This window comes from Ascaphus truei, chromosome 7 (genome assembly GCF_040206685.1).
Source record: "Ascaphus truei isolate aAscTru1 chromosome 7, aAscTru1.hap1, whole genome shotgun sequence".
In the NCBI taxonomy this organism is placed as follows: domain Eukaryota; kingdom Metazoa; phylum Chordata; class Amphibia; order Anura; family Ascaphidae; genus Ascaphus; species Ascaphus truei.
This window is the reverse complement of record NC_134489.1, coordinates 1,020,382-1,092,470: the sequence shown is the minus strand read 5'-3', so window position 1 is coordinate 1,092,470 and position 72,089 is coordinate 1,020,382.

Genomic DNA, 72,089 nt, shown 5'->3' with positions numbered 1-72,089 from the left:
AATGGGTAGAAAGTACTTTTTCTCCCTTCCTGTTAATGCCACAGACTTCGCCTTTACAGGGCACACGTTTTCTATCTTCCCCGCTTCAGCCCATGAAATATTGAGCTTCAAATGTGTTGTTAACATTGTGTAAAAAAGTTGCTCACAGCTGTTCTAGGAACACATTGTGAAATCGCGTATATCTTTTCTTCTACACATAGGAATGTATTGTGCTTTGCTTTACACACTATTCTACAGTCAAGAGGAGAGAATTCATCAAGTTTAATAAGCAAAAACTCTGTATAAGTCGAATTTCAGCATTTTTGTGTGACCGGGAAAACCACAGTCACAAGCCGAGATGCAGTTCCATAGAAACTTGCCGTTTTACCGCTGAACCTAAAAATGGGTAGAAAGTACTTTTTCTCCCTTCCTGTTAATGCCACAGACTTCGCCTTTACAGGGCACACGTTTTCTATCTTCCCCGCTTCAGCCCATGAAATATTGAGCTTCAAATGCGTTGTTAACGTGGTGTAAAAAAGTTGCTCACAGCTGTTCTAGGAACACATTGTGAAATCGCGTATATCTTTGCTTCTACACATAGCAATGTATTGTGCTTTGCTTTACACACTATTCTACAGTCAAGAGGAGAGAATTCATCAAGTTTAATAAGCAAAAACACTGTATAAGTCGATTTTCAGCATTATTGTGTGACCGGGAAAACCACAGTCACAAGCCGAGATGCAGTTCCATAGAAACTTGCCATTTTACCGCTGAACCTAAAAATGGGTAGAAAGTACTTTTTCACCTTCCTGTTAATGCCACAGACTTGGCCTTTACAGGATACACGTTTTCTATCTTCCCCGCTTCAGCCCATGAAATATTGAGCTTCAAATGTGTTGTTAACATTGTGTAAAAAAGTTGCTCACAGCTGTTCTAGGAACACATTGTGAAATCGCGTATATCTTTTCTTCTACACATAGGAATGTATTGTGCTTTGCTTAACACACTATTCTACAGTCAAGAGGAGAGAATTCATCAAGTTTAATAAGCAAAAACACTGTATAAGTCGAATTTCCGCATTTTTGTGTGACCGGGAAAACCACAGTCACAAGCCGAGATGCAGTTCCATAGAAACTTGCCATTTTACCGCTGAACCTAAAAATGGGTAGAAAGTACTTTTTCTCCCTTCCTGTTAATGCCACAGACTTCGCCTTTACAGGGCACACGTTTTCTATCTTCCCCGCTTCAGCCCATGAAATATTGAGCTTCAAATGTGTTGTTAACTTTGTGTAAAAAAGTTGCTCACAGCTGTTCTAGGAACACATTGTGAAATCGCGTATATCTTTTCTTCTACACATAGCAATGTATTGTGCTTTGCTTTACACACTATTCTACAGTCAAGAGGAGAGAATTCATCAAGTTTAATAAGCACAAACACTGTATAAGTCGATTTTCAGCATTATTGTGTGACCGGGAAAACCACAGTCACAAGCCGAGATTCAGTTCCATAGAAACTTGCCATTTTACCGCTGAACCTAAAAATGGGTAGAAAGTACTTTTTCTCCCTTCCTGTTAATGCCACAGACTTCGCCTTTACAGGGCACACGTTTTCTATCTTCCCCGCTTCAGCCCATGAAATATTGAGCTTCAAATGTGTTGTTAACTTTGTGTAAAAAAGTTGCTCACAGCTGTTCTAGGAACACATTGTGAAATCGCGTATATCTTTTCTTCTACACATAGCAATGTATTGTGCTTTGCTTTACACACTATTCTACAGTCAAGAGGAGAGAATTCATCAAGTTTAATAAGCACAAACACTGTATAAGTCGATTTTCAGCATTATTGTGTGACCGGGAAAACCACAGTCACAAGCCGAGATTCAGTTCCATAGAAACTTGCCATTTTACCGCTGAACCTAAAAATGGGTAGAAAGTACTTTTTCTCCCTTCCTGTTAATGCCACAGACTTCGCCTTTACAGGGCACACGTTTTCTATCTTCCCCGCTTCAGCCCATGAAATATTGAGCTTCAAATGTGTTGTTAACATTGTGTAAAAAAGTTGCTCACAGCTGTTCTAGGAACACATTGTGAAATCGCGTATATCTTTTCTTCTACACATAGGAATGTATTGTGCTTTGCTTAACACACTATTCTACAGTCAAGAGGAGAGAATTCATCAAGTTTAATAAGCAAAAACACTGTATAAGTCGAATTTCAGCATTTTTGTGTGACCGGGAAAACCACAGTCACAAGACGAGATGCAGTTCCATAGAAACTTGCCATTTTACCGCGGAACCTAAAAATGGGTAGAAAGTACTTTTTCTCCCTTCCTGTTAATGCCACAGACTTCGCCTTTACAGGGCACACGTTTTCTATCTTCCCCGCTTCAGCCCATGAAATATTGAGCTTCAAATGTGTTGTTAACATTGTGTAAAAAAGTTGCTCACAGCTGTTCTAGGAACACATTGTGAAATCGCGTATATCTTTTCTTCTACACATAGGAATGTATTGTGCTTTGCTTTACACACTATTCTACAGTCAAGAGGAGAGAATTCATCAAGTTTAATAAGCAAAAACTCTGTATAAGTCGAATTTCAGCATTTTTGTGTGACCGGGAAAACCACAGTCACAAGCCGAGATGCAGTTCCATAGAAACTTGCCGTTTTACCGCTGAACCTAAAAATGGGTAGAAAGTACTTTTTCTCCCTTCCTGTTAATGCCACAGACTTCGCCTTTACAGGGCACACGTTTTCTATCTTCCCCGCTTCAGCCCATGAAATATTGAGCTTCAAATGCGTTGTTAACGTGGTGTAAAAAAGTTGCTCACAGCTGTTCTAGGAACACATTGTGAAATCGCGTATATCTTTGCTTCTACACATAGCAATGTATTGTGCTTTGCTTTACACACTATTCTACAGTCAAGAGGAGAGAATTCATCAAGTTTAATAAGCAAAAACACTGTATAAGTCGATTTTCAGCATTATTGTGTGACCGGGAAAACCACAGTCACAAGCCGAGATGCAGTTCCATAGAAACTTGCCATTTTACCGCTGAACCTAAAAATGGGTAGAAAGTACTTTTTCACCTTCCTGTTAATGCCACAGACTTGGCCTTTACAGGACACACGTTTTCTATCTTCCCCGCTTCAGCCCATGAAATATTGAGCTTCAAATGTGTTGTTAACATTGTGTAAAAAAGTTGCTCACAGCTGTTCTAGGAACACATTGTGAAATCGCGTATATCTTTTCTTCTACACATAGGAATGTATTGTGCTTTGCTTAACACACTATTCTACAGTCAAGAGGAGAGAATTCATCAAGTTTAATAAGCAAAAACACTGTATAAGTCGAATTTCCGCATTTTTGTGTGACCGGGAAAACCACAGTCACAAGCCGAGATGCAGTTCCATAGAAACTTGCCATTTTACCGCTGAACCTAAAAATGGGTAGAAAGTACTTTTTCTCCCTTCCTGTTAATGCCACAGACTTCGCCTTTACAGGGCACACGTTTTCTATCTTCCCCGCTTCAGCCCATGAAATATTGAGCTTCAAATGTGTTGTTAACTTTGTGTAAAAAAGTTGCTCACAGCTGTTCTAGGAACACATTGTGAAATCGCGTATATCTTTTCTTCTACACATAGCAATGTATTGTGCTTTGCTTTACACACTATTCTACAGTCAAGAGGAGAGAATTCATCAAGTTTAATAAGCACAAACACTGTATAAGTCGATTTTCAGCATTATTGTGTGACCGGGAAAACCACAGTCACAAGCCGAGATTCAGTTCCATAGAAACTTGCCATTTTACCGCTGAACCTAAAAATGGGTAGAAAGTACTTTTTCTCCCTTCCTGTTAATGCCACAGACTTCGCCTTTACAGGGCACACGTTTTCTATCTTCCCCGCTTCAGCCCATGAAATATTGAGCTTCAAATGTGTTGTTAACATTGTGTAAAAAAGTTGCTCACAGCTGTTCTAGGAACACATTGTGAAATCGCGTATATCTTTTCTTCTACACATAGGAATGTATTGTGCTTTGCTTAACACACTATTCTACAGTCAAGAGGAGAGAATTCATCAAGTTTAATAAGCAAAAACACTGTATAAGTCGAATTTCAGCATTTTTGTGTGACCGGGAAAACCACAGTCACAAGACGAGATGCAGTTCCATAGAAACTTGCCATTTTACCGCGGAACCTAAAAATGGGTAGAAAGTACTTTTTCTCCCTTCCTGTTAATGCCACAGACTTCGCCTTTACAGGGCACACGTTTTCTATCTTCCCCGCTTCAGCCCATGAAATATTGAGCTTCAAATGTGTTGTTAACATTGTGTAAAAAAGTTGCTCACAGCTGTTCTAGGAACACATTGTGAAATCGCGTATATCTTTTCTTCTACACATAGGAATGTATTGTGCTTTGCTTTACACACTATTCTACAGTCAAGAGGAGAGAATTCATCAAGTTTAATAAGCAAAAACTCTGTATAAGTCGAATTTCAGCATTTTTGTGTGACCGGGAAAACCACAGTCACAAGCCGAGATGCAGTTCCATAGAAACTTGCCGTTTTACCGCTGAACCTAAAAATGGGTAGAAAGTACTTTTTCTCCCTTCCTGTTAATGCCACAGACTTCGCCTTTACAGGGCACACGTTTTCTATCTTCCCCGCTTCAGCCCATGAAATATTGAGCTTCAAATGTGTTGTTAACATTGTGTAAAAAAGTTGCTCACAGCTGTTCTAGGAACACATTGTGAAATCGCGTATATCTTTGCTTCTACACATAGGAATGTATTGTGCTTTGCTTTACACACTATTCTACAGTCAAGAGGAGAGAATTCATCAAGTTTAATAAGCAAAAACACTGTATAAGTCGAATTTCAGCATTTTTGTGTGACCGGGAAAACCACAGTCACAAGCCGAGATGCAGTTCCATAGAAACTTGCCATTTTACCTCTGAACCTAAAAATGGGTAGAAAGTACTTTTTCTCCCTTCCTGTTAATGCCACAGACTTCGCCTTTATAGGGCACACGTTTTCTATCTTCCCCGCTTCAGCCCATGAAATATTGAGCTTCAAATGTGTTGTTAACATTGTGTAAAAAAGTTGCTCACAGCTGTTCTAGGAACACATTGTGAAATCGCGTATATCTTTTCTTCTACACATAGGAATGTATTGTGCTTTGCTTAACACACTATTCTACAGTCAAGAGGAGAGAATTCATCAAGTTTAATAAGCAAATACACTGTATAAGTCGAATTTCAGCATTTTTGTGTGACCGGGAAAACCACAGTCACAAGTCGAGATGCAGTTCCATAGAAACTTGCCATTTTACCGCTGAACCTAAAAATGGGTAGAAAGTACTTTTTCTCCCTTCCTGTTAATGCCACAGACTTCGCCTTTACAGGGCACACGTTTTCTATCTTCCCCGCTTCAGCCCATGAAATATTGAGCTTCAAATGTGTTGTTAACATTGTGTAAAAAAGTTGCTCACAGCTGTTCTAGGAACACATTGTGAAATCGCGTATATCTTTTCTTCTACACATAGGAATGTATTGTGCTTTGCTTTACACACTATTCTACAGTCAAGAGGAGAGAATTCATCAAGTTTAATAAGCAAAAACTCTGTATAAGTCGAATTTCAGCATTTTTGTGTGACCGGGAAAACCACAGTCACAAGCCGAGATGCAGTTCCATAGAAACTTGCCGTTTTACCGCTGAACCTAAAAATGGGTAGAAAGTACTTTTTCTCCCTTCCTGTTAATGCCACAGACTTCGCCTTTACAGGGCACACGTTTTCTATCTTCCCCGCTTCAGCCCATGAAATATTGAGCTTCAAATGTGTTGTTAACATTGTGTAAAAAAGTTGCTCACAGCTGTTCTAGGAACACATTGTGAAATCGCGTATATCTTTGCTTCTACACATAGGAATGTATTGTGCTTTGCTTTACACAATATTCTACAGTCAAGAGGAGAGAATTCATCAAGTTTAATAAGCAAAAACACTGTATAAGTCGAATTTCAGCATTTTTGTGTGACCGGTAAAACCACAGTCACAAGCCGAGATGCAGTTCCATAGAAACTTGCCATTTTACCTCTGAACCTAAAAATGGGTAGAAAGTACTTTTTCTCCCTTCCTGTTAATGCCACAGACTTCGCCTTTACAGGGCACACGTTTTCTATCTTCCCCGCTTCAGCCCATGAAATATTGAGCTTCAAATCTGTTGTTAACGTGGTGTAAAAAAGTTGCTCACAGCTGTTCTAGGAACACATTGTGAAATCGCGTATATCTTTGCTTCTACACATAGCAATGTATTGTGCTTTGCTTTACACACTATTCTACAGTCAAGAGGAGAGAATTCATCAAGTTTAATAAGCAAAAACACTGTATAAGTCGAATTTCAGCATTTTTGTGTGACCGGGAAAACCACAGTCACAAGCCGAGATGCAGTTCCATAGAAACTTGCCATTTTACCTCTGAACCTAAAAATGGGTAGAAAGTACTTTTTCTCCCTTCCTGTTAATGCCACAGACTTCGCCTTTACAGGGCACACGTTTTCTATCTTCCCCGCTTCAGCCCATGAAATATTGAGCTTCAAATCTGTTGTTAACGTGGTGTAAAAAAGTTGCTCACAGCTGTTCTAGGAACACATTGTGAAATCGCGTATATCTTTGCTTCTACACATAGCAATGTATTGTGCTTTGCTTTACACACTATTCTACAGTCAAGAGGAGAGAATTCATCAAGTTTAATAAGCAAAAACACTGTATAAGTCGAATTTCAGCATTTTTGTGTGACCGGGAAAACCACAGTCACAAGCCGAGATGCAGTTCCATAGAAACTTGCCGTTTTACCGCTGAACCTAAAAATGGGTAGAAAGTACTTTTTCTCCCTTCCTGTTAATGCCACAGACTTCGCCTTTACAGGGCACACGTTTTCTATCTTCCCCGCTTCAGCCCATGAAATATTGAGCTTCAAATGTGTTGTTAACATTGTGTAAAAAAGTTGCTCACAGCTGTTCTAGGAACACATTGTGAAATCGCGTATATCTTTTCTTCTACACATAGGAATGTATTGTGCTTTGCTTAACACACTATTCTACAGTCAAGAGGAGAGAATTCATCAAGTTTAATAAGCAAAAACACTGTATAAGTCGAATTTCAGCATTTTTGTGTGACCGGGAAAACCACAGTCACAAGACGAGATGCAGTTCCATAGAAACTTGCCATTTTACCGCGGAACCTAAAAATGGGTAGAAAGTACTTTTTCTCCCTTCCTGTTAATGCCACAGACTTCGCCTTTACAGGGCACACGTTTTCTATCTTCCCCGCTTCAGCCCATGAAATATTGAGCTTCAAATGTGTTGTTAACATTGTGTAAAAAAGTTGCTCACAGCTGTTCTAGGAACACATTGTGAAATCGCGTATATCTTTTCTTCTACACATAGGAATGTATTGTGCTTTGCTTTACACACTATTCTACAGTCAAGAGGAGAGAATTCATCAAGTTTAATAAGCAAAAACTCTGTATAAGTCGAATTTCAGCATTTTTGTGTGACCGGGAAAACCACAGTCACAAGCCGAGATGCAGTTCCATAGAAACTTGCCGTTTTACCGCTGAACCTAAAAATGGGTAGAAAGTACTTTTTCTCCCTTCCTGTTAATGCCACAGACTTCGCCTTTACAGGGCACACGTTTTCTATCTTCCCCGCTTCAGCCCATGAAATATTGAGCTTCAAATGTGTTGTTAACGTGGTTTAAAAAAGTTGCTCACAGCTGTTCTAGGAACACATTGTGAAATCGCGTATATCTTTGCTTCTACACATAGCAATGTATTGTGCTTTGCTTTACACACTATTCTACAGTCAAGAGGAGAGAATTCATCAAGTTTAATAAGCAAAAACACTGTATAAGTCGAATTTCAGCATTTTTGTGTGACCGGGAAAACCACAGTCACAAGCCGAGATGCAGTTCCATAGAAACTTGCCATTTTACCGCTGAACCTAAAAATTGGTAGAAAGTACTTTTTCTCCCTTCCTGTTAATGCCACAGACTTGGCCTTTACAGGGCACACGTTTTCTATCTTCCCCGCTTAAGCCCATGAAAAATTGAGCTTCAAATGTGTTGTTAACATTGTGTAAAAAAGTTGCTCACAGCTGTTCTAGGAACACATTGTGAAATCGCGTATATCTTTTCTTCTACACATAGGAATGTATTGTGCTTTGCTTAACACACTATTCTACAGTCAAGAGGAGAGAATTCATCAAGTTTAATAAGCAAAAACACTGTATAAGTCGAATTTCAGCATTTTTGTGTGACCGGGAAAACCACAGTCACAAGCCGAGATGCAGTTCCATAGAAACTTGCCATTTTACCGCTGAACCTAAAAATGGGAAAAAGTACTTTTTCTCCCTTCCTGTTAATGCCACAGACTTCGCCTTTACAGGGCACACGTTTTCTATCTTCCCCGCTTCAGCCCATGAAATATTGAGCTTCAAATGTGTTGTTAACTTTGTGTAAAAAAGTTGCTGAAAATGAACGTGCGCGTCTTTCACTCTTCCCGAGGGACATAGAAGAATTTTGTGATATTTTTTATTAAAATGGTGTATAAGGGTATATATATAAATATATTTTATGCACTGTATATGAGCTGGCGATTTCTAAGTCTGTGGTTCCGAGAGGGGGTAACCAGGCTCACTAGTAAAGGTCAAGCCACTTGGCTGCCAGAATGCCCTCCTTCAGCACAGACCAGAAAGGCATTGTGATAAGCGTATCCCCGGTATAGTCAGGGGTTAATGGGAGTCGTCCCCGTCCCCCCAGTATACGGCCAGAACCATGGACCCGGTACTTGTGGTTCGGACCGTCTCCAACCAGCCATAATGTTGTGAGAGTGAAATTATGTCTAAGTCCAGCTTTGGTACATTAGAAGCAACTCTGAAACTTAACCTAAGCGTTTTTCGAAGCTACTTTTTGGCTAACTTCTTATAGGAAGGTCTAGGAGCTCTGAAAATGTATGTGCGCGTCTTTCACTCTTCCCGAGGGACTTAGAAGAATTTTGTGATATTTTTTATTAAAATGGTGTATAAGGGTATATATATATATAAATATATTTTATGCACTGTATATGAGCTGGCGATTTCTAAGTCTGTGGTTCCGAGAGGGGGTAACCAGGCTCACTAATAAAGGTCAAGCCACTTGCCTGCCAGAATGCCCTGCTTCAGCACAGACCAGAAAGGCATTGTGATAAGCGTATCCCCGGTATAGTCAGGGGTTAATGGGAGTCGTCCCCGTCCCCCCAGTATACGGCCAGAACCATGGACCCGTTACTTGTGGTTCGGACTGTCTCCAACCAGCCATAATGTTGTGAGAGTGAAATTATGTCTAGGTCCAGCTTTGGTACATTAGAAGCAACTCTGAAACTTAACCTAAGCGTTTTTCGAAGCTACTTTTTGGCTAACTTCTTATAGGAAGGTCTAGGAGCTCTGAAAATCAACGTACGCGTCTTTCACTCTTCCCGAGGGACTTAGAAGAATTTTGTGATATTTTTTATTAAAATGGTGTATAAGGGTATATATATATAAATATATTTTATGCACTGTATATGAGCTGGCGATTTCTAAGTCTGTGGTTCCGAGAGGGGGTAACCAGGCTCACTAATAAAGGTCAAGCCACTTGGCTGCCAGAATGCCCTGCTTCAGCACAGACCAGAAAGGCATTGTGATAAGCGTATCCCCGGTATAGTCAGGGGTTAATGGGAGTCGTCCCCGTCCCCCCAGTATACGGCCAGAACCATGGACTCGGTACTTTTGGTTCGGACCCTCTCCAACCAGCCATAATGTTGTGAGAGTGAAATTATGTCTAAGTCCAGCTTTGGTACATTAGAAGCAACTCTGAAACTTAACCTAAGCGTTTTTCGAAGCTACTTTTTGGCTAACTTCTTATAGGAAGGTCTAGGAGCTCTGAAAATGAACGTAAGCGTCTTTCACTCTTCCCGAGGGACTTAGAAGAATTTTGTGATATTTTTTATTATAATGGTGTATAAGGGTATATATATAAATATATTTTATGCACTGTATATGAGCTGGCGATTTCTAAGTCTGTGGTTCCGAGAGGGGGTAACCAGGCTCACTAATAAAGGTCAAGCCACTTGGCTGCCAGAATGCCCTGCTTCAGCACAGACCAGAAAGGCATTGGATAAACGTATCCCCGGTATAGTCAGGGGTTAATGGGAGTCGTCCCCGTCCCCCCAGTATACGGCCAGAACCATGGACCCGGTACTTGTGGTTCGGACTGTCTCCAACCAGCCATAATGTTGTGAGAGTGAAATTATGTCTAAGTCCAGCTTTGGTACATTAGAAGCAACTCTGAAACTTAACCTAAGCGTTTTTCGAAGCTACTTTTTGGCTAACTTCTTATAGGAAGGTCTAGGAGCTCTGAAAATGAACGTGCGCGTCTTTCACTCTTTCCGAGGGACTTAGAAGAATTTTGTGATATTTTTTATTAAAATGGTGTATAAGGGTATATATATAAATATATTTTATGCACTGTATATGAGCTGGCGATTTCTAAGTCTGTGGTTCCGAGAGGGGGTAACCAGGCTCACTAATAAAGGTCAAGCCACTTGGCTGCCAGAATGCCCTGCTTCAGCACAGACCAGAAAGGCATTGTGATAAGCGTATCCCCGGTATAGTCAGGGGTTAATGGGAGTCGTCCCCGTCCCCCCAGTATACGGCCAGAACCATGGACCCGGTACTTGTGGTTCGGACCCTCTCCAACCAGCCATAATGTTGTGAGAGTGAAATTATGTCTAAGTCCAGCTTTGGTACATTAGAAGCAACTCTGAAACTTAACCTAAGCGTTTTTCGAAGCTACTTTTTGGCTAACTTCTTATAGGAAGGTCTAGGAACTCTGAAAATGAACGTACGCGTCTTTCACTCTTCCCGAGGGACTTAGAAGAATTTTGTGATATTTTTTATTAAAATGGTGTATAAGGGTATATATATAAATATATTTTATGCACTGTATATGAGCTGGCGATTTCTAAGTCTGTGGTTCCGAGAGGGGGTAACCAGGCTCACTAATAAAGGTCAAGCCACTTGGCTGCCAGAATGCCCTGCTTCAGCACAGACCAGAAAGGCATTGTGATAAGCGTATCCCCGGTATAGTCAGGGGTTAATGGGAGTCGTCCCCGTCCCCCCAGTATACGGCCAGAACCATGGACCCGGTACTTTTGGTTCGGACTGTCTCCAACCAGCCATAATGTTGTGAGAGTGAAATTATGTCTAAGTCCAGCTTTGGTACATTAGAAGCAACTCTGAAACTTAACCTAAGCGTATTTCGAAGCTACTTTTTAGCTAACTTCTTATAGGAAGGTCTAGGAGCTCTGAAAATGAACGCGCGCGTCTTTCACTCTTCCCGAGGGACTTAGAAGAATTTTGTGATATTTTTTATTAAAATGGTGTATAAGGGTATATATATAAATATATTTTATGCACTGTATATGAGCTGGCGATTTCTAAGTCTGTGGTTCCGAGAGGGGGTAACCAGGCTCACTAATAAAGGTCAAGCCACTTGGCTGCCAGAATGCCCTGCTTCAGCACAGACCAGAAAGGCATTGGATAAACGTATCCCCGGTATAGTCAGGGGTTAATGGGAGTCGTCCCCGTCCCCCCAGTATACGGCCAGAACCATGGACCCGGTACTTGTGGTTCGGACTGTCTCCAACCAGCCATAATGTTGTGAGAGTGAAATTATGTCTAAGTCCAGCTTTGGTACATTAGAAGCAACTCTGAAACTTAACCTAAGCGTTTTTCGAAGCTACTTTTTGGCTAATTTCTTATAGGAAGGTCTAGGAGCTCTGAAAATGAACGTGCGCGTCTTTCACTCTTTCCGAGGGACTTAGAAGAATTTTGTGATATTTTTTATTAAAATGGTGTATAAGGGTATATATATAAATATATTTTATGCACTGTATATGAGCTGGCGATTTCTAAGTCTGTGGTTCCGAGAGGGGGTAACCAGGCTCACTAATAAAGGTCAAGCCACTTGGCTGCCAGAATGCCCTGCTTCAGCACAGACCAGAAAGGCATTGTGATAAGCATATCCCCGGTATAGTCAGGAGTTAATGGGAGTCGTCCCCGTCCCCCCAGTATACGGCCAGAACCATGGACCCGGTACTTGTGGTTCGGACTGTCTCCAACCAGCCATAATGTTGTGAGAGTGAAATTATGTCTAAGTCCAGCTTTGGTACATTAGAAGCAACTCTGAAACTTAACCTAAGCGTTTTTCGAAGCTACTTTTTAGCTAACTTCTTATAGGAAGGGATAAGGATGGTATTATTACATAGCACTGACAGTGACGGCGGCGTTGTACATACAGGGATAAGGATAGTATTACATAGCACTGACAGTGACGGCGGGGCTGTACATACAGGGATAAGAATAGTATTATTGCACAGCACTGACAGTGACGGCGGCGCTGCACATACAGGGTTAAGGATAGCATTATTACATAGCACTGACAGTGACGGCGGCGCTGTACATACAGGGATAAGGATAGGATATATAAGACAGTACTGACAGTGACGGCGGCACTTATCCCTGTATGTACAGCGCCGCCGTCACTGTCAGTGCTATGTAATAATACTATCCTTATCCCTGTATGTACAGCGCCGCCATCAATGTCAGTGAGTAGAAAGTACTTTTCTCCACCCCTGTTATTGCCACAGACTTGCCCTTTACAGGGCGCCGCCGTCACTGTCAGTGCTATGTAATACAATCCTTATCCCTGTATCTACAGCGCCGCCGTCACATTCACTGCTATGTAATAATACTATCCTTATCCCTGTATGGACAGTGCCGCCGTCACTGTCACTGCTTTGCAATAATACTATCCTTATCTCTGTATGTACAGCGCCGCCGTCACTGTCAGTGCTATGTAATAATACTATTCTTATCCCTGTATGTACAACGCCGCCATTACTGTCAGTGCTATGTAATTGTACATACAGGGATAAGGATAGTATTACATAGCAATGACAGTGACAGCGCACTGTACATACAGGGATAAGGATATTATTATTACATAGCACTGACAGTGACGGCGGCGCTGTACATACAGGGATAAGGATAGTATTATTACATAGCACTGACAGTGACGGCGGCGCTGTACATACAGGGATAAGGATAGTATTATTACATAGCACTGACAGTGACGTGGCGCTGTACATACAGGGATAAGGATAGTATTATTACATAGCACTGACAGTGATGGTGGAACTGTACATAACGGGATAAGGATAGTATTATTACATAGCACTGACAGTGACGGCGGCGCTGTACACACAGGGATAAGGATAGTATTACATAGCACTGACAGTGACGTGGCGCTGTACATACAGGGATAAGGATAGTATTACATAGCACTGACAGTGACGGCGACGCTGTACATACAGGGATAAGGATAGTATTACACAGCACTGACAGTGACGGCGGCGCTGTACATACAGGGATAAGGATAGTATTACATAGCACTGACAGTGACGGCGGCGCTGTACATACAGGGATAAGGATATTATTATTACATAGCACTGACAGTGACGATGGCGCTGTACATACAGGGATAAGGATAGTATTATTACATAGCAGTGACAGTGACGGTGGCGCTGTACATACAGGGATAAGGATAGTATTACATAGAACTGACAGTGACGGCGGCGCTGTACATACAGGGATAAGGATAGTATTACATAGCACTGACAGTGAGGGCGGTGCTGTACATACAGGGATAAGGATAGTAATACACAGCACTGACAGTGACGGCGGCGCTGTACACACAGGGATAAGGATAGTATTACATAGCACTGACAGTGACGGCGGCGCTGTACACAAAGGGATAAGGATATTATTATTGCATAGCACTGACGGGCATTTACACTGCGCATCTCATTACAGGGGCATTTACACTGCGCATCTGATTACAGGGCATTTACACTGCGCATCTCATTACGGGGCATTTACACTGCGCATCTCATTACAGGGGCATTTACACTGTGCATCTCATTACGGGGCATTTACACTGCGCATCTCATTACAGGGCATTTACACTGCGCATCTCATTACGCAGCATTTACACTGCGCATCTCATTAAAGGGGCATTTACACTGCGCATCTCATTACGGGGCATTTACACTGCGCTTCTCATTACAGGGGCATTTACACTGCGCATGTCATTACAGGGGCATTTACACTGCGCATGTCATTACAGGGGCATTTACAATGCGCATCTCATTACAGGGGCATTTACATTGCGCATCTCATTACAGGGGCCTTTACACGGCGCATCTCATTACAGGGGCCTTTACACGGCGCATCTCATTACATAGGCCGTTACACGGCGCATCTCATTACAGGGGCCTTTACACTGCGCATCTCATTACAGGGGCCTTTACACTGCGCATCTAATTACAAGGGCCTTTACACTGCGCATCTCATTACAGGGGCATTTACACTGTGCATCTCATTACGGGGCATTTACACTGCGCATCTCATTACAGAACATTTACACTGCGCATCTCATTACGGGGCATTTACACTGCGCATCTCATTAAAGGGGCATTTACACTGCGCATCTCATTACGGGGCATTTACACTGCGCTTCTCATTACAGGGGCATTTACACTGCGCATCTCATTACAGGGGCATTTACACTGCGCATGTCATTACAGGGGCATTTACAATGCGCATCTCATTACAGGGGCATTTACAATGTGCATCTCATTACGGGGCATTTACACTGCGCATCTCATTACAGGGCATTTACACTGTGCATCTCATTAAGGGGCATTTACACTGGGCATCCCATTACGGGGCATTTACACTGCGCATCTCATTACAGTGGCATTTACATTGCGCATCTCATTACAGGGGCCTTTACACGGCGCATCTCATTACAGGGGCCTTTACACGGCGCATCTCATTACATAGGCCGTTACACGGCGCATCTCATTACAGGGGCCTTTACACTGCGCATCTCATTACAGGGGCCTTTACACTGCGCATCTAATTACAAGGGCCTTTACACTGCGCATCTCATTACAGGGGCATTTACACTGCGCATCTCATTACAGGGGCATCTACACTGCGCATCTCATTACAGGGGCAATTACACGGCGCATCTCATTACAGGGGCATTTACACGGCGCAACTCATTACAAGGGCCTTTACACGGCGCATATCATTACAGGGGCCTTTACACTGCGCATCTCATTACAGGGGCCTTTACACTGCGCATCTCATTACAGGGGCCTTTACACTGCGCATCTCATTACAGGGGCCTTTACACTGCGCATCTCATTACAGGGGCCTTTACACTGCGCATCTCATTACAGGGGCATTTACACTGCGCATCTCATTACAGGGGCATTTACACTTGGCATCTCATTACAGGGGCATTTACACTGGGCATCTCATTACAGGGGGCATTTACACTGCACATCTCATTAAGGGGCATTTACACTGCGCATCTCATTAAGGGGCATTTACACTGCGCATCTCATTACGGGGCATTTACACTGCGCATCTCATTACAGGGGCATTTACACTGCGCATCTCATTACAGGGGCCTTTACACTGCGCATCTCATTATGGGGCCTTTACACTGCGCATCTCATTACAGGGGCCTTTACACTGCGCATCTCATTACTGGGCATTTACACTGCGCATCTCATTACAGGGGCATTTACACTGCGCATCTCATTACAGGGGCATTTACACTGCGCATCTCATTACAGGGACATTTACACTGCGCATCTCATTACAGGGGCATTTACACTGCGCATCTCATTAAAGGGGCCTTTACACTGCGCATCTCATTACGGGGCTTTTACACTGCGCATCTCATTAAAGGGGCCTTTACACTGCGCATCTCATTACGGGGCTTTTGCACTGCGCATCTCATTACAGGGGCCTTTACACTGCGCATCTCATTACGGGGCATTTACACTGCGCATCTCATTACAGGGGCATTTACACTGCGCATCTCATTACAGGGGCATTTACACTGGGCATCTCATTACAGGGGCATTTACACTGTGCATCTCATTACAGGGGCATTTACATGGCGCATCTCATTACAGGGGCCTTTCCACTGCGCATCTCATTACAGGGGCCTTTACACTGCGCATCTCATTACAGGGGCCTCTACACTGCGCATCTCATTACGGGGCCTCTACACTGCGCATCTCATTACAGGGGCATTTACACTGCGCATCTCATTAAAGGGGCATTTACACTGCGCATCTCATTACAGGGGCATATACACTGCGCATCTCATTACAGGGGCATTTACACTGCACATCTCATTACAGGGGCATTTACACTGCGCATCTCATTACAGGGGCATTTACACTGCGCATCTCATTACAGGGGCATTTAGACTGCGCATCTCATTACGGGGCATTTACACTGTGCATCTCATTAAGGGGCATTTACACTGGGCATCTCATTACGGTGCATTTACACTGCGCATCTCATTACAGGGGCATTTATACTGCGCATCTCATTACAGGGGCCTTTACACGGCGCATCTCATTACAGGGGCCTTTACACGGCGCATCTCATTACAGGGGCCTTTACACGGCACATCTCATTACAGGGGCCTTTACATGGCGCATCTCATTACAGGGGCCTTTACACGGCGCATCTCATTACAGGGGCCTTTACACTGCGCATCTCATTACAAGGGCCTTTACACTGCGCATCTCATTACAGGGGCATTTACACTGCACATCTCATTACAGGGGCATTTACACTGCGCATCTCATTACAGGGGCATTTACACGGCGCATCTCATTACAGGGGCATTTACAGGGCGCATCTCATTACAGGGGCCTTTACACGGCGCATCTCATTACAGGGTCCTTTACACTGCGCATCTCATTACAGGGGCCTTTACTGTAAGTGCTATGTAATACTATCCTTATCCCTGTGTGTACAGCGCCGCCGTCACTGTCAGTGCTATGTAATAATACTATCCTTATCCCTGTATGTACAGCGCCCCCTGTATGTACAGCGCCGCCGTCACTGTCAGTGCTATGTAATAATATTATCCTTATCCCTGTATGTACAGCGCTGCCGTCACTGTCAGTGCTATGTAATAATACTATCCTTATCTCTGTATGTACAGTGACGCCGTCACTGTCAGTGCTATGTAATAATACTATCCTTATCCCTGTATGTACAGCGCCGCCGTCACTGTCACTGCTATGTAATAATACTATCCTTATCCCTGTATGTACAGCGCCGCCGTCACTGTCACTGCTATGTAATAATACTATCCTTATCCCTGTATGTACAGCGCCGCCGTTACATAGCACTGACAGTGACGGCGGCGCTGTACATACATCTCTCTGCGCTCTTTTTCTCTCTCTGCGCTCTTTCTCTCTCTCTGCGCTCTTTCTTTCTCTCTCTCTGTGCTCTCTCTCTCTCTCTGCGCTCTCTCTCTCTGGGCTCTCTCTCTGTCTGCGCTCTCTCTCTCTCTCTGCGCTCTTTCTTTCTCTCTCTGCGCTCTTTCTCTCTCTCTGCGCTCTTTCTTCCTCTCTCTCTCTGCACTCTTTCTTTCTCTCTCTGCGCTCTTTCTCTCTCTCTGCGCTCTTTCTTTCTCTCTCTGCGCTCTTTCTTTCTCTCTCTCTGCGCTCTTTCTTTCTCTCTCTGCGCTCTTTCTCTCTCTCTGCTCTCTTTCTTTCTCTCTCTGCGTTCTTTCTTTCTCTCTCTCTCTGCACTCTTTCTTCCTCTCTCTCTCTGCGCTCTTTCTTTCTCTGCGCTTTTTCTCTCTCTCTGCGCTCTTTCTTTCTTTCTCTCTGTGCGCTCTTTCTTTCTCTCTCTCTCTGCGCTCTTTCTTTCTCTGCGCTCTTTCTCTCTCTCTGCGCTCTTTCTTTCTCTCTCTCTGCGCTCTCTCTCTCTCTGCGCTCTCTCTCTCTGGGCTCTCTCTCTGTCTGCGCTCTCTCTCTCTCTGCGCTCTTTTTTTCTCTTTCTCTCTGCGCTCTTTCTCTCTCTCTCTCTGCGCTCTTTCTCTCTCTCTCTGCGTTCTTTCATCCTCTCTCTGCGCTCTCTCTCTCTCTCTGCACTCTTTCTCTCTCTCTGCGCTCTTTCTCTCTCTCTATGCGCTCTTTCTTTCTCTCTCTCTGCGCTCTTTCTCTCTGCACTCTTTCTTTCTCTCTCTGCGCTCTTTCTCTCTCTGCGCTCTTTCTTTCTCTCTCTCTCTGCACTCTCTCTCTCTGCGCTCTCTCTGCACTCTTTCTCTCTCTCTGCGCTCTTTCTTTCTCTCTCTCTGCGCTCTTTCTCTCTCTCTCTGCGCTCTTTCTCTCTCTCTGCGCTCTTTCTTTCTCTCTCTGCGTTCTTTCTTTCTCTCTCTCTTTGCACTCTTTCTTCCTCTCTCTCTCTGCGCTCTTTCTTTCTCTGCGCTTTTTCTCTCTCTCTGCGCTCTTTCTTTCTTTCTCTCTGCGCTCTTTCTTTCTCTCTGCGCTCTTACTTTCTCTCTGCGCTCTTTCTTTCTCTCTGCGCTCTTTCTCTCTCTCTCTCTGCGCTCTTTTTCTCTCTCTCTCTGCGCTCTTTCTTTCTCAATCTGCGCTCTTTCTTTCTCTCTCTCTCTGCGCTCTTTGTCTCTCTCTGCGCTCTTTCTTTCTCTCTCTGCGCTCTCTCTCTCTCTCTCTCTGCGCTCTTTCTTTCTCTATCTCTGCGCTCATTCTTTCTCTATCTCTGCGCTCTTTCTCTCTCTCTGTGCTCTTTCTCTCTCTCTGCGCTCTTTCTTTCTCTCTCTCTCTGCACTCTTTCTTTCTCTCTCTGCGCTCTTTCTCTCTCTCTGCGCTCTTTCTTTCTCTCTCTGCGCTCTTTCTTTCTCTCTCTCTGCGCTCTTTCTCTCTCTCTCTGCGCTCTCTCTCTCTCTCTGCACTCTTTCTTCCTCTCTCTCTCTGCGCTCTTTCTTTCTCTGTGCTTTTTCTCTCTCTCTGCGCTCTTTCTTTCTTTCTCTCTGTGCGCTCTTTCTTTCTCTCTCTCTGCGCTCTTTCTTTCTCTGCGCTCTTTCTCTCTCTCTGCGCTCTTTCTTTCTCTCTCTCTGCGCTCTCTCTCTCTCTCTCTGCGCTCTCTCTCTCTGGGCTCTCTCTCTGTCTGCGCTCTCTCTCTCTCTCTGCGCTCTTTTTTTCTCTTTCTCTCTGCGCTCTTTCTCTCTCTCTCTCTGCGCTCTTTCTCTCTCTCTCTGCGTTCTTTCATCCTCTCTCTCTGCGCTCTCTCTCTCTCTGCGCTCTTTCTTTCTTTCTCTCTCTGCGCTCTTTCTCTCTCTCTCTGCGCTCTTTCTCTCTCTCTGCGCTCTTTCTCTCTCTCTATGCGCTATTTCTTTCTCTCTCTCTGCGCTCTTTCTCTCTGCGCTCTTTCTTTCTCTCTCTGCGCTCTTTCTCTCTCTCTGCGCTCTTTCTTTCTCTCTCTCTCTGCACTCTCTCTCTCTGCGCTCTCTCTGCACTCTTTCTCTCTCTCTGCGCTCTTTCTTTCTCTCTCTCTGCACTCTTTCTTTCTCTCTCTGCGCTCTTTCTCTCTCTCTGCGCTCTTTCTTTCTCTCTCTGCGCTCTTTCTTTCTCTCTCTCTGCGCTCTTTCTCTCTCTCTCTGCGCTCTTTCTCTCTCTCTGCGCTCTTTCTTTCTCTCTCTGCGTTCTTTCTTTCTCTCTCTCTTTGCACTCTTTCTTCCTCTCTCTCTCTGCGCTCTTTCTTTCTCTGCGCTTTTTCTCTCTCTCTGCGCTCTTTCTTTCTTTCTCTCTGCGCTCTTTCTTTCTTTCTCTCTGCGCTCTTTCTTTCTCTCTGCGCTCTTACTTTCTCTCTGCGCTCTTTCTTTCTCTCTGCGCTCTTTCTCTCTCTCTCTCTGCGCTCTTTTTCTCTATCTCTATGCACTCTTTCTTTCTCAATCTGCGCTCTTTCTTTCTCTCTCTCTCTGCGCTCTTTGTCTCTCTCTGCACTCTTTCTTTTTCTCTCTGCGCTCTCTCTCTCTCTCTCTGCGCTCTTTCTTTCTCTATCTCTGCGCTCATTCTTTCTCTATCTCTGCGCTCTTTCTCTCTCTCTGTGCTCTTTCTCTCTCTCTGCGCTCTTTCTCTCTCTCTCTCTCTGCGCTCTTTCTTTCTCTCTCACACACAAGGCACAGCTATCTCTCACTCCCTGTCACACACGAGGCACAGCTATCTCTCACTCCCTGTCACACACGAGCTACAGCTATCTCTCACTCTCTGTCATACATGAGGCACAGTTATCTCTCACTCCCTGTCACACACGAGGCACAGCTATCTCTCACTCCCTGTCACACATGAGGCACAGTTATCTCTCCCTCCCTGTCACACACGAGGCACAGTGATCTGTGCTGATTATTGAGTGACAGCTGCTCCGCCTGCAACAAAACTCTCTAATTAAACAGAAGCATCTGGCTCAGCGGAGAGATCCTCGGCCCCTCACTCATTGCCCCGGGGGGCGGCCCGGGGTACGTCAGGCACTGCCACCTGCCAATATGTAACACCAGCATCTAATATAGAGCAGGGCCGAGTATCATTCCTGCAGGGATTCCTCTTCTCGAGACTTAACCCCTTTTGGGGTTACATTTGACATGACTGTGTCATGACTGTTGACTGTGACATGGAGAGATAGCTGTGCATCGTGTGTGTGATAGTGAGAGATTACTGTTCATCGTGTGTGTGTGACAGTGAGAGATAGTTGTGCATCGTGTGTGTGTGACAGGGAGAGATAGCTGTGCATCGTGTGTGTGACATGGAGAGATTACTGTTCATCGTGTGTGTGTGTGACAGTGAAAGATAGTTGTGCATCGTGTGTGTGTGACAGGGAGAGATAGCTGTGCATCGTGTGTGTGACATGGAGAGATAGCTTTGCATCGTGTGTGTGTGTCAGGGAGTGAGAGATAGCTGTGCATCGTGTGTGTGTATGACAGGGAGAGATAGCTGTGCATCGTGTGTGTGTCAGGGAGTGAGAGATAGCTGTGCATCGTGTGTGTGTGTCAGGGAGTGAGAGATAGCTGTGCATCGTGTGTGACAGTGATAGATAGCTGTGCATCGTGTGTGTGTGACAGTGAGAGATAGCTGTGCATCGTGTGTGTGTGACAGTGAGAGTTAGCTATGCATCGTGTGCGTGTGACAGGGAGAGATAGCATTGCTTCGTGTGTGTGTGTGTGACAGGGAGAGATAGCTGTGCATCGTGTGTGTGTGACAGTGAGAGATAGCGGTGCATCATGTGTGTGTGACAGTGAGAGATCGCTGTGCATCGTGTGTGTGTGTGACAGTGATAGATAGCTGTGCATCGTGTGTGTGTGACAGGGATAGATAGCTGTGCATTGTGTGTGTGTGTGACAGGGAGAGATAGCTGTGCATCGTGTGTGTGTCAGGGAGTGAGAGATAGCTGTGCATCATGTGTGTGTGACAGGGAGAGATAGCTGTGCATTGTGTGTGACATTGAGAGATAGCTGTGCATCGGGTGTGTGTGTGTGACAGGGAGAGATAGCTGTTCATCGTGTGTGTGTGTGTCAAGGAGTGAGAGATAGTTGTGAATCTTGTGTGTGTCAGGGAGTGAGAGATAGCTGTGCATCGTGTGAGTGTTTCAGGGAGTGATAGATAGCTGTGCATCGTGTGAGTGTGACAGTGAGAGTTAGCTGTGCATCGTGTGTCTGTGACAGGGAGAGATAGATGTGCATCGTGTGTGTGACAGGGAGAGATAGCTGTGCATTGTGTGTGTGTGACAGGGAGAGATAGCTGTGCATCGTGTGTGTGAGACAGGGAGAGATAGCTGTGCATCGTGTGTGTGTGACAGAGAGAGATAGCTGTGCATCGTGTGTGTGTCAGGGAGTGAGAGATAGCTGTGCATCGTGTGTGTGTGTGACAGGGAGAGATAGCTGTGCATTGTGTGTGTGTGAAAGGGAGAGATAGCTGTGCATCGTGTGTGTGTCAGGGAGTGAGAGATAGTTGTGCATCGTGTGTGTGAGACAGTGAGAGATAGCTGTGCATTGTGTGTGTGTGACAGTGAGAGATAGCTGTGCATCGTGTGTGTGTGACAGGGAGAGATAGCTGTGCATCGTGTGTGTGTCAGGGAGTGAGAGATAGCTGTGCATCATGTGTGTGTGACAGGGAAAGATAGCTGTGCATTGTGTGTGTGTGTGACAGTGAGAGATATCTGTGCATCGTGTGTGTGTGACAGGGAGAGATAGCTGTTCATCGTGTGTGTGTGTGTGTCATTGAGTGAGAGATAGTTGTGCATCGTGTGTGTGTCAGGGAGTGAGAGAAAGCTGTGCATCGTGTGTGTGTTTCAGAGAGTGAGAGATAGCTGTGCATCATGTGTGTGTGTGACAGGGAGAGATAGTTGTACATCGTGTGTGCATCTCTCACTGTCACACATACGATGCACAGCTATCTCTCCTTGTCACACACACACGATGCACAGCTATCTCACACTGTCACACACACACACACACACACACACACACACACACACACACACACACACACACACACACACACACACACACACACACACACACACACACACACACACACACACACACACACACACACGGCACAGCTATCTCTTCCTGTCACACACACACACACACACACGATGCACAGCTAACTCTCACTGTCACACACACACGAGGCACAGCTATCTATCACTCCCTGTCACACACACACAATGCACAGCTATCTCTCACTCCCTGACACACACACACAAACAATGCACAGCTATCTCTCACTCTCACACACACGATGCACAGCTATCTCTCACTCCCTGACACACGCACACAATGCACAGCTATCTCTCACTCCTTGAAACACACACGATGCACAGCTATCTCTCACTGTCACACACACACGATGCACAGCTATGTCTCACTGTCACACACACACACATGATGCACAGCTATGTCTCACTGTCACACACACACGATGCACAGCTATCTCTCCCTGTCACACACACGATGCACAGATATCTCTCACTCCCTGAAACACACACAATGCACAGCTATCTCTCCCTGTCACACATACACAATGCACAGCTATCTCTCCCTGTCACACACACACAATGCACAGCTATCTCTCCCTGTCACACATACACAATGCACAGCTATCTCTCCATGTCACACACACACACATGATGCACAGCTATCTCACACTGTCTCACACACACGATGCACAACTATCTCTCACTCCCTGACACACACACGATGCACAGCTATCATTCCCTGTCACACACACAAGATGCACAGCTATCTCTCACTCCCTGACACACACACGATGCACAGCTACCTCTCTCTGTCACACACACATGATGCACAGCTATCTCTCCCTGTATCACACACACGATTCACAGCTATCTCTCCCTGTCACACACACACGATGCACAGCTACCTCTCACTGTCACACACGATGAACAGTAATCTCTCACTATCACACACACGATGCACAGCTATCTTTCCCTGTCACACACACACACACACGATGCACAGCTATCTCTCACTCCCTGACACACACACGATGCACAGCTATCTCTCCCTGTCACACACACACAATGCACAGCTATCTCTCCCTGTCACACACACACGATGCACACCTATCTCTCACTCCCTGACACACACAAACGATGCACAGCTATCTCTCACTGTCACACACACATGATGCACAGCTATCTCTCCCTGTCACACACACACACGATGCACAGCTATCTCTCCCTGTCACACACACACGATGCACAGCTATCTCTCCCTGTCACACACACACGATGCACAGCTATCTCTCCCTGTCACACATACACGATACACAGCTATCTCTCCCTGTCATACACACACGATGCGCAGCTATCTCTCCCTGTCACACACACGATGCACAGCTATCTCTCACTGTCACACACACACACACGATGCACAGCTATCTTTCACTGTCACACACACGATGCACAGCTATCTCTCCCTGTCACACACATACAATGCACAGCTATCTCTCACTGTCTCACACACACACACGATGCACAGCTTTCTCTCACTGTCACACACAAAAACGATGCACAGCTATCTCACACTGTCACACACACACGATGCACAGCTATCTCACACTGTCACACACACACGATGCACAGCTATCTCTCCCTGTCACACACACGATGCACAGCTATCTCTCCCTGTCACACACATACAATGCACAGCTATCTCTCACTGTCTCACACACACACACGATGCACAGCTTTCTCTCACTGTCACACACAAAAACGATGCACAGCTATCTCACACTGTCACACACACACGATGCACAGCTATCTCTCACTGTCACACACACGATGCACAGTTATCTCTCACTCCGTCACACATGGGGCACAGCTATCTCTCACTCCCTGTCACACACAAGGCACAGCTATATCTCACTCCCTGTCACACACACGAGGCACAGCTATCTCTCACTCCCTGTCACACACGATGCACAGTCATCTCTCACTCCCTGTCACACACGAGGCACAGCTATCTCTCACTCCCTGTCACACATGAGGCACAGTTATCTCTCCCTCCCTGTCACACACGAGGCACAGTGATCTGTGCTGATTATTGAGTGACAGCTGCTCAGCCTGCAACAAAACTCTCTAATTAAACAGAAGCATCTGGCTCAGCGGAGAGATCCTCGGCCCCTCACCCATTGCCCCGGGGGGCGGCTCGGGGTACGTCAGGCACTGCCACCTGCCAATATGTAACACCAGCATCTAATATAGAGCAGGGCCGAGTATCATTCCTGCAGGGATTCCTCTTCTCGAGACTTAACCCCTTTTGTGATATACTGTAGAGGCCATGGTCCCATTGCGAACTTTAATGCGGGGTATGCCTGTGTTACTCAGGCCTGTTATCTTAGTCCCATTGCGTACGTTAATGCAGGGTATGCCTGTGTTACTCAGGCCTGTTAGCTTAGTCCCATCGCGTACGTTAATGCGGGGTATGCCTGTAGTTACTCAGGCCTGTTAGCTTAGTCCCATTGCGTACGTTAATGCGGGGTATGCCTTTAGTTACTCAGGCCTGTTAGCTTTGTCCCATTGCGTACATTAATGCGGGGTATGCCTGTGTTACTCAGGCCTGTTAGCTTAGTCCCATTGTGTACGTTAATGCGGGGTATGCCTGTGTTACTCAGGCCTGTTAGCCTAGTCCCATTGCGTACGTTACTGCGGGGTATGCCTGTAGTTACTCAGGCCTGTTAGCTTAGTCCCATTGCGTACGTTAATGCGGGTGTGCCTGTAGTTACTCAGGCCTGAGAGAGAAAGAAGTAACCCCTGCCTCACCCCATAGTAACCCCTGCCTCACCCCATAGTAACCCCAGCCTCACCCCATAGTAACTCCTGCCGCACCCCATAGTAACCCCTGCCTCACCCCATAGTAACCCCTGCCTCACCCCATAGTAACCCCTGCCTCACCCCATAGTAACCCCTGCCTCACCCCATATTAACCCCTGCCTCACCCCATATTAACCCCTGCCTCACCACATACTAACCCCTGCCTCACCCCATATTAACCCCTGCCTCACCCCATAGTAACCCCAGCCTCACCCCATAGTAACCCCTGCCTCACCCCATAGTAACCCCTGCCTCACACCTATAGTAACCCCTGCCGCACCCCATAGTAACCCCTGCCACACCCCATAGTAACCCCTGTCTCACCCCATAGTAACCCCTGCCTCACCCTATAGTAACTCCTGCCTCACACCATATTAACCCCTGCCTCACCCCATAGTAAGTGGCTTGACCTTTATTAGTGAGCCTGGTTACCCCCTCTCGGAACCACAGACTTAGAAATCGCCAGCTCATATACAGTGCATAAAATATATTTATATATATACCCTTATACACCATTTTAATAAAAAATATCACAAAATTCTTCTAAGTCTCTCGGGAAGAGTGAAAGACGCGCACGTTCATTTTCAGAGCTCCTAGACCTTCCTATAAGAAGTTAGCTAAAAAGTAGCTTCGAAAAACGCTAAGGTTAAGTTTCAGAGTTGCTTCTAATGTACCAAAGCTGGACTTAGACATAATTTCACTCTCACAACATTATGGCTGGTTGGAGACAGTCCGAACCACAAGTACCGGGTCCATGGTTCTGGCCGTATACTGGGGGGACGGGGACGACTCCCATTAACCCCTGACTATACCGGGGATACGCTTATCACAATGCCTTTCTGGTCTGTGCTGAAGCAGGGCATTCTGGCAGCCAAGTGGCTTGACCTTTATTAGTGAGCCTGGTATGTAATAATACTATCCTTATCCCTGTATGTACAGCGCCGCCATCACTGTCAGTGAGTAGAAAGTACTTTTCTCCACCCCTGTTATTGCCACAGACTTGCCCTTTACAGGGCGCCGCCGTCACTGTCAGTGCTATGTAGTACTATCCTTATCACTGTATCTACAGCGCCGCCGTCACTGTCACTGCTATGTAATAATACTATCCTTATCCCTGTATGTACAGTGCCGCCGTCACTGTCACTGCTATGCAATAATACTATCCTTATCTCTGTATGTACAGCGCCGCCGTCACTGTCAGTGCTATGTAATAATACTATACTTATCCCTGTATGTACAGCGCCACCGTCACTGTCAGTGCTATGTAATAATACTATCCTTATCCCTGTATGTACAGCGCCGCGGTCACTGTCAGTGCTATGTAATAATACTATTCTTATCCCTGTATGTACAGCGCCGCCGTCACTGTCAGTGCTATGTAATACTATCCTTATCCCTGTATGTACAGCGCCGCCGTCACTGTCAGTTCTATGTAATACTATCCTTATCCCTGTATGTACAGCGCCGCCGTCACTGTCACTGCTATGTAATAACACTATCCTTAACCCTGTATGTACAGCGCCGCCGTCACTGTCAGTGCTATGTAATAATAATATCCTTATCCCTGTATGTACAGCGCCGCCGTCACTGTCAGTGCTAAGTAATACTATCCTTATCCCTGTATGTACAGCGCCGCCGTCACTGTCAGTGCTGTGTAATACTATCCTTATCCCTGTATGTACAGCGTCGCCGTCACTGTCAGTGCTATGTAATACTATCCTTATCCCTGTATGTACAGCACCGCGTCACTGTCAGTGCTATGTAAAACTATCCTTATCCCTGTGTGTACAGCGCCGCCGTCACTGTCACTGCTATGTAATGATACTTTCCTTATCCCTGTATGTACAGCGCCGCCGTCACTGTCAGTGCTAGGCAATAATAATATCCTTATCCCTGTATGTACAGCGCCGCCGTCACTGTCAGTGCTATGTAATACTATCCTTATCCCTGTATGTACAGCGCCGCGTCACTGTCAGTGCTATGTAATACTATCCTTATCCCTGTGTGTACAGCGCCACCGTCACTGTCAGTGCTATGTAATAATACTATCCTTATCCCTGTATGTACAGCGCCACCGTCACTGTCAGTGCTATGTAATAATACTATCCTTATTCCTGTATGTATAGCGCCCCCTGTATGTACAGCGCCGCCGTCACTGTCAGTTCTATGTAATACTATCCTTATCCCTGTATGTACAGCGCCACGTCACTGTCAGTGCTATGTGATAATACTATCCTTATCCTTGTATGTACAGCGCCGCCGTCACTGTCAGTGCTATGTAATACAATCCTTAACCCTGTATGTACAGCGCCGCCGTCACTGTCAGTGCTGTGTAATATTATCCTTATCCCTGTATTTACAGCACCGCCGTCACTGTCAGTGCTATGTAATACTATCCTTATCCCTGTATGTACAGCGCCGCGTCACTGTCAGTGCTATGTAATACTATCCTTATCCCTGTGTGTACAGCGCCGCCGTCACTGTCATTGCTATGTAATAATACTATCCTTATCCCTGTATGTACAGTGCCACCGTCACTGTCAGTGCTATGTAATAATACTATCCTTATCCCTGTATGTACAGCGCCACCGTCACTGTCAGTGCTATGTAATAATACTATCCTTATTCCTGTATGTACAGCGCCCCCTGTATGTACAGCGCCTCCGTCACTGTCAGTGCTATGTAATAATATTATCCTTATCCCTGTATGTACAGCGCCTCCGTCACTGTCAGTGCTATGTAATAATACTATCCTTATCCCTGTATGTACAGCGCTGCGGTCACTGTCAGTGCTATGTAATAATACTATTCTTATCCCTGTATGTACAGCGCCGCCGTCACTGTCAGTGCTATGTAATACTATCCTTATCCCTGTATGTACAGCGCCGCCGTCACTGTCAGTTCTATGTAATACTATCCTTATCCCTGTATGTACAGCGCCGCCGTCACTGTCACTGCTATGTAATAACACTATCCTTAACCCTGTATGTAGAGCGCCGCCGTCACTGTCAGTGCTATGTAATAATAATATCCTTATCCCTGTATGTACAGCGCCGCCGTCACTGTCAGTGCTAAGTAATACTATCCTTATCCCTGTATGTACAGCGCCGCCGTCACTGTCAGTGCTGTGTAATACTATCCTTATCCCTGTATGTACAGCGTCGCCGTCACTGTCAGTGCTATGTAATACTATCCTTATCCCTGTATGTACAGCACCGCGTCACTGTCAGTGCTATGTAAAACTATCCTTATCCCTGTGTGTACAGCGCCGCCGTCACTGTCACTGCTATGTAATGATACTTTCCTTATCCCTGTATGTACAGCGCCGCCGTCACTGTCAGTGCTAGGCAATAATAATATCCTTATCCCTGTATGTACAGCGCCGCCGTCACTGTCAGTGCTATGTAATACTATCCTTATCCCTGTATGTACAGCGCCGCGTCACTGTCAGTGCTATGTAATACTATCCTTATCCCTGTGTGTACAGCGCCACCGTCACTGTCAGTGCTATGTAATAATACTATCCTTATTCCTGTATGTATAGCGCCCCCTGTATGTACAGCGCCGCCGTCACTGTCAGTTCTATGTAATACTATCCTTATCCCTGTATGTACAGCGCCACGTCACTGTCAGTGCTATGTGATAATACTATCCTTATCCTTGTATGTACAGCGCCGCCGTCACTGTCAGTGCTATGTAATACAATCCTTAACCCTGTATGTACAGCGCCGCCGTCACTGTCAGTGCTGTGTAATACTATCCTTATCCCTGTATTTACAGCACCGCCGTCACTGTCAGTGCTATGTAATACTATCCTTATCCCTGTATGTACAGCGCCGCGTCACTGTCAGTGCTATGTAATACTATCCTTATCCCTGTGTGTACAGCGCCGCCGTCACTGTCAGTGCTATGTAATAATACTATCCTTATCCCTGTATGTACAGTGCCACCGTCACTGTCAGTGCTATGTAATAATACTATCCTTATCCCTGTATGTACAGCGCCACCGTCACTGTCAGTGCTATGTAATAATACTATCCTTATTCCTGTATGTACAGCGCCCCCTGTATGTACAGCGCCTCCGTCACTGTCAGTGCTATGTAATAATATTATCCTTATCCCTGTATGTACAGCGCCTCCGTCACTGTCAGTGCTATGTAATAATACTATCCTTATCCCTGTATGTACAGCGCTGCGGTCACTGTCAGTGCTATGTAATAATACTATTCTTATCCCTGTATGTACAGCGCCGCCGTCACTGTCAGTGCTATGTAATACTATCCTTATCCCTGTATGTACAGCGCCGCCGTCACTGTCAGTTCTATGTAATACTATCCTTATCCCTGTATGTACAGCGCCGCCGTCACTGTCACTGCTATGTAATTACACTATCCTTAACCCTGTATGTACAGCGCCGCCATCACTGTCAGTGCTATGTAATAATAATATCCTTATCCCTGTATGTACAGCGCCGCCGTCACTGTCAGTGCTAAGTAATACTATCCTTATCCCTGTATGTACAGCGCCGCCGTCACTGTCAGTGCTGTGTAATACTATCCTTATCCCTGTATGTACAGCGTCGCCGTCACTGTCAGTGCTATGTAATACTATCCTTATCCCTGTATGTACAGCACCGCGTCACTGTCAGTGCTATGTAAAACTATCCTTATCCCTGTGTGTACAGCGCCTCCGTCACTGTCACTGCTATGTAATGATACTTTCCTTATCCCTGTATGTACAGCGCCGCCGTCACTGTCAGTGCTATGCAATAATAATATCCTTATCCCTGTATGTACAGCGCCGCCGTCACTGTCAGTGCTATGTAATACTATCCTTATCCCTGTATGTACAGCGCCGCGTCACTGTCAGTGCTATTTAATACTATCCTTATCCCTGTGTGTACAGCGCCGCCGTCACTGTCAGTGCTATGTAATAATACTATCCTTATCCCTGTATGTACAGTGCCACCGTCACTGTAAGTGCTATGTAATAATACTATCCTTATCCCTGTATGTACAGCGCCACCGTCACTGTCAGTGCTATGTAATAATACTATCCTTATTCCTGTATGTACAGCGCCCCCTGTATGTACAGCGCCGCCGTCACTGTCAGTTCTATGTAATACTATCCTTATCCCTGTATGTACAGCGCCGCCGTCACTGTCACTGCTATGTAATAATACTATCCTTATCCTTGTATGTACAGCGCCGCCGTCACTGTCAGTGCTATGCGAATAATAATATCCTTATCCCTGTATGTACAGCGCCGCCGTCACTGTCAGTGCTATGTAATACTATCCTTATCCCTGTATGTACAGCGCCGCCGTCACTGTCAGTGCTGTGTAATACTATCCTTATCCCTGTATTTACAGCACCGCCGTCACTGTCAGTGCTATGTAATACTATCCTTATCCCTGTATGTACAGCGCCGCGTCACTGTCAGTGCTATGTAATACTATCCTTATCCCTGTGTGTACAGCGCCGCCGTCACTGTCAGTGCTATGTAATAATACTATCCTTATCCCTGTATGTACAGTGCCACTGTCACTGTCAGTGCTATGTAATAATACTATCCTTATCCCTGTATGTACAGCGCCACCGTCACTGTCAGTGCTATGTAATAATACTATCCTTATTCCTGTATGTACAGCGCCCCCTGTATGTACAGCGCCTCCGTCACTGTCAGTGCTATGTAATAATATTATCCTTATCCCTGTATGTACAGCGCCTCCGTCACTGTCAGTGCTATGTAATAATATTATCCTTATCCCTGTATGTACAGCGCTGCCGTCACTGACAGTGCTATGTAATACTATCCCTATCCCTGTATGTACAGCGCCGCCGTCACTGTTACTGCTATGTAATAATACTATCCTTATCCCTGTATGTACAGCGCCGCCGTCACTGTCAGTGCTATGTAATAATAATATCCTTATATCTGTATGTACAGCGCCGCCGTCACTGTCAGTGCTATGTAATACTATCCTTATCCCTGTATGTACAATTACATAGCACTGACAGTAACGGCGGTGTTGAACATACAGGGATAAGAATAGTATTATTACATTGCACTGACAGTGACCGCGGCGCTGTACATACAGGGATAAGGATAGTATTTTAACATAGCACTGACAGTGACGGTGGCGCTGTACATACAGGGATAAGTATAGTATTATTACATAGCACTGACAGTGACGGCGGCGCTGTACATACAGAGATAAGGATAGTATTATTGCATAGCAGTGACAGTGACGGTGGCACTGTACATACAGGGATAAGGATAGTATTATTACATAGCAGTGACAGTGACGGCGGCACTGTAGATACAGGGATAAGGATAGTATTACATAGCACTGACAGTGATGGCGGCGACCTGTAAAGAGCAAATCTGTGGCAATAACAGGGGTGGAGAAAAGTACTTTCAACCCACTGACAGTGATGGCGGCGCTGTACATACAGGGATAAGGATAGTATTATTACATAGCACTGACAGTGACGGCGGCGCTGTACATACAGGGATAAGGATAGTATTATTACATAGCAGTGACAGCGCCGCCGTCACTGTCAGTGCTATGTAATAATACTATCTTTCCCTGTATGTACAGCGCCGCCGTCACTGTCAGTGCTATGTAATAATACTATCCTTATCCCTGTATGTACAGCGCCGCCGTCACTGTCAGTGCTATGTAATAATACTATACTTATCCCTGTATGTACAGCGCCGCCGTCACTGTCAGTGCTATGTAATAATACTATCCTTATCGCTGTATGTACAGCGCCGCCGTCACTGTAAGTGCTATGTAATAATACTATCCTTATCCCTGTGTGTACAGCGCCGCCGTCACTGTCAGTGCTATGTAATAATACTATCCTTATCCCTGTATGTACAGTACCCCCGTCACTGTCAGTTCTATGTATTACTATCCTTATCCCTGTATGTACAGCGCCGCCGTCACAGTCACTGCTATGTAATAATACTATCCTTATCCCTGTATGTACAGCGCCGCCGTCACTGTCAGTGCTATGCAATAATAATATCCTTATCCCTTTGTGTACAGCGCCGCCGTCACTGTCAGTGCTATGTAATACTATCCTTATCCCTGTATGTACAGCGCCGCCGTCACTGTCAGTGCTGTGTAATACTATCCTTATCCTTGTATGTACAGCACTGCCGTCACTGTCAGTGCTATGTAATACTATCCTTATCCCTGTATGTACAGCGCCGCCGTCACTGTCAGTGCTATGTAATACTATCCTTATCCCTGTGTGTACAGCGCCGCCGTCACTGTCAGTGCTATGTAATAATACTATCCTTATCCCTGTATGTACAGTTCCACCATCACTGTCAGTGCTATGTAATAATACTATCCTTATCCCTGTATGTACAGCGCCACCGTCACTGTCAGTGCTATGTAATAATACTATCCTTATTCCTGTATGTACAGCGCCGCCGTCACTGTCAGTGCTATGTAATAATACAATCCTTATCCCTGTATGTACAGCGCCGCCGTCACTGTCAGTGCTATGTAATAATACTATCCTTATCCCTGTATGTACAGCGCCGCCGTCACTGTCAGTGCTATGTAATACTATCCTTATCCCTGTATGTACAGCACCGCCGTCACTGTCAGTTCTATGTAATACTATCCCTATCCCTGTACGTACAATTACATAGCACTGACAGTAATGGCGGCGTTGTACATACAGGGATAAGAATAGTATTATTACATAGCACTGACAGTGACCGTGGCGCTGTACATACAGGGATAAGGATAGTATTATTACATAGCACTGACAGTGACGGTGGCGCTGTACATACAGGGATAAGTATAGTATTATTACATAGCACTGACAGTGACGGCGGCGCTGTACATACAGAGATAAGGATAGTATTATTGCATAGCAGTGACAGTGACGGCGGCACTGTACATACAGGTATAAGGATAGTATTATTACATAGCAGTGAATTTGACGGCGGCGCTGTAGATACAGGGATAAGGATAGTATTACATAGCACTAACAGTGACGGCGGAGCCCTGTAAAGGGCAAGTCTGTGGCAATAACAGGGGTGGAGAAAAGTACTTTATACTCACTGACAGTGATGGTGGCGCTGTACATACAGGGATAAGGATAGTATTATTACATAGCACTGACAGTGACGGCGGTGCTGTACATACAGGGATAAGTGCCGCCGTCACTGTCAGTACTGTCTTATATATCCTATCCTTATCCCTGTATGTACAGCGCCGCTGTCACTGTCAGTGCTATGTAATAATGCTATCCTTAACCCTGTATGTGCAGCGCCGCCGTCACTGTCAGTGCTGTGCAATAATACTATTCTTATCCCCGTATGTACAGCCCCGCCATCACTGTCAGTGCTATGTAATACTATCCTTATCCCTGTGTGTACAGCGCCGCCGTCACTGTCAGTGCTATGTTATAATACTATCCTTATCCCTGTATGTACAGTGCCACCGTCACTGTCAGTGCTATGTAATAATACTATCCTTATCCCTGTATGTACAGCGCCACCGTCACTGTCAGTGCTATGTAATAATACTATCCTTATTCCTGTATGTACAGCGCCCCCTGTATGTACAGCGCCTCCATCACTGTCAGTGCTATGTAATAATATTATCCTTATCCCTGTATGTACAGCGCTGCCGTCACTGACAGTGCTATGTAATACTATCCTTATCCCTGTATGTACAGCGCCGAAGTCACTGTTACTGCTATGTAATAATACTATCCTTATCCCTGTATGTACAGCGCCGCCGTCACTGTCAGTGCTATGTAATAATAATATCCTTATATCTGTATGTACAGCGCCGCCGTCACTGTCAGTGCTATGTAATACTATCCTTATCCCTGTACGTACAATTACATAGCACTGACAGTAACGGCGGTGTTGAACATACAGGGATAAGAATAGTATTATTACATTGCACTGACAGTGACCGCGGCGCTGTACATACAGGGATAAGGATAGTATTTTAACATAGCACTGACAGTGACGGCGGCGCTGTACATACAGAGATAAGGATAGTATTATTGCATAGCAGTGACAGTGACGGCAGCACTGTACATACAGGGATAAGGATAGTATTATTACATAGCAGTGACAGTGATGGCAGCGCTGTAGATACAGGGATAAGGATAGTATTACATAGCACTGACAGTGATGGCGGCAACCTGTAAAGAGCAAATCTGTGGCAATAACAGGGGTGGAGAAAAGTACTTTCTACCCACTGACAGTGATGGCGGCGCTGTACATACAGGGATAAGGATAGTATTATTACATTGCAGTGACAGCGCCGCCGTCACTGTCAGTGCTATGTAATAATACTATCTTTCCCTGTATGTACAGCGCCGCCGTCACTGTCAGTGCTATGTAATAATACTATCCTTATCCCTGTATGTACAGCGCCGCCGTCACTGTCAGTGCTATGTAATAATACTATCCTTATCCCTGTATGTACAGCGCCGCCGTCACTGTCAGTGCTATGTAATAATACTATCCTTATCCCTGTATGTACAGCGCCGCCGTCACTGTCAGTGCTATGTAATAATACTATTCTTATCCCTGTATGTACAGCGCCGCCGTCACTGTCAGTGCTATGCAATAATACTATTCTTATCCCTGTATGTACAACGCCGCCATCACTGTCAGTGCTATGTAATAATACTATCCTTATCCCTGTATGTACAGCGCCGCCGTCACTGTCAGTGCTATGTAATAATACTATCCTTATCGCTGTATGTACAGCGCCGCCGTCACTGTAAGTGCTATGTAATAATACTATCCTTATCCCTGTGTGTACAGCGCCGCCGTCACTGTCAGTGCTATGTAATAATACTATCCTTATCCCTGTATGTACAGTACCCCCGTCACTGTCAGTTCTATGTATTACTATCCTTATCCCTGTATGTACAGAGCCGCCGTCACAGTCACTGCTATGTAATAATACTATCCTTATCCCTGTATGTACAGCGCCGCCGTCACTGTCAGTGCTATGCAATAATAATATCCTTATCCCTTTGTGTACAGCGCCGCCGTCACTGTCAGTGCTATGTAATAATACTATCCTTATCCCTGTATGTACAGTACCCCCGTCACTGTCAGTTCTATGTATTACTATCCTTATCCCTGTATGTACAGCGCCGCCGTCACAGTCACTGCTATGTAATAATACTATCCTTATCCCTGTATGTACAGCGCCGCCGTCACTGTCAGTGCTATGCAATAATAATATCCTTATCCCTTTGTGTACAGCGCCGCGTCACTGTCAGTGCTATGTAATACTATCCTTATCCCTGTGTGTACAGCGCCACCGTCACTGTCAGTGCTATGTAATAATACTATCCTTATCCCTGTATGTACAGCGCCACCGTCACTGTCAGTGCTATGTAATAATACTATCCTTATTCCTGTATGTATAGCGCCCCCTGTATGTACAGCGCCGCCGTCACTGTCAGTTCTATGTAATACTATCCTTATCCCTGTATGTACAGCGCCACGTCACTGTCAGTGCTATGTGATAATACTATCCTTATCCTTGTATGTACAGCGCCGCCGTCACTGTCAGTGCTATGTAATACAATCCTTAACCCTGTATGTACAGCGCCGCCGTCACTGTCAGTGCTGTGTAATACTATCCTTATCCCTGTATTTACAGCACCGCCGTCACTGTCAGTGCTATGTAATACTATCCTTATCCCTGTATGTACAGCGCCGCGTCACTGTCAGTGCTATGTAATACTATCCTTATCCCTGTGTGTACAGCGCCGCCGTCACTGTCAGTGCTATGTAATAATACTATCCTTATCCCTGTATGTACAGTGCCACCGTCACTGTCAGTGCTATGTAATAATACTATCCTTATCCCTGTATGTACAGCGCCACCGTCACTGTCAGTGCTATGTAATAATACTATCCTTATTCCTGTATGTACAGCGCCCCCTGTATGTACAGCGCCTCCGTCACTGTCAGTGCTATGTAATAATATTATCCTTATCCCTGTATGTACAGCGCCTCCGTCACTGTCAGTGCTATGTAATAATACTATCCTTATCCCTGTATGTACAGATCTGCGGTCACTGTCAGTGCTATGTAATAATACTATTCTTATCCCTGTATGTACAGCGCCGCCGTCACTGTCAGTGCTATGTAATACTATCCTTATCCCTGTATGTACAGCGCCGCCGTCACTGTCAGTTCTATGTAATACTATCCTTATCCCTGTATGTACAGCGCCGCCGTCACTGTCACTGCTATGTAATTACACTATCCTTAACCCTGTATGTACAGCGCCGCCGTCACTGTCAGTGCTATGTAATAATAATATCCTTATATCTGTATGTACAGCGCCGCCGTCACTGTCAGTGCTATGTAATACTATCCTTATCCCTGTACGTACAATTACATAGCACTGACAGTAACGGCGGTGTTGAACATACAGGGATAAGAATAGTATTATTACATTGCACTGACAGTGACCGCGGCGCTGTACATACAGGGATAAGGATAGTATTTTAACATAGCACTGACAGTGACGGCGGCGCTGTACATACAGAGATAAGGATAGTATTATTGCATAGCAGTGACAGTGACGGCAGCACTGTACATACAGGGATAAGGATAGTATTATTACATAGCAGTGACAGTGATGGCGGCGCTGTAGATACAGGGATAAGTATAGTATTACATAGCACTGACAGTGATGGCGGCGACCTGTAAAGAGCAAATCTGTGGCAATAACAGGGGTGGAGAAAAGTACTTTCTACCCACTGACAGTGATGGCGGCGCTGTACATACAGGGATAAGGATAGTATTATTACATTGCAGTGACAGCGCCGCCGTCACTGTCAGTGCTATGTAATAATACTATCTTTCCCTGTATGTACATCGCCGCCGTCACTGTCAGTGCTATGTAATAATACTATCCTTATCCCTGTATGTACAGCGCCGCCGTCACTGTCAGTGCTATGTAATAATACTATCCTTATCCCTGTATGTACAGCGCCGCCGTCACTGTCAGTGCTATGTAATAATACTATCCTTATCCCTGTATGTACAGCGCCGCCATCACTGTCAGTGCTATGTAATAATACTATTCTTATCCCTGTATGTACAGCGCCGCCGTCACTGTCAGTGCTATGCAATAATACTATTCTTATCCCTGTATGTACAACGCCGCCATCACTGTCAGTGCTATGTAATAATACTATCCTTATCCCTGTATGTACAGCGCCGCCGTCACTGTCAGTGCTATGTAATAATACTATCCTTATCGCTGTATGTACAGCGCCGCCGTCACTGTAAGTGCTATGTAATAATACTATCCTTATCCCTGTGTGTACAGCGCCGCCGTCACTGTCAGTGCTATGTAATAATACTATCCTTATCCCTGTATGTACAGTACCCCCGTCACTGTCAGTTCTATGTATTACTATCCTTATCCCTGTATGTACAGAGCCGCCGTCACAGTCACTGCTATGTAATAATACTATCCTTATCCCTGTATGTACAGCGCTGCCGTCACTGTCAGTGCTATGCAATAATAATATCCTTATCCCTTTGTGTACAGCGCCGCCGTCACTGTCAGTGCTATGTAATAATACTATCCTTATCCCTGTATGTACAGTACCCCCGTCACTGTCAGTTCTATGTATTACTATCCTTATCCCTGTATGTACAGCGCCGCCGTCACAGTCACTGCTATGTAATAATACTATCCTTATCCCTGTATGTACAGCGCCGCCGTCACTGTCAGTGCTATGCAATAATAATATCCTTATCCCATTGTGTACAGCGCCGCGTCACTGTCAGTGCTATGTAATACTATCCTTATCCCTGTGTGTACAGCGCCACCGTCACTGTCAGTGCTATGTAATAATACTATCCTTATCCCTGTATGTACAGCGCCACCGTCACTGTCAGTGCTATGTAATAATACTATCCTTATTCCTGTATGTATAGCGCCCCCTGTATGTACAGCGCCGCCGTCACTGTCAGTTCTATGTAATACTATCCTTATCCCTGTATGTACAGCGCCACGTCACTGTCAGTGCTATGTGATAATACTATCCTTATCCTTGTATGTACAGCGCCGCCGTCACTGTCAGTGCTATGTAATACAATCCTTAACCCTGTATGTACAGCGCCGCCGTCACTGTCAGTGCTGTGTAATACTATCCTTATCCCTGTATTTACAGCACCGCCGTCACTGTCAGTGCTATGTAATACTATCCTTATCCCTGTATGTACAGCGCCGCGTCACTGTCAGTGCTATGTAATACTATCCTTATCCCTGTGTGTACAGCGCCGCCGTCACTGTCAGTGCTATGTAATAATACTATCCTTATCCCTGTATGTACAGCGCCGCCGTCACTGTCAGTTCTATGTAATACTATCCTTATCCCTGTATGTTCTGCGCCGCCGTCACTGTCACTGCTATGTAATTACACTATCCTTAACCCTGTATGTACAGCGCCGCCGTCACTGTCAGTGCTATGTAATAATAATATCCTTATATCTGTATGTACAGCGCCGCCGTCACTGTCAGTGCTATGTAATACTATCCTTATCCCTGTACGTACAATTACATAGCACTGACAGTAACGGCGGTGTTGAACATACAGGGATAAGAATAGTATTATTACATTGCACTGACAGTGACCGCGGCGCTGTACATACAGGGATAAGGATAGTATTTTAACATAGCACTGACAGTGACGGCGGCGCTGTACATACAGAGATAAGGATAGTATTATTGCATAGCAGTGACAGTGACGGCAGCACTGTACATACAGGGATAAGGATAGTATTATTACATAGCAGTGACAGTGATGGCGGCGCTGTAGATACAGGGATAAGGATAGTATTACATAGCACTGACAGTGATGGCGGCGACCTGTAAAGAGCAAATCTGTGGCAATAACAGGGGTGGAGAAAAGTACTTTCTACCCACTGACAGTGATGGCGGCGCTGTACATACAGGGATAAGGATAGTATTATTACATTGCAGTGACAGCGCCGCCGTCACTGTCAGTGCTATGTAATAATACTATCTTTCCCTGTATGTACAGCGCCGCCGTCACTGTCAGTGCTATGTAATAATTCTATCCTTATCCCTGTATGTACAGCGCCGCCGTCACTGTCAGTGCTATGTAATAATACTATCCTTATCCCTGTATGTACAGCGCCGCCGTCACTGTCAGTGCTATGTAATAATACTATCCTTATCCCTGTATGTACAGCGCCGCCATCACTGTCAGTGCTATGTAATAATACTATTCTTATCCCTGTATGTACAGCGCCGCCGTCACTGTCAGTGCTATGCAATAATACTATTCTTATCCCTGTATGTACAACGCCGCCATCACTGTCAGTGCTATGTATTAATACTATCCTTATCCCTGTATGTACAGCGCCGCCGTCACTGTCAGTGCTATGTAATAATACTATCCTTATCGCTGTATGTACAGCGCCGCCGTCACTGTAAGTGCTATGTAATAATACTATCCTTATCCCTGTGTGTACAGCGCCGCCGTCACTGTCAGTGCTATGTAATAATACTATCCTTATCCCTGTATGTACAGTACCCCCGTCACTGTCAGTTCTATGTATTACTATCCTTATCCCTGTATGTACAGAGCCGCCGTCACAGTCACTGCTATGTAATAATACTATCCTTATCCCTGTATGTACAGCGCCGCCGTCACTGTCAGTGCTATGCAATAATAATATCCTTATCCCTTTGTGTACAGCGCCGCCGTCACTGTCAGTGCTATGTAATAATACTATCCTTATCCCTGTATGTACAGTACCCCCGTCACTGTCAGTTCTATGTATTACTATCCTTATCCCTGTATGTACAGCGCCGCCGTCACAGTCACTGCTATGTAATAATACTATCCTTATCCCTGTATGTACAGCGCCGCCGTCACTGTCAGTGCTATGCAATAATAATATCCTTATCCCTTTGTGTACAGCGCCGCGTCACTGTCAGTGCTATGTAATACTATCCTTATCCCTGTGTGTACAGCGCCACCGTCACTGTCAGTGCTATGTAATAATACTATCCTTATCCCTGTATGTACAGCGCCACCGTCACTGTCAGTGCTATGTAATAATACTATCCTTATTCCTGTATGTATAGCGCCCCCTGTATGTACAGCGCCGCCGTCACTGTCAGTTCTATGTAATACTATCCTTATCCCTGTATGTACAGCGCCACGTCACTGTCAGTGCTATGTGATAATACTATCCTTATCCTTGTATGTACAGCGCCGCCGTCACTGTCAGTGCTATGTAATACAATCCTTAACCCTGTATGTACAGCGCCGCCGTCACTGTCAGTGCTGTGTAATACTATCCTTATCCCTGTATTTACAGCACCGCCGTCACTGTCAGTGCTATGTAATACTATCCTTATCCCTGTATGTACAGCGCCGCGTCACTGTCAGTGCTATGTAATACTATCCTTATCCCTGTGTGTACAGCGCCGCCGTCACTGTCAGTGCTATGTAATAATACTATCCTTATCCCTGTATGTACAGTGCCACCGTCACTGTCAGTGCTATGTAATAATACTATCCTTATCCCTGTATGTACAGCGCCACCGTCACTGTCAGTGCTATGTAATAATACTATCCTTATTCCTGTATGTACAGCGCCCCCTGTATGTACAGCGCCTCCGTCACTGTCAGTGCTATGTAATAATATTATCCTTATCCCTGTATGTACAGTGCCTCCGTCACTGTCAGTGCTATGTAATAATACTATCCTTATCCCTGTATGTACAGCGCTGCGGTCACTGTCAGTGCTATGTAATAATACTATTCTTATCCCTGTATGTACAGCGCCGCCGTCACTGTCAGTGCTATGTAATACTATCCTTATCCCTGTATGTACAGCGCCGCCGTCACTGTCAGTTCTATGTAATACTATCCTTATCCCTGTATGTACAGCGCCGCCGTCACTGTCACTGCTATGTAATTACACTATCCTTAACCCTGTATGTACAGCGCCGCCGTCACTGTCAGTGCTATGTAATAATAATATCCTTATATCTGTATGTACAGCGCCGCCGTCACTGTCAGTGCTATGTAATACTATCCTTATCCCTGTACGTACAATTACATAGCACTGACAGTAACGGCGGTGTTGAACATACAGGGATAAGAATAGTATTATTACATTGCACTGACAGTGACCGCGGCGCTGTACATACAGGGATAAGGATAGTATTTTAACATAGCACTGACAGTGACGGCGGCGCTGTACATACAGAGATAAGGATAGTATTATTGCATAGCAGTGACAGTGACGGCAGCACTGTACATACAGGGATAAGGATAGTATTATTACATAGCAGTGACAGTGATGGCGGCGCTGTAGATACAGGGATAAGGATAGTATTACATAGCACTGACAGTGATGGCGGCGACCTGTAAAGAGCAAATCTGTGGCAATAACAGGGGTGGAGAAAAGTACTTTCTACCCACTGACAGTGATGGCGGCGCTGTACATACAGGGATAAGGATAGTATTATTACATTGCAGTGACAGCGCCGCCGTCACTGTCAGTGCTATGTAATAATACTATCTTTCCCTGTATGTACAGCGCCGCCGTCACTGTCAGTGCTATGTAATAATTCTATCCTTATCCCTGTATGTACAGCGCCGCCGTCACTGTCAGTGCTATGTAATAATACTATCCTTATCCCTGTATGTACAGCGCCGCCGTCACTGTCAGTGCTATGTAATAATACTATCCTTATCCCTGTATGTACAGCGCCGCCATCACTGTCAGTGCTATGTAATAATACTATTCTTATCCCTGTATGTACAGCGCCGCCGTCACTGTCAGTGCTATGCAATAATACTATTCTTATCCCTGTATGTACAACGCCGCCATCACTGTCAGTGCTATGTATTAATACTATCCTTATCCCTGTATGTACAGCGCCGCCGTCACTGTCAGTGCTATGTAATAATACTATCCTTATCGCTGTATGTACAGCGCCGCCGTCACTGTAAGTGCTATGTAATAATACTATCCTTATCCCTGTGTGTACAGCGCCGCCGTCACTGTCAGTGCTATGTAATAATACTATCCTTATCCCTGTATGTACAGTACCCCCGTCACTGTCAGTTCTATGTATTACTATCCTTATCCCTGTATGTACAGAGCCGCCGTCACAGTCACTGCTATGTAATAATACTATCCTTATCCCTGTATGTACAGCGCCGCCGTCACTGTCAGTGCTATGCAATAATAATATCCTTATCCCTTTGTGTACAGCGCCGCCGTCACTGTCAGTGCTATGTAATAATACTATCCTTATCCCTGTATGTACAGTACCCCCGTCACTGTCAGTTCTATGTATTACTATCCTTATCCCTGTATGTACAGCGCCGCCGTCACAGTCACTGCTATGTAATAATACTATCCTTATCCCTGTATGTACAGCGCCGCCGTCACTGTCAGTGCTATGCAATAATAATATCCTTATCCCTTTGTGTACAGCGCCGCGTCACTGTCAGTGCTATGTAATACTATCCTTATCCCTGTGTGTACAGCGCCACCGTCACTGTCAGTGCTATGTAATAATACTATCCTTATCCCTGTATGTACAGCGCCACCGTCACTGTCAGTGCTATGTAATAATACTATCCTTATTCCTGTATGTATAGCGCCCCCTGTATGTACAGCGCCGCCGTCACTGTCAGTTCTATGTAATACTATCCTTATCCCTGTATGTACAGCGCCACGTCACTGTCAGTGCTATGTGATAATACTATCCTTATCCTTGTATGTACAGCGCCGCCGTCACTGTCAGTGCTATGTAATACAATCCTTAACCCTGTATGTACAGCGCCGCCGTCACTGTCAGTGCTGTGTAATACTATCCTTATCCCTGTATTTACAGCACCGCCGTCACTGTCAGTGCTATGTAATACTATCCTTATCCCTGTATGTACAGCGCCGCGTCACTGTCAGTGCTATGTAATACTATCCTTATCCCTGTGTGTACAGCGCCGCCGTCACTGTCAGTGCTATGTAATAATACTATCCTTATCCCTGTATGTACAGTGCCACCGTCACTGTCAGTGCTATGTAATAATACTATCCTTATCCCTGTATGTACAGCGCCACCGTCACTGTCAGTGCTATGTAATAATACTATCCTTATTCCTGTATGTACAGCGCCCCCTGTATGTACAGCGCCTCCGTCACTGTCAGTGCTATGTAATAATATTATCCTTATCCCTGTATGTACAGTGCCTCCGTCACTGTCAGTGCTATGTAATAATACTATCCTTATCCCTGTATGTACAGCGCTGCGGTCACTGTCAGTGCTATGTAATAATACTATTCTTATCCCTGTATGTACAGCGCCGCCGTCACTGTCAGTGCTATGTAATACTATCCTTATCCCTGTATGTACAGCGCCGCCGTCACTGTCAGTTCTATGTAATACTATCCTTATCCCTGTATGTACAGCGCCGCCGTCACTGTCACTGCTATGTAATTACACTATCCTTAACCCTGTATGTACAGCGCCGCCGTCACTGTCAGTGCTATGTAATAATAATATCCTTATATCTGTATGTACAGCGCCGCCGTCACTGTCAGTGCTATGTAATACTATCCTTATCCCTGTACGTACAATTACATAGCACTGACAGTAACGGCGGTGTTGAACATACAGGGATAAGAATAGTATTATTACATTGCACTGACAGTGACCGCGGCGCTGTACATACAGGGATAAGGATAGTATTTTAACATAGCACTGACAGTGACGGCGGCGCTGTACATACAGAGATAAGGATAGTATTATTGCATAGCAGTGACAGTGACGGCAGCACTGTACATACAGGGATAAGGATAGTATTATTACATAGCAGTGACAGTGATGGCGGCGCTGTAGATACAGGGATAAGGATAGTATTACATAGCACTGACAGTGATGGCGGCGACCTGTAAAGAGCAAATCTGTGGCAATAACAGGGGTGGAGAAAAGTACTTTCTACCCACTGACAGTGATGGCGGCGCTGTACATACAGGGATAAGGATAGTATTATTACATTGCAGTGACAGCGCCGCCGTCACTGTCAGTGCTATGTAATAATACTATCTTTCCCTGTATGTACAGCGCCGCCGTCACTGTCAGTGCTATGTAATAATACTATCCTTATCCCTGTATGTACAGCGCCGCCGTCACTGTCAGTGCTATGTAATAATACTATCCTTATCCCTGTATGTACAGCGCCGCCGTCACTGTCAGTGCTATGTAATAATACTATCCTTATCCCTGTATGTACAGCGCCGCCATCACTGTCAGTGCTATGTAATAATACTATTCTTATCCATGTATGTACAGCGCCGCCGTCACTGTCAGTGCTATGCAATAATACTATTCTTATCCCTGTATGTACAACGCCGCCATCACTGTCAGTGCTATGTAATAATACTATCCTTATCCCTGTGTGTACAGCGCCGCCGTCACTGTCAGTGCTATGTAATAATACTATCCTTATCCCTGTATGTACAGTACCCCCGTCACTGTCAGTTCTATGTATTACTATCCTTATCCCTGTATGTACAGAGCCGCCGTCACAGTCACTGCTATGTAATAATACTATCCTTATCCCTGTATGTACAGCGCCGCCGTCACTGTCAGTGCTATGTAATAATACTATCCTTATCGCTGTATGTACAGCGCCGCCGTCACTGTAAGTGCTATGTAATAATACTATCCTTATCCCTGTGTGTACAGCGCCGCCGTCACTGTCAGTGCTATGTAATAATACTATCCTTATCCCTGTATGTACAGTACCCCCGTCACTGTCAGTTCTATGTATTACTATCCTTATCCCTGTATGTACAGAGCCGCCGTCACAGTCACTGCTATGTAATAATACTATCCTTATCCCTGTATGTACAGCGCCGCCGTCACTGTCAGTGCTATGCAATAATAATATCCTTATCCCTTTGTGTACAGCGCCGCCGTCACTGTCAGTGCTATGTAATAATACTATCCTTATCCCTGTATGTACAGTACCCCCGTCATTGTCAGTTCTATGTATTACTATCCTTATCCCTGTATGTACAGCGCCGCCGTCACAGTCACTGCTATGTAATAATACTATCCTTATCCCTGTATGTACAGCGCCGCCGTCACTGTCAGTGCTATGCAATAATAATATCCTTATCCCTTTGTGTACAGCGCCGCGTCACTGTCAGTGCTATGTAATACTATCCTTATCCCTGTGTGTACAGCGCCACCGTCACTGTCAGTGCTATGTAATAATACTATCCTTATCCCTGTATGTACAGCGCCACCGTCACTGTCAGTGCTATGTAATAATACTATCCTTATTCCTGTATGTATAGCGCCCCCTGTATGTACAGCGCCGCCGTCACTGTCAGTTCTATGTAATACTATCCTTATCCCTGTATGTACAGCGCCACGTCACTGTCAGTGCTATGTGATAATACTATCCTTATCCTTGTATGTACAGCGCCGCCGTCACTGTCAGTGCTATGTAATACAATCCTTAACCCTGTATGTACAGCGCCGCCGTCACTGTCAGTGCTGTGTAATACTATCCTTATCCCTATATTTACAGCACCACCGTCACTGTCAGTGCTATGTAATACTATCCTTATCCCTGTATGTACAGCGCCGCGTCACTGTCAGTGCTATGTAATACTATCCTTATCCCTGTGTGTACAGCGCCGCCGTCACTGTCAGTGCTATGTAATAATACTATCCTTATCCCTGTATGTACAGTGCCACCGTCACTGTCAGTGCTATGTAATAATACTATCCTTATCCCTGTATGTACAGTACCCCCGTCACTGTCAGTTCTATGTATTACTATCCTTATCCCTGTATGTACAGAGCCGCTGTCACAGTCACTGCTATGTGATAATACTATCCTTATCCCTGTATGTACAGCGCCGCCGTCACTGTCAGTGCTATGCAATAATAATATCCTTATCCCTTTGTGTACAGCGCCGCGTCACTGTCAGTGCTATGTAATACTATCCTTATCCCTGTGTGTACAGCGCCACCGTCACTGTCAGTGCTATGTAATAATACTATCCTTATCCCTGTATGTACAGCGCCACCGTCACTGTCAGTGCTATGTAATAATACTATCCTTATTCCTGTATGTATAGCGCCCCCTGTATGTACAGCGCCGCCGTCACTGTCAGTTCTATGTAATACTATCCTTATCCCTGTATGTACAGCGCCACGTCACTGTCAGTGCTATGTGATAATACTATCCTTATCCTTGTATGTACAGCGCCGCCGTCACTGTCAGTGCTATGTAATACAATCCTTAACCCTGTATGTACAGCGCCGCCGTCACTGTCAGTGCTGTGTAATACTATCCTTATCCCTATATTTACAGCACCACCGTCACTGTCAGTGCTATGTAATACTATCCTTATCCCTGTATGTACAGCGCCGCGTCACTGTCAGTGCTATGTAATACTATCCTTATCCCTGTGTGTACAGCGCCGCCGTCACTGTCAGTGCTATGTAATAATACTATCCTTATCCCTGTATGTACAGTGCCACCGTCACTGTCAGTGCTATGTAATAATACTATCCTTATCCCTGTATGTACAGTACCCCCGTCACTGTCAGTTCTATGTATTACTATCCTTATCCCTGTATGTACAGAGCCGCTGTCACAGTCACTGCTATGTGATAATACTATCCTTATCCCTGTATGTACAGCGCCGCCGTCACTGTCAGTGCTATGCAATAATAATATCCTTATCCCTTTGTGTACAGCGCCGCCGTCACTGTCAGTGCTATGTAATAATACTATCCTTATCCCTGTATGTACAGTACCCCCGTCACTGTCAGTTCTATGTATTACTATCCTTATCCCTGTATGTACAGCGCCGCCGTCACAGTCACTGCTATGTAATAATACTATCCTTATCCCTGTATGTACAGCGCCGCCGTCACTGTCAGTGCTATGCAATAATAATATCCTTATCCCTTTGTGTACAGCGCCGCGTCACTGTCAGTGCTATGTAATACTATCCTTATCCCTGTGTGTACAGCGCCACCGTCACTGTCAGTGCTATGTAATAATACTATCCTTATCCCTGTATGTACAGCGCCACCGTCACTGTCAGTGCTATGTAATAATACTATCCTTATCCCTGTATGTACAGTACCCCCGTCACTGTCAGTTCTATGTATTACTATCCTTATCCCTGTATGTACAGAGCCGCCGTCACAGTCACTGCTATGTAATAATACTATCCTTATCCCTGTATGTACAGCGCCGCCGTCACTGTCAGTGCTATGCAATAATAATATCCTTATCCCTTTGTGTACAGCGCCGCCGTCACTGTCAGTGCTATGTAATAATACTATCCTTATCCCTGTATGTACAGTACCCCCGTCACTGTCAGTTCTATGTATTACTATCCTTATCCCTGTATGTACAGAGCCGCCGTCACAGTCACTGCTATGTAATAATACTATCCTTATCCCTGTATGTACAGCGCCGCCGTCACTGTCAGTGCTATGCAATAATAATATCCTTATCCCTTTGTGTACAGCGCCGCCGTCACTGTCAGTGCTATGTAATAATACTATCCTTATCCCTGTATGTACAGTACCCCCGTCACTGTCAGTTCTATGTATTACTATCCTTATCCCTGTATGTACAGCGCCGCCGTCACAGTCACTGCTATGTAATAATACTATCCTTATCCCTGTATGTACAGCGCCGCCGTCACTGTCAGTGCTATGCAATAATAATATCCTTATCCCTTTGTGTACAGCGCCGCCGTCACTGTCAGTGCTATGTAATACTATCCTTATCCCTGTATGCACAGCGCCGCCGTCACTGTCAGTGCTGTGTAATACTATCCTTATCCTTGTATGTACAGCACCGCCGTCACTGTCAGTGCTATGTAATACTATCCTTATCCCTGTATGTACAGCGCCGCCGTCACTGTCAGTGCTATGTAATACTATCCTTATCCCTGTGTGTACAGCGCCGCCGTCACTGTCAGTGCTATGTAATAATACTATCCTTATCCCTGTATGTACAGTTCCACCATCACTGTCAGTGCTATGTAATAATACTATCCTTATCCCTGTATGTACAGCGCCACCGTCACTGTCAGTGCTATGTAATAATACTATCCTTATTCCTGTATGTACAGCGCCGCCGTCACTGTCAGTGCTATGTAATAATACAATCCTTATCCCTGTATGTACAGCGCCGCCGTCACTGTCAGTGCTATGTAATAATACTATCCTTATCCCTGTATTTACAGCACCGCCGTCACTGTCAGTGCTATGTAATACTATCCTTATCCCTGTATGTACAGCACCGCCGTCACTGTCAGTTCTATGTAATAATGCTATCCTTAACCCTGTATGTGCAGCGCCGCCGTCACTGTCAGTGCTGTGCAATAATACTATTCTTATCCCCGTATGTACAGCCCCGCCGTCACTGTCAGTGCTATGTAATACTATCCTTATCCCTGTATGTACAGCGCCGCCGTCACTGTCAGTGCTATGTAATAATACTATTCTTATCCCTGTATGTACAGCGCCGCCGTCACTGTCAGTGCTATGTAATAATACTATCCTTATCCCTGTATGTACAGCGCTGCCGTCACTGTCAGTGCTATGTAATAATACTATCCTTCTCCCTGTATGTACAGCGCCACCATCACTGTCAGTGCTATGTAATAATACTATCCTTATCCCTGTATGTAGAGCGCCGCCGTCACTGTCAGTGCTATGTAATAATACTATCCTTATCCCTGTATGTACAGCGCCGCCGTCACTGTCAGTGCTATGTAACGGCGGCGCTGTACATAGAGGGATAAGGATAGTATTATTACATAGCAGTTACAGTGACGGCAGCGCTGTACATACAGGGATAAGGATAGTATTACATAGCACTGACAGTGACGACGGCGCTGTACATACAGGGATAAGGATATTATTATTACATAGCAGTGACGGCGGCGCTGTACATACAGGGATAAGGATAGTATTATTACATAGCAGTGACAGTGACGGCGGCGCTGTACATACAGGGATAAGGATAGTATCACATAGAACTGACAGTGACGGCGGCGCTGTACATACAGGAATAAGGATAGTATTACATAGCACTGACAGTGAGGGCGGTGCTGTACATACAGGGATAAGGATAGTATTACACAGCACTGACAGTGACGGCGGCGCTGTACACAAAGGGATAAGGATATTATTATTGCATAGCACTGACGGGCATTTACACTGCGCATCTCATTACAGGGGCATTTACACTGCGCATCTCATTACGGGGCATTTACACTACGCATCTCATTACAGGGCATTTACACTGCGCATCTCATTACGGGGCATTTGCACTGCGCATCTCATTACAGGGGCATTTACACTGCGCATCTCATGATGGGGCATTTACACTGCGCATCTCATGATGGGGCATTTACACTGCGCATCTCATTTCAGGGCATTTACACTGTGCATCTCATTAAGGGGCATTTACACTGGGCATCCCATTACGGGGTATTTACACTGCGCATCTCGTTACAGGGGCATTTACATTGCGCATCTCATTACAGGGGCCTTTACACGGCGCATCTCATTACAGGGGCCTTTACACGGCGCATCTCATTACAGGGGCCTTTACATGGTGCATCTCATTACAGGGGCCTTTACACTGCGCATCTCATTACAGGGGCCTTTACACTGCGCATCTCATTACAAGGGCCTTTACACTGCGCATCTCATTACAGGGGCATTTACACTGCGCATCTCATTACAGGGGCATCTACACTGCGCATCTCATTACAGGGGCAATTACACGGCGCATCTCATTACAGGGGCATTTACACGGCGCATCTCATTACAGGGGCCTTTACACGGCGCATCTCATTACAGGGGCCTTTACACTGCGCATCTCATTACAGGGGCCTTTACACTGCGCATCTCATTACAGGGGCCTTTACACTGCGCATCTCATTACAGGGGCCTTTACACTGCGCATCTCATTACAGGGGCATTTACACTGCGCATCTCATTACAGGGGCATTTACACTGGGCATCTCATTACAGGGGCATTTACACTGGGCATCTCATTACAGGGGGCATTTACACTGCACATCTCATTAAGGGGCAATTACACCATGCTCATCTCATTACGGGGCATTTACACTGCGCATCTCATTACGGGGCATTTACACTGCGCATCTCATTACAGGGGCATTTACACTGCGCATCTCATTACAGGGGCATTTACACTGCGCATCTCATTACAGGGGCCTTTACACTGCGCATCTCATTATGGGGCCTTTACACTGCGTATCTCATTACAGGGGCCTTTACACTGCGCATCTCATTACTGGGCATTTACACTGCGCATCTCATTAAGGGGCATTTACACTGGGCATCCCATTACGGGGTATTTACACTGCGCATCTCGTTACAGGGGCATTTACATTGCGCATCTCATTACAGGGGCCTTTACACGGCGCATCTCATTACAGGGGCCTTTACACGGCGCATCTCATTACAGGGGCCTTTACATGGTGCATCTCATTACAGGGGCCTTTACACTGCGCATCTCATTACAGGGGCCTTTACACTGCGCATCTCATTACAAGGGCCTTTACACTGCGCATCTCATTACAGGGGCATCTACACTGCGCATCTCATTACAGGGGCAATTACACGGCGCATCTCATTACAGGGGCATTTACACGGCGCATCTCATTACAGGGGCCTTTACACGGCGCATCTCATTACAGGGGCCTTTACACTGCGCATCTCATTACAGGGGCCTTTACACTGCGCATCTCATTACAGGGGCCTTTACACTGCGCATCTCATTACAGGGGCCTTTACACTGCGCATCTCATTACAGGGGCATTTACACTGCGCATCTCATTACAGGGGCATTTACACTGGGCATCTCATTACAGGGGCATTTACACTGGGCATCTCATTACAGGGGGCATTTACACTGCACATCTCATTAAGGGGCAATTACACCATGCTCATCTCATTACGGGGCATTTACACTGCGCATCTCATTACGGGGCATTTACACTGCGCATCTCATTACAGGGGCATTTACACTGCGCATCTCATTACAGGGGCATTTACACTGCGCATCTCATTACAGGGGCCTTTACACTGCGCATCTCATTATGGGGCCTTTACACTGCGTATCTCATTACAGGGGCCTTTACACTGCGCATCTCATTACTGGGCATTTACACTGCGCATCTCATTACAGGGGCATTTACACTGCGCATCTCATTACAGGGGCATTTACACTGCGCATCTCATTACAGGGACATTTACACTGCGCAACTCATTACAGGGGCATTTACACTGTGCATCTCATTACAGGGGCATTTACACTGCGCATCTCATTACAGGGGCATTTACACTGCGCATCTCATTACAGGGGCATTTACACTGCGCATCTCATTACAGGGGCATTTACACTGCGCATCTCATTACAGGGGCATTTACACTGCGCATCTCATTAAGGGGCAATTACACCATGCTCATCTCATTACGGGGCATTTACACTGCGCATCTCATTACGAGGCATTTACACTGCGTATCTCATTACAGGGGCATTTACACTGCGCAACTCATTACAGGGGCATTTACACTGTGCATCTCATTACAGGGGCATTTACACTGCGCATCTCATTACAGGGGCATTTACACTGCGCATCTCATTACAGGGGCATTTACACTGCGCATCTCATTACAGGGGCATTTACACTGCGCATCTCATTACAGGGGCATTTACACTGCGCATCTCATTACAGGGGCATTTACACTGCGCATCTCATTACAGGGGCATTTACACTGCGCATCTCATTACAGGGGCCTTTACACTGCGCATCTCATTACAGGGGCCTTTACATGGCGCATCTCATTACAGGGGCCTTTACACGGCGCATCTCATTACAGGGGCCAATTTCAGCATTTTTGTGTGACCGGGAAAACCACAGTCACAAGCCGAGATGCAGTTCCATAGAAACTTGCCATTTTACCGCTGAACCTAAAAATGGGTAGAAAGTACTTTTTCTCCCTTCCTGTTAATGCCACAGACTTCGCCTTTACAGGGCACACGTTTTCTATCTTCCCCGCTTCAGCCCATGAAATATTGAGCTTCAAATGTGTTGTTAACGTTGTGTAAAAAAGTTGCTCACAGCTGTTCTAGGAACACATTGTGAAATCGCGTATATCTTTTCTTCTACACATAGGAATGTATTGTGCTTTGCTTTACACACTATTCTACAGTCAAGAGGAGAGAATTCATCAAGTTTAATAAGCAAAAACTCTGTATAAGTCGAATTTCAGCATTTTTGTGTGACCGGGAAAACCACAGTCACAAGCCGAGATGCAGTTCCATAGAAACTTGCCGTTTTACCGCTGAACCTAAAAATGGGTAGAAAGTACTTTTTCTCCCTTCCTGTTAATGCCACAGACTTCGCCTTTACAGGGCACACGTTTTCTATCTTCCCCGCTTCAGCCCATGAAATATTGAGCTTCAAATGTGTTGTTAACATTGTGTAAAAAAGTTGCTCACAGCTGTTCTAGGAACACATTGTGAAATCGCGTATATCTTTGCTTCTACACATAGGAATGTATTGTGCTTTGCTTTACACACTATTCTACAGTCAAGAGGAGAGAATTCATCAAGTTTAATAAGCAAAAACACTGTATAAGTCGAATTTCAGCATTTTTGTGTGACCGGGAAAACCACAGTCACAAGACGAGATGCAGTTCCATAGAAACTTGCCATTTTACCGCTGAACCTAAAAATGGGTAGAAAGTACTTTTTCTCCCTTCCTGTTAATGCCACAGACTTCGCCTTTACAGGGCACACGTTTTCTATCTTCCCCGCTTCAGCCCATGAAATATTGAGCTTCAAATCTGTTGTTAACGTGGTGTAAAAAAGTTGCTCACAGCTGTTCTAGGAACACATTGTGAAATCGCGTATATCTTTTCTTCTACACATAGCAATGTATTGTGCTTTGCTTTACACACTATTCTACAGTCAAGAGGAGAGAATTCATCAAGTTTAATAAGCAAAAACACTGTATAAGTCGAATTTCAGCATTTTTGTGTGACCGGGAAAACCACAGTCACAAGCCGAGATGCAGTTCCATAGAAACTTGCCATTTTACCGCTGAACCTAAAAATGGGTAGAAAGTACTTTTTCTCCCTTCCTGTTAATGCCACAGACTTCGCCTTTACAGGGCACACGTTTTCTATCTTCCCCGCTTCAGCCCATGAAATATTGAGCTTCAAATGTGTTGTTAACGTTGTGTAAAAAAGTTGCTCACAGCTGTTCTAGGAACACATTGTGAAATCGCGTATATCTTTTCTTCTACACATAGGAATGTATTGTGCTTTGCTTTACACACTATTCTACAGTCAAGAGGAGAGAATTCATCAAGTTTAATAAGCAAAAACTCTGTATAAGTCGAATTTCAGCATTTTTGTGTGACCGGGAAAACCACAGTCACAAGCCGAGATGCAGTTCCATAGAAACTTGCCGTTTTACCGCTGAACCTAAAAATGGGTAGAAAGTACTTTTTCTCCCTTCCTGTTAATGCCACAGACTTCGCCTTTACAGGGCACACGTTTTCTATCTTCCCCGCTTCAGCCCATGAAATATTGAGCTTCAAATCTGTTGTTAACGTGGTGTAAAAAAGTTGCTCACAGCTGTTCTAGGAACACATTGTGAAATCGCGTATATCTTTTCTTCTACACATAGCAATGTATTGTGCTTTGCTTTACACACTATTCTACAGTCAAGAGGAGAGAATTTATCAAGTTTAATAAGCAAAAACACTGTATAAGTCGAATTTCAGCATTTTTGTGTGACCGGGAAAACCACAGTCACAAGCCGAGATGCAGTTCCATAGAAACTTGCCATTTTACCGCTGAACCTAAAAATGGGTAGAAAGTACTTTTTCTCCCTTCCTGTTAATGCCACAGACTTCGCCTTTACAGGGCACACGTTTTCTATCTTCCCCGCTTCAGCCCATGAAATATTGAGCTTCAAATGTGTTGTTAACGTTGTGTAAAAAAGTTGCTCACAGCTGTTCTAGGAACACATTGTGAAATCGCGTATATCTTTTCTTCTACACATAGGAATGTATTGTGCTTTGCTTTACACACTATTCTACAGTCAAGAGGAGAGAATTCATCAAGTTTAATAAGCAAAAACACTGTATAAGTCGAATTTCCGCATTTTTGTGTGACCGGGAAAACCACAGTCACAAGCTGAGATGCAGTTCCATAGAAACTTGCCATTTTACCGCTGAACCTAAAAATGGGTAGAAAGTACTTTTTCTCCCTTCCTGTTAATGCCACAGACTTCGCCTTTACAGGGCACACGTTTTCTATCTTCCCCGCTTCAGCCCATGAAATATTGAGCTTCAAATGTGTTGTTAACTTTGTGTAAAAAAGTTGCTCACAGTTGTTCTAGGAACACATTGTGAAATCGCGTATATCTTTTCTTCTACACATAGGAATGTATTGTGCTTTGCTTTACACACTATTCTACAGTCAAGAGGAGAGAATTCATCAAGTTTAATAAGCAAAAACACTGTATAAGTCGAATTTCAGCATTTTTGTGTGACCGGGAAAACCACAGTCACAAGCCGAGATGCAGTTCCATAGAAACTTGCCATTTTACCTCTGAACCTAAAAATGGGTAGAAAGTACTTTTTCTCCCTTCCTGTTAATGCCACAGACTTCGCCTTTACAGGGCACACGTTTTCTATCTTCCCCGCTTCAGCCCATGAAATATTGAGCTTCAAATCTGTTGTTAACGTGGTGTAAAAAAGTTGCTCACAGCTGTTCTAGGAACACATTGTGAAATCGCGTATATCTTTGCTTCTACACATAGCAATGTATTGTGCTTTGCTTTACACACTATTCTACAGTCAAGAGGAGAGAATTCATCAAGTTTAATAAGCAAAAACACTGTATAAGTCGAATTTCAGCATTTTTGTGTGACCGGGAAAACCACAGTCACAAGCCGAGATGCAGTTCCATAGAAACTTGCCATTTTACCGCTGAACCTAAAAATGGGTAGAAAGTACTTTTTCTCCCTTCCTGTTAATGCCACAGACTTCGCCTTTACAGGGCACACGTTTTCTATCTTCCCCGCTTCAGCCCATGAAATATTGAGCTTCAAATCTGTTGTTAACGTGGTGTAAAAAAGTTGCTCACAGCTGTTCTAGGAACACATTGTGAAATCGCGTATATCTTTGCTTCTACACATAGCAATGTATTGTGCTTTGCTTTACACACTATTCTACAGTCAAGAGGAGAGAATTCATCAAGTTTAATAAGCAAATACACTGTATAAGTCGAATTTCAGCATTTTTGTGTGACCGGGAAAACCACAGTCACAAGCCGAGATGCAGTTCCATAGAAACTTGCCGTTTTACCGCTGAACCTAAAAATGGGTAGAAAGTACTTTTTCTCCCTTCCTGTTAATGCCACAGACTTCGCCTTTACAGGGCACACGTTTTCTATCTTCCCCGCTTCAGCCCATGAAATATTGAGCTTCAAATGTGTTGTTAACGTTGTGTAAAAAAGTTGCTCACAGCTGTTCTAGGAACACATTGTGAAATCGCGTATATCTTTTCTTCTACACATAGGAATGTATTGTGCTTTGCTTTACACACTATTCTACAGTCAAGAGGAGAGAATTCATCAAGTTTAATAAGCAAAAACTCTGTATAAGTCGAATTTCAGCATTTTTGTGTGACCGGGAAAACCACAGTCACAAGACGAGATGCAGTTCCATAGAAACTTGCCATTTTACCGCTGAACCTAAAAATGGGTAGAAAGTACTTTTTCTCCCTTCCTGTTAATGCCACAGACTTCGCCTTTACAGGGCACACGTTTTCTATCTTCCCCGCTTCAGCCCATGAAATATTGAGCTTCAAATCTGTTGTTAACGTGGTGTAAAAAAGTTGCTCACAGCTGTTCTAGGAACACATTGTGAAATCGCGTATATCTTTGCTTCTACACATAGCAATGTATTGTGCTTTGCTTTACACACTATTCTACAGTCAAGAGGAGAGAATTCATCAAGTTTAATAAGCAAATACACTGTATAAGTCGAATTTCAGCATTTTTGTGTGACCGGGAAAACCACAGTCACAAGCCGAGATGCAGTTCCATAGAAACTTGCCGTTTTACCGCTGAACCTAAAAATGGGTAGAAAGTACTTTTTCTCCCTTCCTGTTAATGCCACAGACTTCGCCTTTACAGGGCACACGTTTTCTATCTTCCCCGCTTCAGCCCATGAAATATTGAGCTTCAAATGTGTTGTTAACATTGTGTAAAAAAGTTGCTCACAGCTGTTCTAGGAACACATTGTGAAATCGCGTATATCTTTGCTTCTACACATAGCAATGTATTGTACTTTGCTTTACACACTATTCTACAGTCAAGAGGAGAGAATTCATCAAGTTTAATAAGCAAAAACACTGTATAAGTCGAATTTCAGCATTTTTGTGTGACCGGGAAAACCACAGTCACAAGCTGAGATGCAGTTCCATAGAAACTTGCCATTTTACCGCTGAACCTAAAAATGGGTAGAAAGTACTTTTTCTCCCTTCCTGTTAATGCCACAGACTTCGCCTTTACAGGGCACACGTTTTCTATCTTCCCCGCTTCAGCCCATGAAATATTGAGCTTCAAATGTGTTGTTAACATTGTGTAAAAAAGTTGCTCACAGCTGTTCTAGGAACACATTGTGAAATCGCGTATATCTTTTCTTCTACACATAGGAATGTATTGTGCTTTGCTTAACACACTATTCTACAGTCAAGAGGAGAGAATTCATCAAGTTTAATAAGCAAAAACACTGTATAAGTCGAATTTCAGCATTTTTGTGTGACCGGGAAAACCACAGTCACAAGCCGAGATTCAGTACCATAGGAACTTGCCATTTTACCGCGGAACCTAAAAATGGGTAGAAAGTACTTTTTCTCCCTTCCTGTTAATGCCACAGACTTCGCCTTTACAGGGCACACGTTTTCTATCTTCCCCGCTTCAGCCCATGAAATATTGAGCTTCAAATCTGTTGTTAACGTGGTGTAAAAAAGTTGCTCACAGCTGTTCTAGGAACACATTGTGAAATCGCGTATATCTTTGCTTCTACACATAGCAATGTATTGTGCTTTGCTTTACACACTATTCTACAGTCAAGAGGAGAGAATTCATCAAGTTTAATAAGCAAAAACACTGTATAAGTCGAATTTCAGCATTTTTGTGTGACCGGGAAAACCACAGTCACAAGAAGAGATGCAGTTCCATAGAAACTTGCCATTTTACCGCTGAACCTAAAAATGGGTAGAAAGTACTTTTTCTCCCTTCCTGTTAATGCCACAGACTTCGCCTTTACAGGGCACACGTTTTCTATCTTCCCCGCTTCAGCCCATGAAATATTGAGCTTCAAATGTGTTGTTAACATTGTGTAAAAAAGTTGCTCACAGCTGTTCTAGGAACACATTGTGAAATCGCGTATATCTTTTCTTCTACACATAGTAATGTATTGTGCTTTGCTGAACACACTATTCTACAGTCAAGAGGAGAGAATTCATCAAGTTTAATAAGCAAAAACACTGTATAAGTCGATTTTCAGCATTTTTGTGTGACCGGGAAAACCACAGTCACAAGCCGAGATTCAGTTCCATAGAAACTTGCCATTTTACCGCTGAACCTAAAAATGGGTAGAAAGTACTTTTTCTCCCTTCCTGTTAATGCCACAGACTTCGCCTTTACAGGGCACACGTTTTCTATCTTCCCCGCTTCAGCCCATGAAATATTGAGCTTCAAATGTGTTGTTAACATTGTGTAAAAAAGTTGCTCACAGCTGTTCTAGGAACACATTGTGAAATCGCGTATATCTTTGCTTCTACACATAGGAATGTATTGTGCTTTGCTTTACACACTATTCTACAGTCAAGAGGAGAGAATTCATCAAGTTTAATAAGCAAATACACTGTATAAGTCGAATTTCAGCATTTTTGTGTGACCGGGAAAACCACAGTCACAAGCCGAGATGCAGTTCCATAGAAACTTGCCATTTTACCGCTGAACCTAAAAATGGGTAGAAAGTACTTTTTCTCCCTTCCTGTTAATGCCACAGACTTCGCCTTTACAGGGCACACGTTTTCTATCTTCCCCGCTTCAGCCCATGAAAAATTGAGCTTCAAATGTGTTGTTAACGTTGTGTAAAAAAAGTTGCTCACAGCTGTTCTAGGAACACATTGTGAAATCGCGTATATCTTTTCTTCTACACATAGGAATGTATTTTGCTTTGCTTTACACACTATTCTACAGTCAAGAGGAGAGAATTCATCAAGTTTAATAAGCAAAAACACTGTATAAGTCGAATTTCAGCATTATTGTGTGACCGGGAAAACCACAGTCACAAGCCGAGATGCAGTTTCATAGAAACTTGCCATTTTACCGCTGATTCATAGAAACTTGCCATTTTACCGCTGAACCTAAAAATGGGTAGAAAGTACTTTTTCTCCCTTCCTGTTAATGCCACAGACTTCGCCTTTACAGGGCACACGTTTTCTATCTTCCCCGCTTCAGCCCATGAAATATTGAGCTTCAAATACGTTGTTAACGTGGTGTAAAAAAGTTGCTCACAGCTGTTCTAGGAACACATTGTGAAATCGCGTATATCTTTGCTTCTACACATAGCAATGTATTGTGCTTTGCTTTACACACTATTCTACAGTCAAGAGGAGAGAATTCATCAAGTTTAATAAGCAAAAACACTGTATAAGTCGATTTTCAGCATTATTGTGTGACCGGGAAAACCACAGTCACAAGCCGAGATGCAGTTCCATAGAAACTTGCCATTTTACCGCTGAACCTAAAAATGGGTAGAAAGTACTTTTTCACCTTCCTGTTAATGCCACAGACTTGGCCTTTACAGGACACACGTTTTCTATCTTCCCCGCTTCAGCCCATGAAATATTGAGCTTCAAATGTGTTGTTAACATTGTGTAAAAAAGTTGCTCACAGCTGTTCTAGGAACACATTGTGAAATCGCGTATATCTTTTCTTCTACACATAGGAATGTATTGTGCTTTGCTTAACACACTATTCTACAGTCAAGAGGAGAGAATTCATCAAGTTTAATAAGCACAAACACTGTATAAGTCGATTTTCAGCATTATTGTGTGACCGGGAAAACCACAGTCACAAGCCGAGATGCAGTTCCATAGAAACTTGCCATTTTACCGCTGAACCTAAAAATGGGTAGAAAGTACTTTTTCTCCCTTCCTGTTAATGCCACAGACTTCGCCTTTACAGGGCACACGTTTTCTATCTTCCCCGCTTCAGCCCATGAAATATTGAGCTTCAAATGTGTTGTTAACATTGTGTAAAAAAGTTGCTCACAGCTGTTCTAGGAACACATTGTGAAATCGCGTATATCTTTTCTTCTACACATAGGAATGTATTGTGCTTTGCTTTACACACTATTCTACAGTCAAGAGGAGAGAATTCATCAAGTTTAATAAGCAAAAACACTGTATAAGTCGAATTTCAGCATTATTGTGTGACCGGGAAAACCACAGTCACAAGCCGAGATGCAGTTTCATAGAAACTTGCCATTTTACCGCTGAACCTAAAAATGGGTAGAAAGTACTTTTTCTCCCTTCCTGTTAATGCCACAGACTTCGCCTTTACAGGGCACACGTTTTCTATCTTCCCCGCTTCAGCCCATGAAATATTGAGCTTCAAATGCGTTGTTAACGTGGTGTAAAAAAGTTGCTCACAGCTGTTCTAGGAACACATTGTGAAATCGCGTATATCTTTGCTTCTACACATAGCAATGTATTGTGCTTTGCTTTACACACTATTCTACAGTCAAGAGGAGAGAATTCATCAAGTTTAATAAGCAAAAACACTGTATAAGTCGATTTTCAGCATTATTGTGTGACCGGGAAAACCACAGTCACAAGCCGAGATGCAGTTCCATAGAAACTTGCCATTTTACCGCTGAACCTAAAAATGGGTAGAAAGTACTTTTTCACCTTCCTGTTAATGCCACAGACTTGGCCTTTACAGGACACACGTTTTCTATCTTCCCCGCTTCAGCCCATGAAATATTGAGCTTCAAATGTGTTGTTAACATTGTGTAAAAAAGTTGCTCACAGCTGTTCTAGGAACACATTGTGAAATCGCGTATATCTTTTCTTCTACACATAGGAATGTATTGTGCTTTGCTTAACACACTATTCTACAGTCAAGAGGAGAGAATTCATCAAGTTTAATAAGCAAAAACACTGTATAAGTCGAATTTCCGCATTTTTGTGTGACCGGGAAAACCACAGTCACAAGACGAGATGCAGTTCCATAGAAACTTGCCATTTTACCGCTGAACCTAAAAATGGGTAGAAAGTACTTTTTCTCCCTTCCTGTTAATGCCACAGACTTCGCCTTTACAGGGCACACGTTTTCTATCTTCCCCGCTTCAGCCCATGAAATATTGAGCTTCAAATGTGTTGTTAACTTTGTGTAAAAAAGTTGCTCACAGCTGTTCTAGGAACACATTGTGAAATCGCGTATATCTTTTCTTCTACACATAGGAATGTATTGTGCTTTGCTTTACACACTATTCTACAGTCAAGAGGAGAGAATTCATCAAGTTTAATAAGCAAAAACACTGTATAAGTCGAATTTCAGCATTATTGTGTGACCGGGAAAACCACAGTCACAAGCCGAGATGCAGTTTCATAGAAACTTGCCATTTTACCGCTGAACCTAAAAATGGGTAGAAAGTACTTTTTCTCCCTTCCTGTTAATGCCACAGACTTCGCCTTTACAGGGCACACGTTTTCTATCTTCCCCGCTTCAGCCCATGAAATATTGAGCTTCAAATGCGTTGTTAACGTGGTGTAAAAAAGTTGCTCACAGCTGTTCTAGGAACACATTGTGAAATCGCGTATATCTTTGCTTCTACACATAGCAATGTATTGTGCTTTGCTTTACACACTATTCTACAGTCAAGAGGAGAGAATTCATCAAGTTTAATAAGCAAAAACACTGTATAAGTCGATTTTCAGCATTATTGTGTGACCGGGAAAACCACAGTCACAAGCCGAGATGCAGTTCCATAGAAACTTGCCATTTTACCGCTGAACCTAAAAATGGGTAGAAAGTACTTTTTCACCTTCCTGTTAATGCCACAGACTTGGCCTTTACAGGACACACGTTTTCTATCTTCCCCGCTTCAGCCCATGAAATATTGAGCTTCAAATGTGTTGTTAACATTGTGTAAAAAAGTTGCTCACAGCTGTTCTAGGAACACATTGTGAAATCGCGTATATCTTTTCTTCTACACATAGGAATGTATTGTGCTTTGCTTAACACACTATTCTACAGTCAAGAGGAGAGAATTCATCAAGTTTAATAAGCAAAAACACTGTATAAGTCGAATTTCCGCATTTTTGTGTGACCGGGAAAACCACAGTCACAAGACGAGATGCAGTTCCATAGAAACTTGCCATTTTACCGCTGAACCTAAAAATGGGTAGAAAGTACTTTTTCTCCCTTCCTGTTAATGCCACAGACTTCGCCTTTACAGGGCACACGTTTTCTATCTTCCCCGCTTCAGCCCATGAAATATTGAGCTTCAAATGTGTTGTTAACTTTGTGTAAAAAAGTTGCTCACAGCTGTTCTAGGAACACATTGTGAAATCGCGTATATCTTTTCTTCTACACATAGCAATGTATTGTGCTTTGCTTTACACACTATTCTACAGTCAAGAGGAGAGAATTCATCAAGTTTAATAAGCACAAACACTGTATAAGTCGATTTTCAGCATTATTGTGTGACCGGGAAAACCACAGTCACAAGCCGAGATGCAGTTCCATAGAAACTTGCCATTTTACCGCTGAACCTAAAAATGGGTAGAAAGTACTTTTTCTCCCTTCCTGTTAATGCCACAGACTTCGCCTTTACAGGGCACACGTTTTCTATCTTCCCCGCTTCAGCCCATGAAATATTGAGCTTCAAATGTGTTGTTAACATTGTGTAAAAAAGTTGCTCACAGCTGTTCTAGGAACACATTGTGAAATCGCGTATATCTTTTCTTCTACACATAGGAATGTATTGTGCTTTGCTTAACACACTATTCTACAGTCAAGAGGAGAGAATTCATCAAGTTTAATAAGCAAAAACACTGTATAAGTCGAATTTCAGCATTTTTGTGTGACCGGGAAAACCACAGTCACAAGACGAGATGCAGTTCCATAGAAACTTGCCATTTTACCGCGGAACCTAAAAATGGGTAGAAAGTACTTTTTCTCCCTTCCTGTTAATGCCACAGACTTCGCCTTTACAGGGCACACGTTTTCTATCTTCCCCGCTTCAGCCCATGAAATATTGAGCTTCAAATGTGTTGTTAACATTGTGTAAAAAAGTTGCTCACAGCTGTTCTAGGAACACATTGTGAAATCGCGTATATCTTTTCTTCTACACATAGGAATGTATTGTGCTTTGCTTTACACACTATTCTACAGTCAAGAGGAGAGAATTCATCAAGTTTAATAAGCAAAAACTCTGTATAAGTCGAATTTCAGCATTTTTGTGTGACCGGGAAAACCACAGTCACAAGCCGAGATGCAGTTCCATAGAAACTTGCCGTTTTACCGCTGAACCTAAAAATGGGTAGAAAGTACTTTTTCTCCCTTCCTGTTAATGCCACAGACTTCGCCTTTACAGAGCACACGTTTTCTATCTTCCCCGCTTCAGCCCATGAAATATTGAGCTTCAAATGTGTTGTTAACATTGTGTAAAAAAGTTGCTCACAGCTGTTCTAGGAACACATTGTGAAATCGCGTATATCTTTTCTTCTACACATAGGAATGTATTGTGCTTTGCTTTACACACTATTCTACAGTCAAGAGGAGAGAATTCATCAAGTTTAATAAGCAAAAACACTGTATAAGTCGAATTTCAGCATTTTTGTGTGACCGGGAAAACCACAGTCACAAGCCGAGATGCAGTTCCATAGAAACTTGCCATTTTACCTCTGAACCTAAAAATGGGTAGAAAGTACTTTTTCTCCCTTCCTGTTAATGCCACAGACTTCGCCTTTATAGGGCACACGTTTTCTATCTTCCCCGCTTCAGCCCATGAAATATTGAGCTTCAAATGTGTTGTTAACATTGTGTAAAAAAGTTGCTCACAGCTGTTCTAGGAACACATTGTGAAATCGCGTATATCTTTTCTTCTACACATAGGAATGTATTGTGCTTTGCTTAACACACTATTCTACAGTCAAGAGGAGAGAATTCATCAAGTTTAATAAGCAAATACACTGTATAAGTCGAATTTCAGCATTTTTGTGTGACCGGGAAAACCACAGTCACAAGTCGAGATGCAGTTCCATAGAAACTTGCCATTTTACCGCTGAACCTAAAAATGGGTAGAAAGTACTTTTTCTCCCTTCCTGTTAATGCCACAGACTTCGCCTTTACAGGGCACACGTTTTCTATCTTCCCCGCTTCAGCCCATGAAATATTGAGCTTCAAATGTGTTGTTAACATTGTGTAAAAAAGTTGCTCACAGCTGTTCTAGGAACACATTGTGAAATCGCGTATATCTTTTCTTCTACACATAGGAATGTATTGTGCTTTGCTTTACACACTATTCTACAGTCAAGAGGAGAGAATTCATCAAGTTTAATAAGCAAAAACACTGTATAAGTCGAATTTCAGCATTTTTGTGTGACCGGGAAAACCACAGTCACAAGCCGAGATGCAGTTCCATAGAAACTTGCCATTTTACCGCTGAACCTAAAAATGGGTAGAAAGTACTTTTTCTCCCTTCCTGTTAATGCCACAGACTTCGCCTTTACAGGGCACACGTTTTCTATCTTCCCCGCTTCAGCCCATGAAAAATTGAGCTTCATATGTGTTGTTAACATTGTGTAAAAAAGTTGCTCACAGCTGTTCTAGGAACACATTGTGAAATCGCGTATATCTTTGCTTCTACACATAGCAATGTATTGTGCTTTGCTTTACACACTATTCTACAGTCAAGAGGAGAGAATTCATCAAGTTTAATAAGCAAAAACACTGTATAAGTCGAATTTCAGCATTTTTGTGTGACCGGGAAAACCACAGTCACAAGCCGAGATGCAGTTCCATAGAAACTTGCCATTTTACCGCTGAACCTAAAAATGGGTAGAAAGTACTTTTTCTCCCTTCCTGTTAATGCCACAGACTTCGCCTTTACAGGGCACACGTTTTCTATCTTCCCCGCTTCAGCCCATGAAATATTGAGCTTCAAATGTGTTGTTAACATTGTGTAAAAAAGTTGCTCACAGCTGTTCTAGGAACACATTGTGAAATCGCGTATATCTTTGCTTCTACACATAGGAATGTATTGTGCTTTGCTTTACACACTATTCTACAGTCAAGAGGAGAGAATTCATCAAGTTTAATAAGCAAAAACACTGTATAAGTCGAATTTCAGCATTTTTGTGTGACCGGTAAAACCACAGTCACAAGACGAGATGCAGTTCCATAGAAACTTGCCATTTTACCTCTGAACCTAAAAATGGGTAGAAAGTACTTTTTCTCCCTTCCTGTTAATGCCACAGACTTCGCCTTTACAGGGCACACGTTTTCTATCTTCCCCGCTTCAGCCCATGAAATATTGAGCTTCAAATCTGTTGTTAACGTGGTGTAAAAAAGTTGCTCACAGCTGTTCTAGGAACACATTGTGAAATCGCGTATATCTTTGCTTCTACACATAGCAATGTATTGTGCTTTGCTTTACACACTATTCTACAGTCAAGAGGAGAGAATTCATCAAGTTTAATAAGCAAAAACACTGTATAAGTCGAATTTCAGCATTTTTGTGTGACCGGGAAAACCACAGTCACAAGCCGAGATGCAGTTCCATAGAAACTTGCCATTTTACCTCTGAACCTAAAAATGGGTAGAAAGTACTTTTTCTCCCTTCCTGTTAATGCCACAGACTTCGCCTTTACAGGGCACACGTTTTCTATCTTCCCCGCTTCAGCCCATGAAATATTGAGCTTCAAATCTGTTGTTAACGTGGTGTAAAAAAGTTGCTCACAGCTGTTCTAGGAACACATTGTGAAATCGCGTATATCTTTGCTTCTACACATAGCAATGTATTGTGCTTTGCTTTACACACTATTCTACAGTCAAGAGGAGAGAATTCATCAAGTTTAATAAGCAAAAACACTGTATAAGTCGAATTTCAGCATTTTTGTGTGACCGGGAAAACCACAGTCACAAGCCGAGATGCAGTTCCATAGAAACTTGCCATTTTACCGCTGAACCTAAAAATGGGTAGAAAGTACTTTTTCTCCCTTCCTGTTAATGCCACAGACTTCGCCTTTACAGGGCACACGTTTTCTATCTTCCCCGCTTCAGCCCATGAAATATTGAGCTTCAAATGTGTTGTTAACGTTGTGTAAAAAAGTTGCTCACAGCTGTTCTAGGAACACATTGTGAAATCGCGTATATCTTTGCTTCTACACATAGGAATGTATTGTGCTTTGCTTTACACACTATTCTACAGTCAAGAGGAGAGAATTCATCAAGTTTAATAAGCAAAAACACTGTATAAGTCGAATTTCAGCATTTTTGTGTGACCGGGAAAACCACAGTCACAAGCCGAGATGCAGTTCCATAGAAACTTGCCATTTTACCGCTGAACCTAAAAATGGGTAGAAAGTACTTTTTCTCCCTTCCTGTTAATGCCACAGACTTCGCCTTTACAGGGCACACGTTTTCTATCTTCCCCGCTTCAGCCCATGAAATATTGAGCTTCAAATCTGTTGTTAACGTGGTGTAAAAAAGTTGCTCACAGCTGTTCTAGGAACACATTGTGAAATCGCGTATATCTTTGCTTCTACACATAGCAATGTATTGTGCTTTGCTTTACACACTATTCTACAGTCAAGAGGAGAGAATTCATCAAGTTTAATAAGCAAATACACTGTATAAGTCGAATTTCAGCATTTTTGTGTGACCGGGAAAACCACAGTCACAAGCCGAGATGCAGTTCCATAGAAACTTGCCATTTTACCGCTGAACCTAAAAATGGGTAGAAAGTACTTTTTCTCCCTTCCTGTTAATGCCACAGACTTCGCCTTTACAGGGCACACGTTTTCTATCTTCCCCGCTTCAGCCCATGAAATATTGAGCTTCAAATGTGTTGTTAACATTGTGTAAAAAAGTTGCTCACAGCTGTTCTAGGAACACATTGTGAAATCGCGTATATCTTTTCTTCTACACATAGGAATGTATTGTGCTTTGCTTTACACACTATTCTACAGTCAAGAGAAGAGAATTCATCAAGTTTAATAAGCAAAAACACTGTATAAGTCGAATTTCAGCATTTTTGTGTGACCGGGAAAACCACAGTCACAAGACGAGATGCAGTTCCATAGAAACTTGCCATTTTACCGCTGAACCTAAAAATGGGTAGAAAGTACTTTTTCTCCCTTCCTGTTAATGCCACAGACTTCGCCTTTACAGGGCACACGTTTTCTATCTTCCCCGCTTCAGCCCATGAAATATTGAGCTTCAAATGTGTTGTTAACGTGGTGTAAAAAAGTTGCTCACAGCTGTTCTAGGAACACATTGTGAAATCGCGTATATCTTTTCTTCTACACATAGCAATGTATTGTGCTTTGCTTTACACACTATTCTACAGTCAAGAGGAGAGAATTCATCAAGTTTAATAAGCAAAAACTCTGTATAAGTCGAATTTCAGCATTTTTGTGTGACCGGGAAAACCACAGTCACAAGCCGAGATGCAGTTCCATAGAAACTTGCCATTTTACCGCTGAACCTAAAAATGGGTAGAAAGTACTTTTTCTCCCTTCCTGTTAATGCCACAGACTTCGCCTTTACAGGGCACACGTTTTCTATCTTCCCCGCTTCAGCCCATGAAATATTGAGCTTCAAATGTGTTGTTAACATTGTGTAAAAAAGTTGCTCACAGCTGTTCTAGGAACACATTGTGAAATCGCGTATATCTTTTCTTCTACACATAGGAATGTATTGTGCTTTGCTTTACACACTATTCTACAGTCAAGAGGAGAGAATTCATCAAGTTTAATAAGCAAAAACACTGTATAAGTCGAATTTCAGCATTTTTGTGTGACCGGGAAAACCACAGTCACAAGACGAGATGCAGTTCCATAGAAACTTGCCATTTTACCGCTGAACCTAAAAATGGGTAGAAAGTACTTTTTCTCCCTTCCTGTTAATGCCACAGACTTCGCCTTTACAGGGCACACGTTTTCTATCTTCCCCGCTTCAGCCCATGAAATATTGAGCTTCAAATGTGTTGTTAACGTGGTGTAAAAAAGTTGCTCACAGCTGTTCTAGGAACACATTGTGAAATCGCGTATATCTTTTCTTCTACACATAGGAATGTATTGTGCTTTGCTTTACACACTATTCTACAGTCAAGAGGAGAGAATTCATCAAGTTTAATAAGCAAAAACACTGTATAAGTCGAATTTCAGCATTTTTGTGTGACCGGGAAAACCACAGTCACAAGCCGAGATGCAGTTCCATAGAAACTTGCCATTTTACCGCTGAACCTAAAAATGGGTAGAAAGTACTTTTTCTCCCTTCCTGTTAATGCCACAGACTTCGCCTTTACAGGGCACACGTTTTCTATCTTCCCCGCTTCAGCCCATGAAAAATTGAGCTTCATATGTGTTGTTAACATTGTGTAAAAAAGTTGCTCACAGCTGTTCTAGGAACACGTTGTGAAATCGCGTATATCTTTGCTTCTACACATAGGAATGTATTGTGCTTTGCTTTACACACTATTCTACAGTCAAGAGGAGAGAATTCATCAAGTTTAATAAGCAAAAACACTGTATAAGTCGAATTTCAGCATTTTTGTGTGACCGGGAAAACCACAGTCACAAGCCGAGATGCAGTTCCATAGAAACTTGCCATTTTACCGCTGAACATAAAAATGGGTAGAAAGTACTTTTTCTCCCTTCCTGTTAATGCCACAGACTTCGCCTTTACAGGGCACACGTTTTCTATCTTCCCCGCTTCAGCCCATGAAATATTGAGCTTCAAATGTGTTGTTAACATTGTGTAAAAAAGTTGCTCACAGCTGTTCTAGGAACACATTGTGAAATCGCGTATATCTATGCTTCTACACATAGGAATGTATTGTGCTTTGCTTTACACACTATTCTACAGTCAAGAGGAGAGAATTCATCAAGTTTAATAAGCAAAAACACTGTATAAGTCGAATTTCAGCATTTTTGTGTGACCGGGAAAATCACAGTCACAAGCCGAGATGCAGTTCCATAGAAACTTGCCATTTTACCGCTGAACCTAAAAATGGGTAGAAAGTACTTTTTCTCCCTTCCTGTTAATGCCACAGACTTCGCCTTTACAGGGCACACGTTTTCTATCTTCCCCGCTTCAGCCCATGAAATATTGAGCTTCAAATGTGTTGTTAACGTTGTGTAAAAAAGTTGCTCACAGCTGTTCTAGGAACACATTGTGAAATCGCGTATATCTTTGCTTCTACACATAGGAATGTATTGTGCTTTGCTTTACACACTATTCTACAGTCAAGAGGAGAGAATTCATCAAGTTTAATAAGCAAAAACACTGTATAAGTCGAATTTCAGCATTTTTGTGTGACCGGGAAAACCACAGTCACAAGCCGAGATGCAGTTCCATAGAAACTTGCCATTTTACCTCTGAACCTAAAAATGGGTAGAAAGTACCTTTTCTCCCTTCCTGTTAATGCCACAGACTTCGCCTTTACAGGGCACACGTTTTCTATCTTCCCCGCTTCAGCCCATGAAATATTGAGCTTCAAATCTGTTGTTAACGTGGTGTAAAAAAGTTGCTCACAGCTGTTCTAGGAACACATTGTGAAATCGCTTAAATCTTTGCTTCTACACATAGCAATGTATTGTGCTTTGCTTTACACACTATTCTACAGTCAAGAGGAGAGAATTCATCAAGTTTAATAAGCAAAAACACTGTATAAGTCGAATTTCAGCATTTTTGTGTGACCGGGAAAACCACAGTCACAAGCCGAGATGCAGTTCCATAGAAACTTGCCATTTTACCGCTGAACCTAAAAATGGGTAGAAAGTACTTTTTCTCCCTTCCTGTTAATGCCACAGACTTCGCCTTTACAGGGCACACGTTTTCTATCTTCCCCGCTTCAGCCCATGAAATATTGAGCTTCAAATGTGTTGTTAACGTTGTGTAAAAAAGTTGCTCACAGCTGTTCTAGGAACACATTGTGAAATCGCGTATATCTTTGCTTCTACACATAGGAATGTATTGTGCTTTGCTTTACACACTATTCTACAGTCAAGAGGAGAGAATTCATCAAGTTTAATAAGCAAAAACACTGTATAAGTCGAATTTCAGCATTTTTGTGTGACCGGGAAAACCACAGTCACAAGCCGAGATGCAGTTCCATAGAAACTTGCCATTTTACCGCTGAACCTAAAAATGGGTAGAAAGTACTTTTTCTCCCTTCCTGTTAATGCCACAGACTTCGCCTTTACAGGGCACACGTTTTCTATCTTCCCCGCTTCAGCCCATGAAATATTGAGCTTCAAATCTGTTGTTAACGTGGTGTAAAAAAGTTGCTCACAGCTGTTCTAGGAACACATTGTGAAATCGCGTATATCTTTGCTTCTACACATAGCAATGTATTGTGCTTTGCTTTACACACTATTCTACAGTCAAGAGGAGAGAATTCATCAAGTTTAATAAGCAAATACACTGTATAAGTCGAATTTCAGCATTTTTGTGTGACCGGTAAAACCACAGTCACAAGACGAGATGCAGTTCCATAGAAACTTGCCATTTTACCTCTGAACCTAAAAATGGGTAGAAAGTACTTTTTCTCCCTTCCTGTTAATGCCACAGACTTCGCCTTTACAGGGCACACGTTTTCTATCTTCCCCGCTTCAGCCCATGAAATATTGAGCTTCAAATCTGTTGTTAACGTGGTGTAAAAAAGTTGCTCACAGCTGTTCTAGGAACACATTGTGAAATCGCGTATATCTTTGCTTCTACACATAGCAATGTATTGTGCTTTGCTTTACACACTATTCTACAGTCAAGAGGAGAGAATTCATCAAGTTTAATAAGCAAAAACACTGTATAAGTCGAATTTCAGCATTTTTGTGTGACCGGGAAAACCACAGTCACAAGCCGAGATGCAGTTCCATAGAAACTTGCCATTTTACCTCTGAACCTAAAAATGGGTAGAAAGTACTTTTTCTCCCTTCCTGTTAATGCCACAGACTTCGCCTTTACAGGGCACACGTTTTCTATCTTCCCCGCTTCAGCCCATGAAATATTGAGCTTCAAATCTGTTGTTAACGTGGTGTAAAAAAGTTGCTCACAGCTGTTCTAGGAACACATTGTGAAATCGCGTATATCTTTGCTTCTACACATAGCAATGTATTGTGCTTTGCTTTACACACTATTCTACAGTCAAGAGGAGAGAATTCATCAAGTTTAATAAGCAAAAACACTGTATAAGTCGAATTTCAGCATTTTTGTGTGACCGGGAAAACCACAGTCACAAGCCGAGATGCAGTTCCATAGAAACTTGCCATTTTACCGCTGAACCTAAAAATGGGTAGAAAGTACTTTTTCTCCCTTCCTGTTAATGCCACAGACTTCGCCTTTACAGGGCACACGTTTTCTATCTTCCCCGCTTCAGCCCATGAAATATTGAGCTTCAAATGTGTTGTTAACATTGTGTAAAAAAGTTGCTCACAGCTGTTCTAGGAACACATTGTGAAATCGCGTATATCTTTTCTTCTACACATAGGAATGTATTGTGCTTTGCTTTACACACTATTCTACAGTCAAGAGGAGAGAATTCATCAAGTTTAATAAGCAAAAACACTGTATAAGTCGAATTTCAGCATTTTTGTGTGACCGGGAAAACCACAGTCACAAGACGAGATGCAGTTCCATAGAAACTTGCCATTTTACCGCTGAACCTAAAAATGGGTAGAAAGTACTTTTTCTCCCTTCCTGTTAATGCCACAGACTTCGCCTTTACAGGGCACACGTTTTCTATCTTCCCCGCTTCAGCCCATGAAATATTGAGCTTCAAATGTGTTGTTAACGTGGTGTAAAAAAGTTGCTCACAGCTGTTCTAGGAACACATTGTGAAATCGCGTATATCTTTTCTTCTACACATAGCAATGTATTGTGCTTTGCTTTACACACTATTCTACAGTCAAGAGGAGAGAATTCATCAAGTTTAATAAGCAAAAACTCTGTATAAGTCGAATTTCAGCATTTTTGTGTGACCGGGAAAACCACAGTCACAAGCCGAGATGCAGTTCCATAGAAACTTGCCATTTTACCGCTGAACCTAAAAATGGGTAGAAAGTACTTTTTCTCCCTTCCTGTTAATGCCACAGACTTCGCCTTTACAGGGCACACGTTTTCTATCTTCCCCGCTTCAGCCCATGAAATATTGAGCTTCAAATGTGTTGTTAACATTGTGTAAAAAAGTTGCTCACAGCTGTTCTAGGAACACATTGTGAAATCGCGTATATCTTTTCTTCTACACATAGGAATGTATTGTGCTT